Source organism: Ceratotherium simum, chromosome 22 (assembly GCF_057802395.1).
Source record: "Ceratotherium simum simum isolate JZ-2026a chromosome 22, ASM5780239v1, whole genome shotgun sequence".
In the NCBI taxonomy this organism is placed as follows: domain Eukaryota; kingdom Metazoa; phylum Chordata; class Mammalia; order Perissodactyla; family Rhinocerotidae; genus Ceratotherium; species Ceratotherium simum.
Window position 1 is genome coordinate 45006308 of NC_141921.1, and position 72089 is coordinate 45078396.

General features: G+C 41.9%; 2 protein-coding genes across 3 annotated transcripts; one reads left to right on the plus strand and one right to left on the minus strand.

The window, feature by feature from the left end:
* Window positions 1-9930: 9930 nt before the first annotated feature.
* Window positions 9931-26644, minus strand: PARK7 (Parkinsonism associated deglycase). 2 transcript variants are annotated; one of them, XM_087446879.1, is made up of 7 exons: window positions 26490-26644; window positions 25438-25550; window positions 23932-24033; window positions 21992-22051; window positions 21036-21105; window positions 17509-17595; window positions 9931-10312 (listed from the first exon to the last, which is right to left on the minus strand). In XM_087446879.1, the coding sequence occupies exons 2-7, from the start codon at window positions 25525-25527 to the stop codon at window positions 10152-10154; spliced, it is 570 nt and encodes a 189-aa protein (XP_087303005.1). In that variant the 5' UTR covers window positions 25528-25550; window positions 26490-26644; the 3' UTR covers window positions 9931-10151. The 2 variants fall into 2 exon arrangements, with proteins under 2 accessions (XP_087303005.1, XP_087303006.1); XM_087446880.1 differs by having other exon boundaries at window positions 26495-26594.
* Window positions 26645-45099: 18455 nt separating this feature from the next.
* On the plus strand, window positions 45100-61831 carry TNFRSF9 (TNF receptor superfamily member 9). The gene is made up of 7 exons (XM_014783832.2): window positions 45100-45267; window positions 45990-46097; window positions 46736-46873; window positions 47426-47492; window positions 49045-49133; window positions 49683-49817; window positions 60624-61831. The coding sequence occupies exons 1-7, from the start codon at window positions 45150-45152 to the stop codon at window positions 60710-60712; spliced, it is 744 nt and encodes a 247-aa protein (XP_014639318.1). The 5' UTR covers window positions 45100-45149; the 3' UTR covers window positions 60713-61831.
* The last annotated feature ends 10258 nt before the right edge of the window (window positions 61832-72089 follow it).

Consider the following 72089-nt stretch of genomic DNA (forward strand, 5'->3'; position numbering starts at 1 on the left):
CTAACAAAAGAAATGCAAGCCCTTGATGGAGAAATTACAAAATTTTATTGAAAGACATTAGATATTAAAGAAAACCTAAATGAATGGAAAGTATACTATATTCTTGAATAAGAAGACAGTATCAGAAAGATGTCCATTTTCCCCAAATTGCTCTACAAATTCAACACAATCCCAATAACAGTTCCAACAATTTTTTTGTGAGACTTGATAAGCTGATTCTAACATTTTTCCAGAAGAGCTGAGGCTACAAATAGCCAAGGACCTTCTGAAGAAGTTGGGAGAATAGTCTCAACCAGGTAAAGAAATTAGACCATGTGGTACTGATGCAGGCACAGACCAATAGACTGATGAAACAGCACAGAGCCCAGGAATAAAGATAAGCACTTACGGATATTTGATTTAGGGCAGAATTAGAACTGCAGATTAGCAGAGAAAAGATGGACCGTTCACCAATTGGTGCAGGGACAACTAATTAACCATATGGGAAAAAACTGAAATCAGATCCCTACCTCACACACACACAAAATTAATTCCAGATGGATCAAAGACTTATGTGTGGAATGACAAACTGTAAATAACTTAGGAAACAATACAAGTGGACATCTTTATGATCTTGAGATAGGAAAGAATTTAACACAAACTCTAAAGGCAAAAATTGATAGATTCAGGGCTGGCCCAGTGGTGTAGTGGTTAAGTTGGAACGCTCTGCTTTGCGGGCCCGGGGTTTGCAGGTTTGGATCCCAGGTGCGGACCAACATACCACTTGTCAAGCCATGCTGTGGCGGCGCCCCATATAAAGTAGAGGAAGATGGGTACGGATGTTAGCCCAGGGCCAGTCTTCCTCAGCAAAAAGAGGAGGATTGGCAATGGATGTTAGCTCAGGGCTAATCTTCCTTACACACACACACAAAATCGATAGATTCGACTACATTAAAATTAAGAATTTCTGTTTATCATAGATACTATGAAGAGTGAAAAGGTAAGCCACAATCCAAAAGAAGATATTTGCAACACATGTAAGTAATAGTTTTTTTGTTGTTTTTTCCTTCTTTATTTATTAAACTAAAAACTGAAAACAGTTCAGCCATTTCTCCTCATTTCTTCTCATATAAATAATAGTGATTAATATCCAAGATATATAAAGAAATCCTACAAATCAAAAAGAAAAGACAAAACCCAACAGAAAAATGGGCAAAAGATAGTCACAGAAGAAGATAGTCACATACACAGAAGAAATTGTATGACAAGATGCTTCCTGAGTAATCAGGAAAATGCAGATTAAAGCCTCAAGGAGATGCCATTTCACACCCACCAAACTGGCAATAATTTAGAAGTTGGGCAATAGCTGGTGCTGTCAGGACACGGAACAGGAGTCAGTCTCATTCCCTGCCTGTGGAGTATGAACTGCCACAACCCCTCGGGAAACAGCTTAGCATTTCCTGGTACAAGGGCTGTAACCTGGGGTGCACAGGTAGAATTCCGAGGTCTGTGTACTTGCATGGGAAAAAAGCTATGTCTGTATTTTCACTAATCTCTAACTGAAACTGGTACTTCCTTCTCTTAGGAACCAACCCAAAGTCGTGCTGGCAATTCCTGCACCTTCCACCAAGAGAATACAGATTTTGGCGTATCACATCGAACGTGTTGCAGATATCTCAAAATATTGTTTATGCTCATCACAACTCCAAAATTATGGTAGTTATTAGACCGACTGCTAAATAGTACCATGTAATAATAGGACACGTATTGCTGTATCACAAATTTGTATTTTTAATATTTTGAAAACTATATTCCAATACAATTGGTTTCCCTTGTAATCCTATGTATCTTATGTATTTTAAAATGTTTTTCTAAGAAGTCGTCCAAAGATTTCACTACTGTGCCAAAGGGGTCCGTGAAACAACAAGCAGTTAAGAACCCCCGTCACTGCTGCAATAAAACATGAATCGTCCACAACAAAGTACCCACCTTGGAGAAACTCTTGCACACGTGCATCAGGAGATATGTGCAAAATACTGGAAATGACCCAAATGCTCATCAACAGTACAATGGATAAATTGTGGAATATGCGTGCGGTGAATTCATGAAAGTGGTTACCTTCGGGTATTAGGTGGGAGTTATGATCGAGGAGGACCATACAATAAAACACTGGTAAAATTCCTTTTCTTAATGTGGGTGGTGGGTAAACAGCCATTCACTTAAAATTGTATGTCTGGATTTTCATCCGCTCTTTGTATGTAAGCCATTTCACAATAAAGATTTTTAAATAAAAAGATGGATAATAATCTGTATTGCTGAGCATAAGGAGAAACAGGCAAATTTGAGGGCAACTTGGCCATATCTATCAAACTGGTGTGCCTGCTCTTTGATCCAAAAAATTCTCTAAAAATATTCACACTTGCACAAAGATATGTGCACATATTTGTCCCCTCAGACATTTTCTAAAATATTGAATAATTGCAAAAAAAATCAACAACCTTAAAAATCCATTAATATTAACAACAAAAAAACTAAACAACCCAGTTCAAAAATGTGCAAAGGACTGATTAGGTATTTCTCCAAAGTAGATATACAAATGGCTGATAATCACATGAAAAGGTGTTCAACATCACTAATCATTAGGGAAATGCAAATCAACACCACAATGAGATATCACCTCATACTCACTGGGATGACTACTAATTAAAAAAAAAAAAAAGAAAGAAAGAGAAGAATAGAAGTGTTGGCAAGGATGTAGAGAAACTGGAATCCCCGTGCACTGTTGGTAGGAATGTAAAATGGCGCAGCCACTGTGGAAAACAATTTAGCAGTTCCTCAAAAAATTAAAAATAGAATTACCATATGACCCAGCAATGTCCCTTTTGGGTATATAACCAAAAGAATTGAAAGCAGGCTCTCGAAGAGATATCTGTACATCCATATTCATAGCAGTATTATTTACAATAGCTAAAATGTTGCAGCAATCCAAGTGTTCATCAACAAATGAATGATAAAGAAAATGTAGTCTGGGCCGGCCCCGTGGCTTAGCGGTTAAGTGCGTGCGCTCCGCTGCTGGCGGCCCGGGTTCGGATCCCGGGCTCGCACGGAAGCGCTGCTTCTCCGGCCATGCTGAGGCCGCGTCCCACATACAGCAACTAGAAGGATGTGCAGCTATGACATACAACTGTCTACTGGGGCTTTGGGGGAAAAAAATAAATTTAAAAAAAAATTATAAAAAAAAAAAGAAAATGTGGTCTATCCATGCAATGGAATATTATTCAACCTTAAAAACTAAGGAAATTCTGACACATGCTACAACATGGATAAACCTGGAGGACATTATGCTAAATCAAATAAGCCAGTCACAAATAGAAAAATACTGTATGACTCCAGTTATATAGGGTACCGAGAGTGGTCAAATTCATAGAGACAGAAAGCAGAAGGGTGGGTGCCAGCGGTTGGGGGGAGGAATGGGGAGTTTGTGTTGAACGGGGACAGAGCTTCAGTTTTGCAAGATGAAAAGAGTTCTGTGAATGGAAGATGGTGATGGTTGCACAACAATGTGAATGTACTTAATGCCACTCAACTATACACAAAAATGTGAAGATGATAGGTTTAATGTTATGTATATTTTACCAGAATAAAAAAAATTGGGGAAAAAAATCCGTTAGTAGAGGAATGGTTTAAGTAACTTCCAATACATCAGCGCTGTGGAATCCTGCTCCTCTGTCATATAAACAAGGTCGGCCTGACATAGGCAGATCTCTGAGACATATTAAGTTTAAACAATTCAATTTGCAAAACAATGTCCACAATAGGATCCTATTTATTTATTCTAAAATAATTTTTAAAACTGTAATATACGTATCCATGTGTATGTGCAACACAATATAATGTGTGTGGGTGTGGATGCGTATGATTGCACATTTGTAAGTTAATAAAAAATAGACTGGAAGAATGACCCCAAAGCGGGACTTTTGGGAAAGGGAGAGAGACTGGGGAGAGGGAGGGCATGAAAGAGAACTTTCGAGTCTTGCTTTATGCATTCATGTATCACTTGAGTCTTTTCCAAGGAGCAAGTATTGACGTAACCATTGTATAATTAAATATTTTAAAAACTGTTTTAAGACCCAGGTGGCACTAAGCTAGATGCCTCACGGACTAATGACATAGTATTATCCGCAATCCGGAGATAATTGACTCCGTCGTAAGTATGCTGAGTGGCTGTCATTCTCGGATGAGGGATGGAGAAGCATAACCAAGAATTAGAAAAGAGGATGATCTCATTCCAGCTGGTGAACTCGTACATTTTGTCCTGGCACTGATTCACGGCTTAAGGTGAATCCGAGGGGACAGTCTCGGGCTCTAAGGCACAACTATCAGTTCAGGTGTCACCTCTTTTACCTGCTCCTCACCTGGCGAGTTGTGCATAACAGGGCTGCCACCTTATCACCCTACATCCCCAGGGCTAGTCATTCAGCAGTGCGATTGGAGAGCATTCTGCTTTTTGTGAAACTGACCACAAGCATCCTTTTGGGGCCCTGAGGCTCAAGGCAGTCAGGGCCCAAGACCTCCACCTTAACACCAAGGAGGGCTGGGTTGGAAGGACAAACCCTCAGGACTCGGGAATTCAGGGCTGACACTGGCTACATTCCATTTGGGTTTAAAAAAAAAAAGCCCAAATGTCTGTTTGGTAAACTTTGTGAAATATTATTCTCCCTTTGCAAGAAGAAACCTGAGCCAGCATGCTTTTTACGGCATACTCACCTTTGCGTGGCTTTTTAAAAAAACCACTCAAGCAAAGACGGGGATCCAGTGAAGCCCAGCGCCCTGATCCTGGTTGATCTCTTCAAGGCAGTGCCTCAGAGTCTATTGACGCCAACCCAACATCTGTGTCTGAAGACTTCTCCATAACCTACTATTTTTTTCTTTTCTTCTTTATTTTTTAAGACAAGGAACTTTTCATTCTAACGTTATTTTTAAGCCAAGTAAAAATCTCCAAGAGCAGGCTGAATTCAAAAAGAAAATACTTTTTTGAAGAGAAAACCTGAGGATGTGATCACACACAGAATTAAAAAAGCAAAATAAAGCAGCTGAGTTGTGAGGCCCAGTGGGGAGATCTCATCTGATATGACAACCGATTGCAGCTGGCCCAGGAGTTGTTTGGGAACCTGAAACAGCCCCTGCAGGCTGCAGGAAGCAAGGATGATGATGGGGCTGGGGATGGGGATGGGGATGGCGATGACGGTGATGATGGCTATATGGTGATGATGATAATGGTGATGGTGAGGATGATGATGGTTATCATGGTGATGGCGATGATGATCATCATCATCATAGGCATGGCAATGATGTTGATAGTGTAGGGGAGCAAAATTTGCCACCCCAAAATGTGTATCTTTGGCATGAGGATTATTTTAGGCTGATTATTTTTAAGAAACAAAAGACTCAGGAATTTTTTCCTTTTACCTCCCCCTTAATTGTCTGAAAGAATTTAGATAAAGGATCTGTTCCGGAAAGAGAGCTATGATCACAAATAACTACAGTATAATATAAACTAGTTTGGTAGACAGGGAAGAACCTAGCAAAGTCTGTTAAAATTCCTGTGTCCTATTGCTTTTGCATGGCCCAGCAAACATTTGTTTACCAATGCTCTATTCATCTTTCTGTGAATTGTCTTCCTTCCCTTTGAAGTCCCAGACCCCTACTCCCTTAAGGACAGGCATGTAAGCCCCAATTGCCTGACTATCTTTGGGCATCATATTCTTATGGAGCTCCTGTACGTTGAAATTAAATTTGATTTTCTCCTGTTAATCTGTCTCAGGTCAATTTGATTATTAGACCAGCCAGATGAACCTGGAAGGGTAGAGGAAGAATTCTTTCCTCCCCAACAGTGGTGATGGTAATGATGGTGATGGTGATGATGATGATGGTGATAATGATGACGGTGATGGTGATGATGGTGATGGTGATGATGGTAATGGTGATGGTGATGGTGGTGATGATGGTGGTGATGGTGGTGACGGTGATGATCGTGATGGTGATGGTGGTGATGATGGTGATGGTGATGATGGTCACGGTGATGATGGTCATGGCGATGATGGTAATGGTGATGGTGATGGTGGTGGTGGTGGTGGTCACAGTGATGATGGTCATGGTGATGATGGTAATGGTGATGGTGATGGTGGTGATGGTGATGGTGATGAATCCTTCCTCAGTGCATGGCCACATGGGAGCCCTGGCCCTGGGTGCCTCAAGGCTGGAGCTGGGATCTGGGGAGATAGGAGCAAGCAGGGTGTGTTCAGCCTAGATGCAAACAGGATTTCCTGTGGCCCCTTCCTGTGCACCTCACTGACTCTGATCCCACGCATGTGAGGGAAGATGCTGTGGCTAATACCTTCACAGGCGTATGAGAGTAGCCCTGACCCACTACTGCTCCTTGGGGGCCCAGGTCTCCTTACTAAAGGCAAAGGCAGGGAATTTTCTAAAAAACTAGGAGGCGATTCTGCAGGAAAATTTAATGTTCTCTTCATTCATTAAGGAACCAACGCACTAGAATACAGAACACATAACCAGACTCTAAGATGATACAGTTGGCTACACTAAAATAATACTTTACATTTCAATTTTCACAGTTTAAGAAATGAACTTCCCCTGGTACTGTGGTTTTGATCCTCCCAGACAACCTCTCAAGAGACGAGGTTTTCTCTTCTTTCTACAATGGATGACAACAGCAGCCACGTTGTGAGGCTGTGTGAGGACTGAGTTGAATGATGTAGCACATACAACTCCACAGGCTGGCAGAGAAAAAGTTTTCTAAGATATCGTGAGTGAAAAAGCAGGGGCAGAACGGTGCGATACATAACGTGGCCCCTGTCGTGTGAAGTGTGCTGGGGTACACAGCAAGCGCTCAATGAGCCCTGGCTCCTTCCCTGTTCTACTATTTAGCACCCGGGAAGTGAATCGCTCTGCGCCCTTCATTCATCGGCTGTCACAATGATATGTGAGGGACAGTTTCCAAACGTCCCTTTGGAAGAGGCGTGGCTTCCCTAGAGCGACACTCTGACCCTGGCCTTAGGGACTGGAGCCAGGCAGCCTCCTGCCCGGTGCTGGGAAAGCCACGGCCAAGAGCTGGCTGGTCAGGGGCTCCGAGCCATGTCCTGCAAGAGAGGAATTTTCTCCTTTGGTCCGGGAGGCCGAGCTCCGGGCTAGACTTGATTTCTGGCCCTGACCTCCTCTCTAGCTCTCCAAGTGGCCATGGGCAAACCTCGGGGGCTCCAGGGGCTGCAGCCACGGTCCCTAACGTGAGAGTGGTCGATGCCCCACGTCCTTCGAACTTGGACCTTCGGCGACCCCAGGCTTAGGGGGAGGCCCAGTCAAGCTGGACGGGCCACACACGGAAATTCCAACTCCAGGTCACTTTCAAACGTTGACAGTCTCCCTCGCACCTCAGTCCCCCCCCCACCCCCCCACTTCCTAGAAGGAAGAGAGCAGGTGTGTTTAGCATAGGAAAGCAGCAGCCCATAGACAGGGCAGAGGCTTTAAATGTCATCAATGTGCCTCAAGCCGGTAATTCTCGCCCTGACCAGAAAGGGCCCAAGGTTTAGATAAAGCAGGTTCCTCGGCCCCAACCACTGCCAGGGAAAAAATCTTCACCCACACCTGGGCTGATAAAGGATTCTCTCAGAAATGCTCCTTCATTGTTCTCCATTCTAGAACCACCTGTTGGCTGCCCTAAAGGCAAAAAAACTCAAAGAGCTTATCTCTTTTGATAGTTCCCTTCCTGTAGACTCCTCTGAAATTCCCAGACCCCTCTGAAATTCCAGGGAGTTTATTCACAGGCAGAGGCTGCTGGGGAAATGCCTGGGAACTTGGGGGAGTGGACCAGCATCCACTGTGAATAATCGAGTCCCTCCAGGCCAGGTCAGTACTTGCAAAGTAACAGGTCTCGACTTCTTCTCTCTTCACTAAAAGTGTATTTTATAGATGTCTCAAATTCACCAATCTGAACTCCAAACTCACCCCTCCTACCTCCAGCAGCTCTTTCCCCAGCTCAGGACACAGAATCTCCCTTTGACCTTGTGTTCAAGCCAGAACTGTGGGAATTGCCCTTGACTGTCTTCCTCTCACACCCACCACTGCATCATCCTGCCCTGGGGCCCGCGGCCACAGACCTCGCATCCGCCCCCTGCGGGCTCCCTTCTCCGTGGAGCCAGGCTTTGAAGAGTAGGATCAGACCCCTCCTCCAATGATTTCCAGCTCCGTGGCAGTTCCCTCTGGCCACCTCTCTAACTTCACCTCCTGTGAGTCCCCGTCAACCTGGCCCCCTACTCCTCAAGTGCTCCTGCCTCAGGGCCTTTGCACTTCCAGTTTCATCTGCCTGGAATGCTCCTAACAGACACCTGCCTCATTCATACCCAAGTCTCTTCTGATTTCCCAAGGTCCCTTTTCAGAGAGGGGTTCTCTAGCCACCCTGCAGTCACTGCCTCCTCCCTCTACTTTCCTTCACAGAATGTAGATTGTGTTTCTCTCTCCTTCTCCCCCAATACTAGCTCTACGAGGACAGACTGTGTGCCTCTCAATAGCTTATTCCCAGCACCAGAAACAGCAACAGGGCTCAGCACATAGCAGATACAGAACAGCGGATGAACGAATGCAAGTCAACCTGTCCTCTGACGTCAGGTCTCAGCTCAAGCGTCGTCTCCTGAGAGGCCTCCCCTCCGCCCACTCCCCACCACGTACATCAAGTCTCTCCTGTTCTCTCCGTATCTTGGTAGTGCTTAACAAAATGTGCAACTACATACATAGGCACTTTAAAAAATTAACATTGGCCTTGCCTTCTGGTCCGGGGTCAGCAAACTACGGCCCAAAGGTCCAGCCCCACTGCTGCCTGGTGTTGTCAGTTTTCTTGGGACGCAGCCGTCATTACTCCTAACCTACCGTCCGGGGCTGCTTTTGTGCCACAAGGAGAGTAGTTGTGACACAGACTTCAGAGCCCACGTGTCTAGAATACCTACCACCGGCTTTTCAGAAAGCCTGCTGACACTTATACTATACCACAGGGGAGGGAAAGGAACAGGAGGAAGCACAGAAAGGACACCAATCATCAGGCTGTACAGCGAAGCGCCACTAAGTATTAAAAGTCTTACTTAGTAGCCCAGATCTGTGTCAGAAGCCTGACCAGCACTGGATCCCTCTGCCATCATGTCAGCCACTCGTTAGTGACGAGACAGAAACACAGGGGAATTTGTTGGCTCCTGTTAACAAGTCCAGGGGCTGTCCTTGCCCGGGTATAGCTGGATCCTGGGCCTCGTCACGTTCTCAGCATTCCCTCTCATTAAAGCCACTCTCGGATGGGTTCCTTCCTCACAGTGACAAGGTGGCTGCCAGGGCTCCAGGTTTACTGCGTGTCCTCTTGACACCCAGCACAGAGAGAACACCAGCAGGTAAGCAGAGGCCTCCAAACTGAGTCTCGCTGGCTGACTGGTCTCACCTGGGTCACGTCGTCAGGGTATGCAGGACTCTGACTGGCTGGGCCTCAGTCACCTGCCTACCCTTGGTGTGCATTTTACCCACCACCCGTGGGAGCTGGGTGGTTCACCCGAGGAAGGGAAAACAGAGGCTGGGCCAGCCTTGAGAAGTTTTCAGTTCCATCTGAAGAATCTTTCTGCAATGGAAAAAGGAACTGGTCTACAAAAATTCAACATTACAGCCAACTTCATTGGTACTTTTTTAAAAGCCCATTAAAGATACAGTGAATGAAGGGAGAGAAATCACAAGTCTCTCAAATCTTTGCTTTTATGCTTTTCCTCCTTGCTGTGTAAGGAGGAATGTGCGTTCACCGTTCATTTATTTCAGTAGCTACATCAACAGGTAAAAGCTACAAACGAAGCTGATAATGAATGTGGTTTCACAAGGGAAGCGGGAGACAAAAGAAGGAACGATCAGCAGTTCACTAAATGCGCTGTTTATTCCGCATCAAGGTTCAGAAATGTGGGGACACAACTGCAGGTCGAGGAACCCGTGTGGGCATCACCTCACGACTAAACGTCACGAGGGCAGCGATGACGGTTTTGCTGCACGTTAACCACCCATTTTCTGTTTCAAGTGAACACGGTGAGAAGGGATGACAGATGGCCCAGTTCTCTGACCCATTATCAAATATTTCTGCCCTAATCTTTAAGAACAAGGGGAGCCTTCACTTGATCAGCCACCTCCTTGCCATTCAGCGCCTCGACGATAGCAAGAGCGAACTCGAAGCTGGTCCCAGGCCCTCGGCTCGTGAGGATCAGGCCGTCCTTCTCCACACGGTTCTCCGAGTAGCTGTAATGACCTTCGATGTAAAAACAAAAAAGGTAAAGGTTACATCCTAACGGGCTATGCTGGACAATAACGAGCATCACTTAGCAACGTAACTCCCCGTTACTGCACATTATTGGTCTCGCAGAAATTTAAAAAAGAAAAAAAACCCACAACAACCCTGTAGCCAGTCATTCAAAAACACGTACTGGGCCCTGCAAGCTCTTCAAAGCACAGCATGAAGAGTTGAAAGAAGCTGTGGATGGTGAAGGGCCAGAGAAACTAACAACTGTGGGGACAAAACAAATAAATACACTCAGTTAAATGCTGCTGCGGAAGACCTCGTAAGTCATGAGGGAGGTGTCGGAATGAAGGCCAGTTATTCCCATTTCTATCATACAACAAATGCTCAAGAGTCAACTCTGCGAACTGAAGGGTAGCAGAACATGCCGCCCCAAATACGCCCGCAGGAGTCCAAGACATGCCACCCCAAAATACGACTGTAGGAGTCCGGGACACGCCGCCCCAAATACACCCACAGGAGTCCCGGACGCGCCGCCCCAAATCTGCGGCTTTGGCATACTGATTATTTTGAGCCGAAGGCACCTGAAAAGCAACAAATTCAGGGAGAGCCCTTCTTTGAACTCCCTTATCTGCCTAAAGACAGACGTCCAAAAGGGACTCAGTTGTCACAGATCCCCTCCCAGAGTTTCATCAACCAGGCAGGAGGGACCCTCATTACAGGAGAGGAAACCAGAACCAGACAAACTTTGTCATTCTTCCCATCTGTCATTCCTCCCATCTATTCTCTAAGGGCCCATTCATCTTCCCTAAAAATCAATTACTCCCCAGAGAGGCCCACCTGCCCCCCTCCCAGTCCCCTACTAAGACGGTATTAAGTCTGAGTTCTAAGCCACCTTGGGGAGTTACTCATCTCTCCCTGGGTCTCTCCCATATTTGCATGGATATACATGTTAATAAACTTTTCTGTTTTTCTCTTGTCAATCTTTTATTACAGGAGTCTCAATCAAGAACTCAGAAGGGTACAGGGAAAATTATTTTTCCTCCCCTACAAAATGCTGGGGGCAGACGGGGACGAGGATGGAATAGCGTTGAAGGTAGAAATGACCTGTTTTGGCGGACAAGGATGCAGGCACACACGCTCTCTGCTGCCTCAAAAACAACAAACAAACGAAAATTACACCTAACATAACGGGAGGGGGAGATGGAGATGTGTGGAGGGAGCCCACATTCATTTCTGAGGGACGACTTTCCTTCTGTGTCCCCTAATTGGCTGTAGTTGTGCAAATATAATAACTAGAAATGTGCGTCTCCCATATTCGCGTTCAGGAAACGACACCAGCTCTGGGCAGGTCTCAGGGCACAAAGCTGGGGCTCCTCCCGAGGCCGCCTCAGGCGCTCACCCCACGGTCATCACCCCCACGGCACACAGAAGCAGGCTCGGACTCCTCACGCAGCAGCGCCTGTGACTGGGCCCCTCCACCCTCCCCAGCTTGTCCCCATCACTCTCCCACCCGGAGCTCTCGGTGACTGCGCCCATCACCCCTTCCTGCCCCAGGAAGAGCTGTGCAGGCTGCTCCCTCTGCCCAAAGAGCTCTCCCCAGCTCCTCGCTCCCCTGTTACCGTCGACTCTTTAAACGGCTGGGCCCTCATCTGCTCCTGCCTGGCCTAGAATATTGACGTCACCAAGGAGGTGCCCCCAAGTACCAGGTGAATGAAGGAACGAGGGAACGTTCCCCGTTCTCTCCTCTCCGCGCCCACCGCCTTAACACAGCATCTCTGTTACAGCCCTTCCCTCTGGCTCCCCACCCCCCATGCTCAGCACCACCGAAAGGGGAACCTCTCCCAAGTGCAAATCAGAGCAGACACAGTTCTCTCCCCATTCGCCAACTTTCTCCAGCAGTTAACGGTGACTCTGAGCTCCACGTCATGGTGTGCAAGCCCTCTGGGTCTGGCCTGCACAGAGACTGGACTAGAAGGAACCAGAGGGAGACAGAGGAGAACCTGCCGTCCAGGTGGGAGCGCACGGGGACCCGGACGGGGCCAGCGGCAATAGGCAGGAAACGAAAGCTTGAGGTGTGTCTTAGAGATTAAGATGCCCAGAACCTGGTGAAGGATCGGACATGGGGAGGCGTCAAGGATGACTCCCAGGCAACTGGGGGGTGATGATGCCACTTAGCGACCTGGACACGAAGGACAAGCAGATTTAGGGGAAGAGTTAAGGCGACGAGGTTCCTCTGTGCAATCTTGCCCGTTCTGTCTCTGCAGGTAGAGCCAGGCGCACACACCACCTCTGACCACCTTCCTTCCTCACCCCCAAATTCAGTGAGACCATGCAGAGCCTCCCACCAACCTGAGGATGCCCGAGGGCACGGCTTTGTCTTGGTGCTTTTCTGTTCCCAGAGCCTAAGGAGGAGCTCAGGAAATGCCTGTTCAATGAATACATAAAAAATCACCCAACGACCCCCCTCAGAGCAGAAGCAATATCCTTCTGCTGTGTGAATGAGCTTCAGAAACCACATATTGATGTTCATGTTCTTTCAAAGTGGATTAACGATACCTACTGTCATTTATGTCTTACTGTCCTCATTAAAAACCAAGTCACCCAATGAAATAACCGAACATAGTACATCAAAATTTTCCTGGTTACACTACTGTAGAGGAACAGAGGATCCCTGGTTTGGGGGGACAAGGTTTTCATAATCTCACCTCCTTTACTGATGGTTAAGCCAGGCCAAGATCATCTTAAATGCTAAACTAGAAAACCGGCTGGGCGGGGCCTTCCAGAGCTGTGAGATGAACTGCCTAGACTGGCAGCGTGAGGCATAACTCTAAATGGTTCACTTAACAATCTCTTTGTGGGTAAAATATTACAAATAAAGCTTAACCTGGTCAAAGAAGGTCCATGGTTTTCAAAATTTCAACCAGGAAGAGCAAAAGGTCTACACTTATCAATCAACTCCACCTAGTGGCGGTGACGAGGAAAAACAACGCGCAGGCACCCCTGCCAGCAAGACGGGAGCCCGCCCGGCAGTCGACTCGGATGGCAGTCGACTCGGGTGAACTCAGCAACCTGACACCCCACATGCAATCTGGCATCAGGCATTTATTTCTTTTTAACTTCAGGCAAACACCCAAATCTAGGAAGTCTGGCAATGGCGAGGCTTGGGGCAAGGGGTCAGCCACCGAGGGCCATCTGAGGGACACGCCTCCCCTGCTTGGTCTGTGGCTCTTTTTGAGCTACACCGGTTCAGTAGTTGCCACCGAGACCTGCAGTTGCTGAAAGCACGAAATATTTCTTATCTGGCACCTTTAAGGAAAAGTCGCAACCCCCAGCACAGCAGCGCTGGGTTCAAATCCCAGGTCTGTCATTTAGTAACTGTCTGACCTCTCTGAATCCCACTTTTCTCTTCTATAAAATGGGGATGACACCAACCTAACAGGCTTATTGTGGGAATCCAATCAAGCCAGACACCAGTATGAAGTGATGGGGGTTACTATTTCGCAAAGTGGCCGAGGGCAGCCTGTTCACGCCGTGTTCCTGTCAACAACCCTGTGAGGCAGGTGCTGCTGTTATCCTCAGATAACAGACGAGGAAACTGAGGCTCAGAGAGGTTAAGGAACCTGCCCACAGTCGCACAGTGCGTGGTGGAGCTGGGAGCCACACCTGCGTCGTGTGGCTAGAGACCCAGCTCCTCACTGCTCATCTAAGTGCCCAGGCATCTAAGTGACCAGGCATTTAGCTGCTTGCTTAAACAACAGACAAATGAGAACTGAAAAAAATCATGAAAGTCACAACAGATTTATTTTAAAAACTGAGAAATGGAAAGACTCAGCCCTTCAGATTGGATTGCTTGTCTGAGTAAAAAATTTCATCCTGATCTATGAGGCTCACAATGAAGACAAGCAGAAGGGCCTCATCGGACCAGACACCCAGGAAGTGACTACAGCTCCACTTCTCAGAATGTTCCGAAGGGGCAGACATTTCAAACATTTTTCTCATAACAGGACTTACTGACTAAATTCAGTGCCTGGTAACTTAACTGTGTGTGGGAACTCGATGAGGACAGAGGCTGGGCCTGAGTCTGCCCGGACGCTGGGCAAGTCGCCTCGCCTCCCTGAGCCCCCGTTTCCTCATCAGTGAAGTCAACAGCTGCCTTGCTGGGCGCTGGGGGCTGTGGTGCTCCACAGAAATAACCCATGTCAATGTATTCTGCAAACACCTGGGGGTTCACAACCTCATCTTTTTCCCTTCCTGATCAACCTCGATGTTCTTGAGGCATTACAAGAAAACAGACACAACAGACATACCTTCAGGTAACGCAGGAGCGTGTTCTACTGGAGTCTTCCTTCTAACGTAACTGCCCAAGGAACCTGAGTCTGCTCTCTCCCACTCTCCAAAACCTCTCCGTTAGCTCCAAGTAAACTAAATTCCTATATTCAAAAATGCCTAGGGGCTGACCCGGCGGCGTAGTGGTTAAGCGCGTGTGCTCTGCTTCAGTGCCCTGAGGTTTGCAGGTTCGGATCCCAGGCGTGGACCGACGCACTGCCTGTCAAGCCACGCTGCGGCAGTGTCCCATATAAAGTAGAGGAAGATGGGGCGGGCCCGGTGGCGCAAGTGGTTAAGTGCGCGCACTCCGTTGCAGCGGCCCGGGGATCGCCGGTTCGGATCCCGGGCACGCACCAATGCCCCACTTGTCAAGCCATGCTGTGGCGGCGTCCCATATAAAGTGGAGGAAGATGGGCATGGATGTTAGCCCAGGGCCACTCTTTCTCAGCAAAGTAGGAGGACTGGCAACAGATGTTACCTCAGGGCTAATCTTACTCACCAAAAGACAAAAAAACAAAAAAAATGCCCAGAAGCCAGAGCCTTTAAAAAAAAAAAAAAAAAAAGACATCAATTTTCACATAGATGTTTTTATTGACAACTTTCTTTTTTTGTAAGGAAGATCCAGCCCTGAGCTAACATCCTCACCAATCCTCCTCTTTTTGCTGAGGAAGACCGGCCCTGAGCTAACATCTATTGCCAGTCTTCCTCCTTTTTTTTTTCCCCGCAAAGCCCCAGTAGATAGTTGTATGTCATAGTTGCATCCTTCTAGTTGCTGTATGTGGGATGCTGCCTCAGCATGGCCAGAGAAGCGGTGCGTCGGTGCGCACCAGGGATCCGAACACCGGGCCACCAGGAGCAGAGTGCACGCACTTAACCGCTAAGCCACGGGGCGGCCCCCTATTGACAACTTTGTATCTTTCTAGCAACTACAATAAAATTACAAATTTTCAAGAAAATATGAATATGCAGAATGTCTAGCACCAAGCGCGAACCCTGACGTAAACCATGGACTTTGGGTGATGATGATGCTGTCACTGTCGGCTCACAGACTCTAACAAACATCCCACTCTGGTGCTGGCAAGAAAGCTGGTGGTGAGGGAGACCGCACACGTGTGGGTACAGGGGTATATGGGAACTCTGTACTTTCTGCATAATTCTGCTGTGAACCTAGGACTGCTATAAAAAATAAGGTCTATTAATTTTTTTTTTTTTGAGGAAGATCAGCCCTGACCTAACATCCGATGCCAGTCCTCCTCTTTTTGCTGAGGAAGACTGGCCCTGAGCTAACATCCATGCCCATCTTCCTCCACTTCATATGGGACGCCACCACAGCATGGCCTGACAAGCGGTGCATCAGTGCATGCCTGAGATCCGAACCTGCGAACCCTGGGCCGCCGAAGTGGCGTGCGAGCACTTAACCACTGCACCACCAGGCTGGCCCCAGGTTTATTAATTTTTTTAAAAAAGCAATATAATGAAAAACGCATCACTTTGCTGTGAAACGACAACATAATTGTCCTACTTTTTGTTTTAGTTCAGAACAAGCCCAGAGCAGGACTGAAGGGGAGAAAATGCATCAATTGCACAGCTGTCTTCAAATCAGAATTAGGTATTATTCTTCTTCTTGTTTATTCACTGGTTTTTGGTTGGCTGGTGTTTTACACGGAGCCGGTCACTCAGTTTCCTGGCTGGCTGAATGCCGGTTGAACCACTTTTGGCTTCTGACTGGAAATTTCTGATTCTCTTGCAATTCCCCACACTAGTGTGATTTCTCTCTCTCTTTGCAAGGCCCAGGGTCTCTGCGTCTCTGCTACGTGCACTCCAGGGACAGATGGCAGAGGACACCACCCACCTGACAAAAGGCACTACCTGGCTGGAGCTCTGAATGTCACCTGAGTAGCAGGAGCTGCCACTGAGGAAGCACCGTCGCTACACAGCTGTACAGGCAGGTGGCCGGTTTTATGGGTCTGCTGTTAATTACACGCTGCCTTGTATTTTTAAATCTGATGTATAAATCTCTGAAAGCTGTGAACTCCCGCAAGACAGAGACAATGCCATGCTTCTTTCATAGCCTCCAAATAATAAGCAACACAAGAGAATTAAAGAAATACGTGATAAATTACAAAAAAAAAAGATATAACGTTAGGGTAAGAAAGCAAGCTGCCGAGCAATATATTTGGATCTCACCTGAGTGAAAATATTAAACCACTAAGGATAATGAGTACGTGCAGAGAAAATTCTAAAGTTACACAAGCTTTTAACAGAAGTTACCTCTGAAAAGTAGAAAGAGGGTGGGAAGCTGGAAAAGAGGAACACTGATTTTTTACTTCACTGCCTTCACTGCCTACTGTTCGCATTTTTTTCAACCATGAATAGAAATTGTTTTTATAAAAATAAGTTAATAAAAGTTAAAGGTCTAGCTGATATTTATAAAAGAAACGTCACCGAGCGGACAGGCCTGCCACCCAAGCATTCTCTGGAGGAAGAGAGCAATGTTCACTTTACTCTGGACTGTGGGCAAAAGGGCACTTTCTGAAATTGCTGTCGAGGTTTAAAATTTACCTGCAGGCCATTGGCAAATGATTTAGTAAGAATACTAGTTAACTGACATTTCATAATCACTTCCATCTGTGACGATCAGGAACCCAGCTGGCCTCCGGCTTAGCCCCCACGCCCCATATTGGGTACACACAGAGACAGGCACGAAGCCCCTCTCCAGCCCACCATTAGCTCCATCTCTCTAGTAAAAAACTTGCAAAGAGAGCGAGGAACACGTCACTCCTCAACCCACAGAGGATCTCTACGTACTAGATTACACTGCATGGAAAACAATGCTAAATTACCACTTTCTGAACATTAAAATATAAGCACACACTTACTTCCATTCATCATCTTGTCTTTAGCAAGTGGGTGTGTTGTAACTTTGCTTCCAAAACCTATTTCATGAGCCAACAGAGCTGTAGGACCTAAAAAGAAGATTAACCAAAAGATGTAAGCATAGATACAGAAAACCCATGTTTTAAAAATTGCAACAGAAGAGAGTACTCTTCAAAATCAGGAGGCTCTTATCTAAAATATACTTATGATTCTGAAATTAAATACTTCTTGGTATGAGAGATAAAATGTTTATAATAAACCATCTGCTGAGCACATCTGACAAAGGTATACAAACTCAAAATACTTCAATAACCATTTAATCAAAAAGATTTGCCTTGATATCCCAGCCTACAGCTAAACGGACCGTGGCCCCCTCAAGGAGCAGGCAGCAAGTGTGTCAGAGGTACAAAGGAGGGGAGACCATGGAAGGCTAACTGGCTTGCCTTACTCTTAGCAAATGAAAAATTCAGTTACACATGAAAGGCACTGGTACTCTCCAAACTTCTGGACTTGATTGCTATTTCACAGACTAATTTTATTTTTCTACTTGAAAACGAAAAATGAGCACACGTCCATGTATCCATCTATCCATCCATCCAAACGTACCAGATGATAGGGTTATTAAATGAATAGGACACTGTCCAGCCCTGAAGGAGATACTTGTGAAATGCCCACAAGTCTGAGATATAATGGCATCAGTGTTTCTTTAGTAAAACTACTTAAGAGAACAACCATGCACAAATGTGGGTTTGTGATCCTCCATTCTTCCCTTTTAAAATGAAGTTTTCAAAAACATGTGGTTGCCAACTTGAGATTTTTATCTAAACGTATTTGCTGAAAATGGTCAACTTCATCAATAATCACAAACATATTCTGTATGTAATGGTCCTCAAATGAGGACTAAAATCAAGGTTTTTTACCTTTGTTGTATTATCTTAAAACTTTTTAAAAAGTAGTTATTCTACTTTTTTTCTCTAAACCACAAAGAAATACTGAGCCTCATGTCACACCTGGAGGAACATGCTTTAGAACAGCCCCTTGACCATCTACACGGTTAGGGTCCTGTGGTGACTCCCAGGACAGAGCCCGCACACTGCAGCTGCAGGAAACCTGAGCACTTGCTCTAACGACCTTTCACTGTTCAACCCAACTCCAAGGAAAAAGTAGTTATAAAAAACTGAATAATTATCACTCAATTTTTATCTGAATGGATTCACGAATTACTGTTAATTCTTATTTTGTAAGATTTTAAGAAATAAGAAATAATCACCTACATTGTCTCATATTTTAAAGGAAACCTCAAAAGAAGATCGTACAGTGAGGACAGTGACTGTACAGCAAGTTAGGAACTTTTAGTTCGCTCCCTTCAGGTGACAAAATTGCTGCCTACAGTAATGTTAGTAAATTTACGTTACAGTTGACCATAGGAATTTACTTACTCATCGTGGTAAGCTCATAATTACTGCTTTCTGGGGCTTAAGAATCCTATTTGGAAAATTAGAAAAGAGATATTTAACTTCTCCCATTACTTGAAATTCTGATGGATGAAACTAGCCGGGTCTGTAGCAGGGACCCAGCTCTGGGCAGGGAGCAGAGGTTACTGCGGACAGAATCCCCTGGGCAGCCAAGAAGACAAAGCCAACAGCGCCACCGTGTGGTGACTTACAGAAAGAACACCACACCTACCCCTAGCCCCTCCAGGTGTCCCAAGCTTCTACCTAGAGCCAGGCACCTGACAACTGCCAGCTCCACTTCCAGGCTTCCTTCCCTCTTCCCCACCCAGAGGGCATCTCATTTTATTTTCTTCTCAAGATAGGATCTCCTCCAATTTTTCTCTCATTCACTCAACATTAGGGGCTAAGCCTACACTCTTTCAGTTCAATAAACAGTTCCCAATTCCTAACTACAACACTTAAAAACCATCTCATTTTTTATTACACTTCTTCCTATTTTTTGTAGCACCCAGAAGAGGAGTGCAGGATATTCAACAATACAAACACATCATTAGAGTGCTGTTTATTTGTTAATGTTGATTTAAACAACGATAAGGTCTAAGGTCCTTAGCATGGCAGTCCAGCTTGCCTGAGCACAAACAGTGACCCAGATGTGGCTGATAAATTTTGCAAACTTAGTGACACAGAAGGACCAACTGACGTGGTTTTACTTTTCAGCAGAGTCATAAGGGAGTAAAGCCAGCCCAGACCCTTCCTTTCTTCCTTCGGTTAGAGACCTCAGAATGAGGTGGTCAGGGGTGACTGGACTAAGTCCTTGTACAACTTTCGGACCCTTGACTTCCTCCCCAGAGAGGGCGCGGCCTCTCAGGCTGCAGGGACTGCAGTGTCCTTCAGCTGAGATAAATTCCTTTGCCCCAAGGGCAGGTCGGGAGGCTAGTGTGGAGCAGACCCGAAGGACAGGGCCTGGGAGTGTGGCCGCCTGTGTGGTCCTTCCCAGGCTCTCATGCAGCAGTTCTCAAACAGTCAGGTCTCGGCACCCCTTCAGCTTTCAAGTGGGTTACACTGATCAATAACTGCCACGTTAGAAATTAAAACTGGGAGATTTTTACAACATAGAATACTCGAGCACACATACCATGCCTGAATGACAGCAATGTCACACTCTGATGTCACTCTTATGAGAACAAGAAGGAAAAAGGCAAATAATGTCTTAGCAGCATCTGCTCTGACCCTACGAATCCTTTGGAAGAACTGTGAGAACCACTGCTCTAAAGCAAAGTCCCCAGGATCCCTAACCTGTAACTTCTTTTAAAGAGTATATTGAATTGAACAAAATAACGCGTCATTTTATCAGACCATCTACTCATTTATTTATTCATTCTTTTGACAAACATTTAATAAAGATCTATAGCAAGGAAGGCACTGGCCAAAACTACACTAGGTTTTGACAAAATGCAAGATGGCAGAATATCATCTGATATTAGAGCAACAAGAATGGATTTAAAAATGGTATCAGAAAACAAAATATTACTGAATTCCAAAGATGTGAGGATATCTACAAAGTGCTGACAACCTTATTCTAAATCATGTGGCAGATAACAGAGTGCCTGAGATCTAGCACTCAGCACTGCGGATCGGATGGAAAGTACCCCGGGGCCTCTGAATCTCCCAGGGCAAGTGCAGGGCAGAGCTGTTATGTTTATGTCTGACCGATTCTTGCTGACTATGTGCTGGCAGAAATACTTTCTGGCACAGAGATTTGCTGTGACAAGCTCTTTACTCAATGCCAGAGGGCCTTAATTTCCTCCGAGGTCAACGAAACACGGAAAACACTAAGTTTCACAGAATGTAGACCAAAGGCACGGAGAGGTAGAAAACAGAACAACTGTACTCATTTCTGAAACAACAGAAACTTCATGCCACCCAAACTAAAAACACCAATACAGATGCCCTTCACGCTTTACGAAGGGGAAGAAGTATGTGGAACAAAATCTTAAGATTAAAGAGTAGCCGATCACATATTTTTTGAAGAAAATCAACAACACATTTTAACACAGGATGGTTCTGTACATTACCTGCGCAGATAGCGGCTATGAGGCCTTTCCTGTTTTCTTGTTCCTTCAGTATTTCTTTCACAGCAGCAGACTATTCAAAGAAAACCAAAAACACTTCAAGTTATCATTAAGCCACAAGCAAACCTCCAGCTAGAAACTTGGGTAGAATCTGATTTTAGCTTAAACCACAAGATCTTCAATCTGACTAGTTTTTAACAATATTTCTAAATTATTAATATAAAAATTATCAAATTTATAATGCTTCCACATTCTTAAACCCAATCAAGGCATTTATTATAAGAGAAAGGCATCCTTTTCTTAAAGATGTTTAAAGACGAGATGAGAAAAGCGATTTCCCCTGGGCGCGTTGACCCTTGCCATTCTGTACTCCAGGGAATGTGGTGCCTTGGGTGTTTTCAGATGGCCGAGTCAGAACAGAGTCTAGCAGTCCCAAATGTCTGATTCCACCTGATTCGAAGCATCACGAGCTTCGGGCTGCCAGGCCCGTCCCTCCTCTCTCTCTCTTTCGTCCTGCAGGCTGACTCCTCACGTAATTAAAATGAAGAAGCAGTGGCCTCTTTTGATGCCATTTTTCATTCAAACTGGCAGCTCTAGCTCCCTGCAATCCCCCCCACCCCCAACCTCGATTGTTGAGTAGACAGGCAATCTCTTAGCTTTCTATGCTTAACCCTTCATAAAACACAAAATTAGGTCATTCTTCTGCTGCTGGGGGGAAAAAAATAAGTAGTCTTCTCGGACCGTACTCACTGAATCTGTACATAAATAACTGTTCCACCAATTCAGCTTACTTCTATGGTAAATGTCACTAGAAATGTTTTTGAAAATGAAGCTGGAACACTATTTTGTTAATTTCACCTGTTCTTATTTTATTCATAGCTACTTTCCTGAAATATTTTAATAACAAAATCAACAAAACACAAGCAGATGTTGAAATACTTTCTTGATGCAGTTTTTACCTCAGATAAATTCTGTGCACCCAGATTACCTCCTGGCAGAAGCACTACGTCATAAGGTCCCTGTAATGGTTTTAAAAAAAACAGTGAAAACATTTCATTTGTAAAGTGCATTAAAATGATAGTCCAATAATACTTTCATATTTTAAATGAGGGTCATAGCAAAAAACTGCTCACAGAAGAACAGCTAAATTAAGGTGTCCCACTACGATGGAAATGTTGTAACTGCAAGAAATGCAGAAAATCTGTATACAGTAACATGAAAGGATGTCCATGTTGCAGAACTGCAGGCGTAGCATGATCTCATTCTTGTAAAAAGAAAAAGAAACGCATGTGTCTGTACATATATGTATATGTCACATATACACGTCCCCCACATATATGCACAGTATACGATACTCACAGACAAAGGAGATACCCCTACTGCTAAGAGGAGTGGTGTGGGATGGAGGCAAAGGGGAGAATGAGAAGGGGACATTTAACATTTTGACTTCACGTATGTCTATCCTGTATAAACTATCTTTCAACAAGAATGTACATACTAACAAAAAATAAAAGAAAAATTTTAAGTAAAAGGCACAGAAAAAATATTTAACTTTACGAAAAATGGAACTTGGGGGAGAAAAATGACACAATATTTTAGTATCCCAAACACCAAAACATCCTAGAAATCTAATGATTTCAAACTTGCTGAAATCACAAAATGGAAACTGGTTTAACAATCCTTTAAGATGCTAAAGAAAAGTTTAAAAATTTTAATCCTTCAGCAAATTATAAATGAAAATTTAGTACATGTTTAGTGCAACATATACTATTTAGAATTACTTTTAATGACTATAAACATCCTACTATTGTTTTAAAACCAAGCAAAACTAAAAACTAAAAAGAAAATATGTTCAGTATAGAATTTCTTTCTCTCCTTTTAGAATGTGAACAATAGACACAAAAGGTAACTACTGTTCTAAAACACCCAGACACCATAGGACAAAAAAGAAGAGAAGAAGGAATATTTACTTCTACTCTCTAACTCTTAACACGCTATTTAGAAAGTTTCAACAATTTATATCAATACCAATATTCTAATACTTCACAATCTAGCATTGAAATATATGAATTTATTAGAAAGGAATAAACATTTTCCTATGCATTTGAGGACAGCTAAGCATGGGGAATCACGCTCTGGGGTTCCTCAGAAGGGCACGAATGGCCACCCACGAGCTGGCTCTGCCTCCTCTCCTGCCACATCTCCACTCCAAAAGGGTACAGCCCACACTCCTGTCACACCAGCCCGTGAAGCCTGAACGCCATGAAAGGGTGTGCACAAGTGGCTGTGCATGTGTGGGCGGGCATGCTTCTGAGGAAAGGGACCTCAGCTCTTGACAGATTCCCAAAAGTGCTGGTCACCCTCAAAGGTGAGAACTGTAATTTTAAACATATTGAAAAAGTGACACAATTTAAGTAGAACTCTTACTCCTCCCTTAATCCAACCACTAATCGAGTATGAGTGTTCCACATTAAATGAGTCACACAATGACATCTGTGTCACTAAAAGAGAAAAGGTAAAAAGCTGCTTTCGAATAAGAATAAGAAACGAACTGGCAACGTTGACAGTTGCTTCTCTCATATCAAGTAACAAAGTTATACCAGGAGGCAAGGCTGCTTGTGTAAGCCAGCAGAATCCTGACGGAAGTGTCCCGTCCACCCACCCACCCACTTACTGAGCACATGCCGTATCAGGGAACTGCCAGGTTCCATGAACACGGGGTGGAAAAGACAAAGTCCTCGACTGCCCAAGGCTCAGTTTAGTGGGGAAGACATCTAAGCATAGTAACTTTCTTAAAATAAGTCTGTGCTAACCACAGCCTTAGATGCAGTCAAAACACATTTCAAGAAACTGATAAAAAAGCCACAGGAAGGAATAATTCCAAGTATGGAGAACACACCTGTTTCCTTGCATCTTCCAGACTGGCATCAGGACAAATGACAACATCTCGGCTACACTGTACTGGATCTTTTCCAGCCAGACCCGCAATGGTGACCTTAATCTAAGAAAAAGACACCATCATGATATTTAAGAATACAGAAACATAAATTTAGAGTAACACTTCACAGCTGCCCTGTGTTTTAAAATAACTTGGCAGGAAATACTGCAACAAAACCATGCTGACTTTAGCTAATAAGTTGGCTAAAGATATTTAATAACTAGGTCTGTCCCAGTCTGCCCGGGAGAGGACTGGTTTACAGATGCTGCCTCTGCGCCCTCTCTGGTTAGTGTCCTTTCTCCCACAAGTGTTCTGGTTTGGGCAATAAAATATATGATCATCCTATTAATAATCCATCTTGCAAAGTTACTGCTGCCATTTAAACCTTATGGTATTTTCTTAAGGCAGAAATGCAAGCTAAAAAAATATACTACTTTTTCCTCACAAAAAAGTTGACAGTACCAAGAGCCAGTACTGGACAAACTGGCATTTTCCTACACTGCTGATGGGCCACACATTGGTACCCTGGAGAGTCATCTGACAAAATCTAGCAAGGCCAATTATGGACCATCCTTTGGCCTAGCGATTCCATTTTTAAGCATAGAGCCTGGAAAAACTTCCACAAGTTTGCACATGGAAACTCGGACAAGAATATTACAGTATTGTAATATATTACATTGTAACATAATACAGTATTGTAATACACAGTGTAGTGAAACAATGTAACAGAAGAATGGACTGTGGGCATATTCATACAGTGCAACACTAAACAGCAATTTTAAATAAACAAACTGGATCTATATGTATCTTCACTTATGAGAACCAGAGGAACGCTGGGTTAACAGCCTCTGGGGCCAGACTGCCAGGGCCTGAGTACTGGCTCTTCTACTTACTAACTCTACAGTGTGGACACTTTATTTGGTGTCTCTGTGCCTCAGTTTCTTCAACCATAAAATGAAATGGCAATAACTCATAGGGTTGCTGTAAAATTTAAACAAGTTTATATAAGTGCTTAGAATGACACTAGTACGTGCTATTGAAGTGTTCACTATGGTTACATACACATATACCGATATATAATATAGACACGCAAAATGAGAACTACACGCTAATTACTTTAAAGACATGCATGGAATGGATACACTTCAGTGTGAGGATGGCAGTTATCTCTGGGGCCAGAAGGAGAAAAGGATTGGGGAAATTTACAAAGAGGGCTTTGCAACACTTTATTTCTTTAAAGCATTTGTTCTTCAAGAAATAGGTCTGAAAGAAACATGAGAAAATGTTAACAAGTATTAAATGCAGACACTGAATAAATAAGTAATTATTATTATATAGTCTCCGTACTTTTGTGTACATTTGAAATATTTCATCAAGTACACTGACTACGATTTTATTCAAAATGATTTTTAAAAATCCAAGAATGTTTTAAAAGAGAGGAGGGCTAGAAAACGTTGGGGGACTTACTCCAGCTCGTCTCATGACATCTACAGGGATGACCGTCTCCATCTCCTCTGCCCCTTTAGCCAGGATGACCAGAGCTCTTTTTGAAGCCATTTCTATGCTGTACTTTTTAAAGACTTAATAAAAAATAATAAAAAAAAAGATTCTCAAAAAATATTCACTGCAACCCTGGAAAAGCCAAAAATTTTAAGTTTAGGAATATTTTTAAGCAGAGTAACTAAGTGCCTCCTAGAGAAAAGGTTCTGATAGGCAAACACAACTGAATATGAAAAATGCATTTTAGGTTAATATTGGCTTACGTAGCACAATTTCAAATGCTGTCTTTTTGAGATGAAAACACAGTAAGGTCGTTAATGCGTGTTAGTGTTGTTTAGATTTTCTTTTACCTTGTTTTTTTAAAATTCAATTTTTAATAATATATTGTAAATGAGGTTTTCTAAAACACAAGTACGTGGGCCTTGCATTTCACACAATGCGGGGAGACAGCCTTTCTTTGAAGTACTATTTCATAGGGAAGCGACTGAACTAAATTTCACGGGCAAAAAACTAAATACACAGTTAGCAATTAGCCTGTAAGATTTTTGGAGGGGATTTTTTTTAGTTTCAATAACTATACTAAAAATTTGGAGGGAGTTAACAGTGTTAAATATTTGAACACTGTTTTTTAATAATGGAGAGAGATGGGAATCCCCCTAAGTAAAGGCAACCCAACCAAATTCCCTCTTTGCACTTAGCTCTCATCGTAAACGAAAGCTGCTAAACCAGGGTCTGAAGAATTTTTAGACTATTTTCTAGAATTGGTGACCATGCAAAAATCCATTTTGCATCACAGCAATCACAGCAGTTCCAAACTGCTGGGACGCCATGTACACAATTCTGGAAGCTTCAGAGCTGCTGCTACGCTGGCAAGAGAAAGCCGCACTCGTACAGCCCGGCTCGGGTCCGCGCGGGGTCGGTGACCCGTCTGAGGGTGGCCCCCTCCCAAGCCCGGCGCCCCCTCGACCCACAGGGCCACCGCCTGCGCACGCGCACGCTCCCCTAGCCCCGACCCGAACCTCGCCTCGCCTCGCCTCGCCTCCCACAGACGCGGCCCCTCGTCTTCTGCGCCGGGATTGGGAAACCAGAAGCGGCCTACACGCAGACTCACGCAAGCACGCACGCCTACCGCACTGCGCAGACGCAAGCCGCCTGGGTTCTCATCCCCCCACACTGCGCAGACGCGCGCTGCCCCGCCTCCCTCATGCCCCCAAACTGCGCAGACTCGCGCCGCTCGGCAAGGCTCTTCAGTGCCGCATTGCGCAGACGCGCGCTGTCCAAGCGCTCATTGCCCCCCGCCCCCCGCACTGCGCGGGCGCATGCCGCTCGCATCCGTGACGTCACATCCGGACGAACCCACCTCGGAGAACCGCGGGGGACGGCCTGCCATTGGGCCTCCCGATTGTGCGCCTAGGATGGTTCCAGTTGGAACACTCAGCCCCACGAGAATCCCGTGGACTCACGCATCCTCACGAAATCTCCCCCCCGCGAGTGGCACGCGACCCAGTGGTGCAATGCGCATCTCGAGAGTGGGGTGGCTTGCTGTCGACGTGCGTTTTCACGTATTGGAGTTGTTCCTTCACGCTTCCTCTGTGCACTTCGGTCTCCCTTTGCATTGTTCCTCTTTCCTCGTCACCTTCCCGCGTCGCCTCCGCTCTGTTAGGACTCTTTCTCCAAGGTCCTCCGGCCTTATCTCGCCCACGCCCGTCCCTCGTTCTTGTGCGCCTCATCAGTTACGCGCGGTAATTGCACGTGCATTCGTTTCTCAGAGTTGTTTTTTTAAAGATCTCAGTGCTGCTTCTGCGTCCAGTTTTAGCGCAGTGCTGAGCACATAGGTCTAACAAGTACTTGGTTAATTAAATTCACCGAAATTATAATCTCAAATTATATTTTTAAAAGTATTTGAATATTGATACTTTCACTAGTTTCAAAAACCAAAGTGATAAGTGTTACATTGAACAGACGGGCTCCTAGCCCTGTCCCCATCCAGTTCCATCCCCACCCCCTACAGATAACATTAGTAGTTTTTTGGGCATCTTTCCAATATTTCTTTATGTAAGTACAAGCACACACAAATATGTACTATTATGTTCCTTCTTTCTCATAAAAATATAGCAGACTATATACATTGTTCTGCACTTCCCCTCCTGCCGCCGCCACCACCTTGTTAAGTGAATATCTTGGAGATCTTTTCATATCAAAAAGAACTCCCCCCCCCCCCACCATAGATACTATGGTATTGTAGGTATATTCCATACTTTACTTACCGGTACCCTACCGATAACAGGTTATTTCCAGTCACTTTCTGTACAGACAGCACTGTGCTGAATGACATTCATCTGTCCTTGTGCAGATATAACTGGAGGGAAAATTCCCAGAAGTGGGAAATACATTTGAGCGACTCCATACAAGTTGAATCACTGAGCACTCTCACCGGTAATACATGAGACTAGTATTTTACAGACGTCAAGTGTTTTTCAAGTTTCAATTTAGATATTAAAAACACGTTTATTTTCAAGAAATAATGTTATTTTTGTTGGTTTACAAAGCACTTTCGTATATCTGATGTGATCCTTACAATGGTGGTGAGAGCGGTTTTTATTTAATTTTAATAATTGTAAGTTGATTCATTTATGCAATAATCTGCACTTGTGCAAAAAATTTAAATGTCTTTAATCATTTCCCATTTTAAGAAGACAACGTTTTGGGAGTCTGGAATGACTTCACTCTTGGCTGTTTGCAAAGGAAGCAGGCAAAAGCCACCCCTTTTTAGCTTTGAAAGAGCATGGGAAATAGGAGGGCCAGAGAGGGAGAGGAGGCAAGTGGTCAGATATGTATTTCAAGAACCAAAGAGGGATTTAGGAAAAGCAAGAGAAGACAGGCTGTTTTGCTCTAGTCCTCACAATAAACTCTTGTAAGGAAACAACCATGCTGGTGGCCTGCTGCAGCATGAGACAGCCACAGCAAAATAAAAATGGCAAGACTGATGGTTCAGCAGCAAAAGAGAGAACGAACCTGAGTTAACACTCCTGAGACATCTGCATTACCATCGAGATCTGAAATGGACCTGTCAGCATTAATTTTTATCAAATGAATCCATTGCACACGGTTTTAAAAACTCAAATGTTACTTATGGTAGATTGGATTATTTTTCAGAAATATTCACTCTTTCCTCTTCCGCCTGTGGGAGTGGAGGGTACTCCTGCCCTTTGACTTTGGGTTTGTCATCCTTGTTTTGGCTAATGAGATGTTAACAGACATGACCTGATCAAAGCCTTGAAAAACACTGACCTGATGATTAGGCTTGCTCTCTTGTACTTTTGCATTGCCATCTTGAAAAGGAAGAGCTTTCCCCCAGGGAAGTTGCTGCTGCCCTCTCAGCCTGGGTTTCAGAACCGACACGTGGAACAGAGCTGCCCCAGTCAACCTGTACCCGTACCTGAAGCAGATCATCACAGCCTAAAGGCAGACTGAAGTACTCAGATTTTGTTACACAGCAGTAGCTCACTGATACAGCATTAAAAGGCTCATAATGAAAGACAGCAGCCTTCTAACTCAGTACTTTCTACCCCTCAGCCCTGCTCTCCAGAGGCAAATATTTTCAACTCTTTAAAGTATTTCTTACGGTAATTATCTCAGTATTTTTCAACAATATGCTAATTTTTAAACAATATGCTAATGCTGTACATAAAAATATTTTTCATCTGTTGGTTTTAGACTTTATATATTGACTTCCTGGCAAGTATTAACATAATTTTTATTTCACAGATGCAGAGGTTGAGGTCCAGAAGAGTGAAATGACTGTATAAGGTCCTGCAGAGTCTTGGTCAAATTCAGATATTCTGATGCCAAATTTCACACTCTACCCACCATAGATTCTATCAGTATTGCTTATTAATAAGTCAGCAACACTCATGACAGTCTCTTAACTTTAGAGTTTATGTCTGTTTCTCATCACACATTTATAGAACAAAGCCAAAAATTTAAACCATTTACCAGAAAACACTGACACTTCCTAGTTCAGTCCCTTATTTCCAGGTAGAACCACCCCATTCTGATCCACTACATTTTTAATTCAATATTTGACAAGTCTTTAGGCACTGTGGGAAGTACAAACTAAAAGACTATTTTCAAGGAGCTTAAAATCATCAGTTTCCGGCAGCAGTTGGAACATTTAATTAAGAGATGCTGTTCTGCTTTGTAGAGCTCACAGTCCAGCAATGGAGAAATGCTGTTGATAATGTCAGTGAAGGAACAAAGGACATGCCACCTCCAGATATGCCACCTTAGCATACTGATTATTTTGAGTTAGAGGAATTTGGAAAACAGCGGGTTCAAGAAAGTCACTCTGATTCCCATTTTTTTCCTTCCTGAAAGCAGAAGATGAAACTTGCATGTGAGAACTGCCCTCCCTATGCCAGGAGGAAAGAAACATTCTTATCACCAGAGAGGGAGTTGAGTCTGGCAGAATTTGTACAAAGAGACCTTGTTAAAGTAACTCTCATCATCCTTTAGTTTTTCCATTTTATTTTAGATATTTTTCCACAATTGCCACTTTTTGTTCAACCCAGTATATAAGCATTTAGGTTTTGCCACTTTGAGGCTTTATTTCCTTCTAAAGGCTCCCAGGTCATGGTAAAACATATTAAATATATTTATATGCTTTTCTCCTGTTAATCTTTTTTTATGTCAATTTAATTCTCAGGCCCAGCCAGAGACCCTAGGAAGGTAGACGTAAAGTTTTTGCCTCCCCTACATTAGCAACAGCAGCCCCATGGCCCTTCTGATCCTGGTCCCAAAAAGCAACTCTGCCTAGAATTAGCCTGATCACAATAAATAGCAAAGAAACTGCTGCCAGATTATTAATTATTTTTTATGGGTCACATATCTTGCATTTCATCTTATTAAGTAACACTCGTTTTCTATGAATATATCCTTTTATTTCATTGATAGCAATTATTTTAGCATTTTCTTTTGTTTAGTTATTTATTGTCTGTCTCTCCTCAATCCTGTGAACTCCATGATAGGACCTTCCTGTCTTGGTCACTGGAGAATCCCTAACATCTATTGCAGTCCCTGGCACATAGCAGGTGCTCAATAGATACTTCCTACCCTAATTTCACCCTCTAGGATGTTCCTTCCTCTCGTATAGATTAATACTTCTCCTTTGTAGAACACTACAGTTCACGATGTGATTTCAACCAATTTCTTATTCCTATTTTACTCTTATTTGCCACATCAAATTCATTTCACCAGTGAATGACTAATTGTATGCGCAGGGGGAAGTTATCATTATTATTTTCACTTGTTTTGTTTACCAAGGGGGGGGGAGTAAATTGAAGTTACTGGGCATAAGGAAGCCATCTGGGACATGGAATAAATGTATTTTTGAACATCCACTAAAGGCTGGGTTCAGGGCACGCTCTAGCGAGGTCTGGCAGAAAAGACGAATTTCCCCTCCGGAGCCCCCGAAAGGTTAGGTCGGCGAGACCGGAGAAGAGTGGGCGAGCCCTGACATTTCAGGCAGGGCGGGCGCAAGGGGGGAAATTCTGACACCAACGTCTGTGAAGGGCTCTGGGGATGGCTTCGCCTCTGCTCCCACCCGGCGCGAAAAGCCCCCCAAGCGTGGGCCACCAAGCACTCCTCCCACGTCCGGCCGGGCGCCAAAAGGGGGTGCGGACCCGCAGTGACGTAAGGGCGACTTCCGCCGACAGGGGCGCGCGACCCCCGGCGGCGACCGGATTGGCCGCGCCGCGCCGCAGTGGGCGGGGCGAGGCGCGTTCCCAGCCGCCAGCGCGCGGCGCACGAGCGTGCGGCGGTCCGCGTCGGGGCACGTTCACCGCGGCTGGGAGCTGCCCGGCGAAGCGCGCCCGCGGGGTCGCTTCCTGGTGGGCGGCGAGGAGGGTCGCACGACCCGGCCGGTGACGTCAGGATCCCCGCCGCCTGGGGTCGCCGCCCCCTCACCTCAGCGACCCCGCGCGCTTCCGGGGAAGATGGCGAGTGAGAGCCAGGAAGTGGCCCCTGCCCACCTCCTCCTCCAGATTGGTCGTGGTGGCCGGAGACATGGATGCGCGCGGGGACGACGACACTGACCCTGGTCCCGGTCCCGGGGGCTTGGGTGTTTGGAAGAATCCCAGTCCAGGCTCTGAGGCGCTCAGTACGTTAACCACGTCTGCGGCTCACTGGAACACCTGCCGTGCGCGCCTCTCTTGTTTCTGGAAAACTCGCAATGCCACGCCCTGCACTTATTTCTAGAAGTGAGGGTAGGATCTGATTAGCTGTTCAGTCCCGAGTTTTCAAGAGCTGTAAGAACACCTTTCGTTTGTAAAACGGGAGCAGGAATGGCTGCCCACAGCGTGGCAAGACCTGGGAGACCTTAGTGAAACACCCTGCTCGAAGGGATTGCAGTGTCGAGTCCTCCCCGTCTTTCCTACTGTAGCTCTCTACTCTAGTTCTGCTGTAAGATGTTTTCAGATTCCAGTGATCTTGGAGACACACGATGACCCAGGAGCCACCCAGCATTTGTCTCAGTGGGCAGAGGAGTCAGTGTGCACGTCTGACTCGAGCAGAACTTTCCGGACCCCCTGCCCCTGCCCATTGACCGTCTCTCGTGTCCACTTCTTTTCCTGAGGCCCCTTTACCCTGCGTGTTGTTAAGCGGTGGCTGCCCCCGCGGTGGGAACAAACTGTTCTGCAGACCTGCAGGTCTGCATAGTCCTGTGGTCTGCGGACCTCGGCGCTGCCCCGCTCCGTGCGGGATTACAATCCGTAGTAGCTCTGCCGACGACGTTCAGATCCCTCCACACTGCGGTTCTAACAGCTTTTCTTCCTTATCTTCCACACTGTCAGCTCTCTCACTCCCTCACTCGTTTTCTGGGTTCCTGGAACATACCTGTACTTCGCCTCCTTCATGCTCCGGCGGAGCGCTTCGCTCTAACTGGAATGCCCTCTGCTTCCATAGCAGCCTTTCATTGTGTTATCCATCCTGAAAAACCCAGTTACAGTGCAGTCCCTCCAGGAAACTGTATTCCCAGAGCACTTTGTCCTCGTGTTATAGGATCTATAAGGCTGTGTGGCCTTATCTTAGTTGTATAAACTTCTCCATTCCTCTCTAGGTTGTGAAGGCTGTTGGGATGGTGCCTTGTCCATATATGCCTCACAAGACAGCAGAACGCATTCAGGAGGCACTTACTGAGTGCCTGTCATGTGCCCAGCCCTGCTTTGGGTGCTGGGATACAGCAGGGAAAAAACGATGTCCCCTCTCCTAGAGCTTATGTTCTAGTTGGGAGAAGTCAAGCCATCTGCAAATGCAGAAATAACTACATGTGCCTGATGGTGGTATGTCCGGTGAAGGAAATGTGAAGGAGGGAAAGGAGTTGGAGAATACCAGGGAGGGTGCTCTTTTAGAGAGTGGTTGAGGAAGGCTCATGCTGAGGAGGAAACCTGAATAAGATGAGGCAACAAGTCACATAGAAAGCAGGAGGAAGGGTGTTTTAGATGAGAGAGCAGCAAAGTAAAGGCCTGCAGCAGGAGTGTGTCTGGTACATTAAAGAACAGCAAGGGAGTCAGGCTGGAGGGGAGAGGAGGGATGCAAAGCAGGAGCAGGCGGGTCAGATCATGTACACGCTTGCCTTAGACATCCAATAAATGCTTGTTGAATTGGATTTATTGAATTGATAAGGGAGAGAGAATAATTTAATGAATGACAATGAAACCTGGAAATTGCTTGAGTGGGATAGACCCAGGAGACATATGAAGTATTCACAACTTAACGCACATGTACATTGGAAACCTTATTTAGTGCAGTGACATCCCTGCCCCCCCAAAGCCCCAGTAGATAGTTGTATGTCATAGCTGCACATCCTTCTAGTTGCTGTATGTGGGATACGGCCTCAGCATGGCCGGAGAAGCGGTGCCTCGGTGCACGCCCGGGATCCGAACCCGGGCCGCCAGTAGCGGAGCGCGTGCACTTAACTGCTAAGCCACGGGGCCGGCCCCAGTGCAGTGATATTTAACTGAAAAAAATGTTAATGAGGGGCCGGCCTGGTGGTGCAAGCGGTTAGGTGCGCGCGCTCCGCTGCGGCGGCCCCGGGGTTCGCTGGTTCGGATCCCGGGCGCGCACCGACGCACTGCTTGGCAAGCCATGCTGTGGCGGCGTCCCATGTAAAGTGGAGGAAGATGGGCACGGATGTTAGCCCAGGGCCGTCTTCCTCAGCAAAAGAAGAGGAGAATTGGCGGATGTTAGCACAGGGCTGATCTCCTCACACACACACAAAAAAAAATGTTAATGAAAACCAATGGTTTATGCAGCAATGTTTCATTATAATGGAAACCCAGAAGAAGAGGAGGCAGATTTTTGGAGGAAGAAATGGATTGACGCATGAGTGGAATTATTTGGTATATAATACTGATTGCTATTAAAAAGTTCAGAAGGAAACAAAATCTATCCCCTGATGTTGCTTGCTTTTTAGTTGGAGGAAAACTACTTGAATGTTAGTTTGCAAAAGTTGAGTTTGTGAAATAATCAGATAAATTTGTGTATTTATCAATTTTAATAGCACTTTCCTCCCCAAGAGCTAAGTGAATGCTCAGAATAGGGAGTCCGTAGTCCGCAGGCAGAACCTGGCCTTCAGCACGAAGTCATAAGCTTCAGGGTAATGTTGCATGTTGGGGTGATATTGCTTTGATCACAGTTGTCACTTGCAGTCCAACGAACATTTTCCCCTTGGTGGCATGTGGCAACTATCTCTTTCTAGCAGAATTTAAAAATACAGAACACTTGTTTACATAATAGTTTTTTATTACGTGCTCTTAAAATTTATTTTTTTAGTTAGTCTGACTCCCTTGAAAAAGTGGCTACTACGGGCGATCAATTCTGCTCTTCACAACATTTCTCAAAGTTTAAATTGACTGCCAGTTTCTTGGCAATCAGTCACGTAGATGAGGTCGAATGTGGTTTCCGATTCAGCTCTCAAACCACTGAACTGACAGTCTCACTTTTGGCTGCTGAGTCAACATGTCTTTTTATTCATTCACAGAAATGAGTAGCTCCATTACGAGTAGCTCCTCAGTTAGTCATAATACCTGGCCAAATGTTAAGGTAGCCTTGGAATGAGAAGACTTGGTTTCCATCCCTGGCTTCTCCATTCCTTAAATGTGGCAGTATTTGTGGTGGGAAAATAATATGCACAGTGATTCCAGCCTGTCTGGGTTTAAGCCCGGCTCTACCCCGTGCTGGCTACGAGATCCTGAACCTTACTTACGCTTTATGCCTCAGGTTCCCCGTCAGTGGAACAGGGGTAACCTCAGAGAGTTATTGTGAGAATTAAAGGAGTTAATGGAGATGAAGCTAGAACACTGGCCTACAGTAAACCCTCAGATGCTGCCGTTAGTACTTGGCTCAGTTATTTGAACTCTCTCAGCTTCCATTTCTTTAACATTAGTATAGTAACAATAGTTCTTACCTCATGGAATTGATAAGAGGCTAAATAAAATATTTCATGTGCTGGGGCCGCCTGGTGATGCAGCGGTTAAGTGCTCGCGCTCCGCTGCAGTGGCCTGGGGTTCGCAGGTTCGCATCCCAGGCACGCACCGATGCACCGCTTGTTAAGCCATGCTGTGGCGGTGTCCCATATAAAGTAGAGGAAGGTGGGCACGGATGTTAGCCCAGGGCCAGTCTTACTCAAGAAAAAAGGGGAGGATTGGCATCGGATGTTAGCTCAGGGCCAGTCCTCCTCACAAAAAAAAAAAAAAATTAATGAGCTAAGCATAGCATCTGCAATGTAGGAAGCAACCCATAAGTATTAGCTATTATTAAGTATTGTATTAGAACACAGTCATTTATCAGTAGTCGCAATCTGTTTAATAAGTGGCAAAGGGCCCATAGGAGAGGGACATGGAAAGCAATGTACTGTAAAAATGTGCCGTCTGGATGAAGAAGATGAGGGGTAGAAATTATATAGGTAGAGTTTTTGCCTTAAGATACAGCAACAGGATGTAATGTAAGGATTCAAAAGAAGAAATAAAGTGAAAATAGCGCCTCTTGGAGTAAGAGCAAATTCCCAGTGCTAAAACTATTTAAGTATTGAGTATCTGTCTCAAAACAAGACATGTATCTTAGCATGAAAGGTAGCAAAGAGACTTGGTACAGGGGTTGTGATCTTGGGGTCCACAGATGCCTAAGTGGCTCAGATAAAATTCAGGGGTCTGTGAACTTGGATGGGGAAAATTACGTCTTTTATTTTCACTAACCTCTAATGGAAATCTAGCATTTCCTTCAATCTTGAATTTAAAAGTTCACAAAGCATGGCCTGAAGGAACAATACCTGTGGTGTTGCTCCAATAGTAATCAGTTATTTTTCTATCACATTACATTTCTTTCAGATACCCTGAAGTACCATTTACACTCATGAGTAATTTGAAATTATGACAGGTATGTGTTAATGAAGAAGTATATATATTACCACATCAAAAATTGTGTTTTTTTAAAAATATTTGGTAAGCATATTTCAATACGATTGGTTTCCCTTGTAATCCTTTGTATTATATTTTACAAACTTAAGAACATTATTCTCTGAGAGGTCCACAAGATGAAAGGGTCCTGGGCACAGAAAGGGTAAGAGTCCTTGGTAAGAATGTGGGCCCTGGCTCCAGACAGCTGAATTTGAACCCTTTCTCTCCTCCTCACCAGCCAGGTGATACTGGGTGGGCTACCCAGCTTCTCTGTGCTGCAGTTTCCTCATCTGTAAGATAAGGATGAAGGCTGTTGGAAGGTGTAATTGAGGAAACTAAACCCATAGAACAGGGCCTTGCGTGTAAGAAACCCTCAGTAACTGTCACCATTAGCAGAAAAGTATTTTATGTGAGGCCTGAGAAAGGAAAACCGCACAGCTTAGGTGGGGTATACACACCAATGATTTCCCAAGGAAGAGGAGGAGAACTAAAACATTAGGTCATGAGGACGTAGGCAGATTATGAGACTGGAGTTAATAAATTCATTCATTCATTCAATAAAGGCTTCTCAAATGCCTACTACATGCCTCTCAACACTTTCACTAACACTTGTGGGGCCTGGAGCAAGTGTAGAAACGGAGTCTCATACCATATATCTAAATATTTAAAAGTGGCAAATCAAGCTAAAGAAGTGTTAAATGTGTTCTGTTCTACTTCAACAGAAAAATCTTCAAAATGACAAAATCAAAAATTATTGTTTTTACGTGACAAAGTTGGCAAATTATCAAAAGTGACTGAATTTAATTATTGCAGATGTCTGAATGTTCTTTGGTGGTCCAGAAATGTTTGAGTGGGTGGTAAAGACACATAATTCATAAATTATTATATATTTGCTCCATAAAATTTTTTTCTTGCCTTCATTTCATTTGTTATAATTGAGAATTTCACATAATTGGTGTTTTGTTGACAGTACTGACTTAAGGGATTAAAAAATAAAATATAATTGTGCTCAAAGTATACAGAATTTGTATGTATGTAATGTAAAATGTAAATGTAAGTATGTAGAATTTTTTAATTAAAATTATTTTCATGTATGTTTTTAAAAAGTTGTTTGTAAACTGTCACTATTTGTGGATGACATGATTCTCTATATAGAAAACCCTAAAGAATCCACCAAAAAACTATTAGAAATAATCAACGAATACAGTAAAGTTGCAGGGTACAAAATCAGCATACAAAAATCAGTTGCATTTCTATACACTAACAATGAACTAGCAGAAAGAGAACTGAAGAATACAACCCCATTTACAATTGCAACAAAAAGAATAAAATACCTAGGAATAAATTTAACCAGAGGTGAAAGACTTATACAGTGAAAACTGTAAGACGTTATTGAAAGAAATCAAAGAAGACATAAAGAAATGGAAAGATATTCCATGCTCATGGATTGGAAGAATAAACAGTTAAAACGTCCATATTACGTAAAGCGATCTACAGATTCAATGCAATCTCAATCAGAATCCCAATGACATTCTTCACAGAAATAGAAAAAAGAATCCTAAAACTTGTATGGAACAACAAAAGACCCTGGATAGCCAAAGCAATCCTGAGAAAAAAGAACAAAGCCGGAGACATCACAATCCCCGACTTTAAAATATACTGCAAAGCTATAGTAATCAAAGCAGCATGGTACTGGCAGAAAAACAGACAGATCAATGGAACAGGACTGAAAGCCCAGAGATAAAACCACACATCTATGGACAGCTAATCTTCGACATAGGAGCCAAGAACATACAAAGGAGAAAGGAAAGTCTCTTCAATAAATGGTGTTAGGAAAACTGGACAGCCACGGGCAAAAGAATGAAAGTAGATTATGTAGATTATTTATCTTACATCCTACAGAAAAATTAACTCAAAATGGATTAAAGACTTGAATGTAAGATCTGAAACCATAAAACTCCTAGAAGGAAATGTAGGCAGTACACTCTTTGACATCAGTCTTAGCAGTGTCTTTTCCCATACCATGTCTACTCAGGCAAGGGAAACAAAAAATAAACAAATAGGACTACATCAGATTAAAAAACTTCTGCAAGGCAAAGGACAACGTCTACAAAACGAAAAGATAACCCACCAACTGGGAGAATATATTTGCAAATCATATATCCAACAAGGGGTTAATTTCCAAAATGTACAAAGAACACATACAATTCAACAATGAAAAAATGAACAACCTGATCAAAAAATGGGCAGAGGATATGAACAGACATTTTTCCAAAGAAGATATACAGAAGGCCAACAGGTACATGAAAAGACGTTCAAAATCATTAATTATTAGGGAAATGCAAATAAAAACTACAATGAGGGGCCGGCCCGGTGACGCAAGCGGTTAGGTGCGCGCGCTCCGCTGCGGCGGCCCCAGGGTTCGCTGGTTCGGATCCCGGGCGCGCACCGACGCACTGCTTGGCAAGCCATGCTGTGGCGGCGTCCCATATAAAGTGGAGGAAGATGGGCACAGATGTTAGCCCAGGGCCGTCTTCCTCAGCAAAAAAAAAAAAAAGAGGAGGATTGGCGGATGTTAGCACAGGGCTGATCTCCTCACACACACACACAAAAAAAAACTGCAGTGAGATACCACCTCATACCTGTCAGAGTGGCCAAAATTAACAAGACAAGAAATAACAAATGTTGGAGAGGATGTTGAGAAAAGAGAACCCTCATACACTGCTGGTGGGAATGCAAACTGATGCAGCCACTATGGAAAACAGTATGGAGATTTCTCAAAAAATTAAAAATAGAAATACATATGATCCAGCTATTCCACTACTGGGTATTTATCCAAAGAAATTGAAATCAATAATTCAAAAAGATTTATGCCCCTCTAAGTTCATTGCAGCATTATTCACAATAGCCAAAATGTGGAAGCAACCCAAGTGCTCATCACCTGATGAACGGATAAATAAGATGTGGTATATATACACCATGGAATACCACTCAGCCATAAAAAAGACAAAATCATGCCATCTTTGACAACGTGAATGCACCCTGAAGGTATTATGCTAAGCAAAATAAGTCACATAGAGAAAAACAAATACCATATGATTTCAGTCATATGTGGAAGATAAATATGGAGATAAGGATAACAGATTAGTGGTTCCTAGAGGAGAAGGAGATACGGGAGGGCGAAAGGGGTAAAGGGGCACATACGTGTGTTGACAGATAAAAACTGGAATGTTGGTGGTGAACTTGGTGCAGTCTATACAGAAACTGAAATATAGTGATGTACAACTGAAATTTACACAGTGTTGTAAGCCAATATGACCCCAATAAAATAATTTTTTTAAGTTGTTTTTCATGAGTTTCAAAATTATTAAAATTTAAAAATTGATAAGTAAAATTTAATAATTGATAAGTATCAAATATCTAAAATTGTTTAAATAGATCTGAGACTAATTTTTGAAATTTAATTAAATTTTAAATATTTTTATAAAAGTTAAAACAGTTTGCAATTCTGGGGTTCAGTGTCCTGGTTAATTCTAGTAAAGAACAGGTATTACAGTTATTGTGCTACATACTACCTATATGCATATTTAAGAGTAATATAAATTGTTTAATATTGCCAAGTATTCCCCAGACATCGTGGGCAACTGTTGTGAGTTCCATGCTAATTCACAAGGACTTCCAGAACCACAAATGGCAACATGAATAGGATCAAGAAAATGGACACTTGAGACTTCTGGGAAACTATACTTTCCATAATATTCTTGTGTAATAATAGATTATGCAAGAATCTATTACATTCTGGGTATCTGAGGAGGATTTGACAAATTAACGTGCCTTCCCCTGCCCCAGCACCTCTGTGGCTCACACTCCCCCTGTGCTCTGAGGCAGCACTGTTCTACTCGGCAGTAGCACAGCATGGAGGCGCTGTCACCTTGTGTTTCCAGAACACAGAACAAGAGCTGTGAGGAGTGCTTGCCTGGGGACTGACAGTGTTATGTGTTCTTTACATGTAGAGTTATGTGTCCTCTAAGCCAGCACAAAGCGCCAGATCCCCCGTCACAGACGCACCCGTTTGTTAACTGCGGTGTTCGTGATTTGTGGGGCTCTGCCCTGGATGAAACATAATTTATTTAACAGCGTATTTAGCCTGATGTGTAACTTCTAAATATTTGGACGTATGGTACATGGACCTCCATTTGCACTCTTGCCCCGTGGCTGCACAGTGTTAGAGATGGTTTGAAGTTGGAGGTAAATATTCGTGAGTCATTAACATATAAGTGGATATCACATAGAGAAAGTGTGACCAGGGGGAAAAGTGAGTGAATCTGATGACTGCTAACATCTCACCTTTCCTTACAATGTGTGCTTCCTTCTCTCCCTACTCTACCTCCTTCCTCTTCTCTGATCTCACACTCATTTTCTTTTTTCTATTTCCTTTTTAATTTGCTCCTTCCCATGCCTCAGAACTACTGGCACCACAAGCAACAGATATCTGTAACAGTGACTACTGCCTGCGCTGGATAGATGCTTGGGGTGGGGCTGGGGACACCAAATCTTGAAAGAATCAATCTCTTGGGAAATAGCAAGTATAAATAGTGAAGATTCCATGGATGAGATTGCCTTTAAGATGTGTCCTGGGAGGACAGGAGCGTATTTTATAGGAAGCATATTTTGAGGGGCTGTTTTTCTTTCTTTTTCTAAATATCGTCTTTATCCTGTTTAGAGTAGTTGAACCTTCATGCTCTTTAGCCTTAAAGCATATTCACTTGAGATATTCAATATTAGACCCACAGTCAATCAAAATAAAATCTTTTCCTTGACGTGGAATGAGATGTTTAGAATGTGATGAAACAAATATTATCGCTGATATTGCTAAGGTGTTGATGTTTTGTTGGGGTCATCGCTGATTTAGTTTGAGAGGGCTTTTTGGAAGAGATGAATTTTTGGTTGCATATGAAAGATTAAGAGGCTAAAATGGATGAAGTAATGTGACACATATTTTAAAGCAAATGAAAACTGTACTAAAAGTGTATTACACCGTGGGCTAGCTTCGACAGTATGTGCATCCGGTTAACTATAGAATTTGCCTTAGCTTCCCATGATGATTTTATCAAACAAGAATGCAGTAACACGAACATTATAAAACTCTTAAAACACCTGAATAAAACTGTGCATAGCCTTCAGTAGAACGATTCTGAAGTGGTTGCTTTTGCTTAACTGTAGGCTGGTAAAACTAATCTTGAGAATCTTCTAGGTCAGTAAAGACTTTTATGTCACTGGCTCAGCTTGAAACAGTGAGCTAATTTCTGTGCTGGGAAACTGCATACGTCACTTTCAGGGGAGGTAACATCTCTGCCTACAGAATATCAAAAAGTAGATTAGTAAGTAGCATTTAGTGAAATGAAAATATAGTCCAGTTAAATGTCATGCTGCAATGTTAAGCACAGAGTACCACATGTAAATGAGGAGGCTCCTTGGTTAGATGGTGACTTTGAAAGTGTTAGGAGGTGATCCGCGGTATAATTTTTCTGGCACGATACTCCTACACTCGGCCAGCTCCAGTGAAGTCAGTGGAGGGGATCCCACAATTGCCACAGATAAAATGACTGTCAGAAGTTGGGAATAAAGTCTGTAGATGGCCCATGCATTTTTCTCCTTCTCAGTTGCTACTTGCTCTGGGTTGTTTTACTTCTGATCAGTGCAGGCGGCTAGGGAAGGTGAGTTTCAAAATAGTAAGCCTCAGAGTAACAGTTACTATTTTCTTGGGAACTATGTGCTAGGCATTGAGTTAAGGATTTCATGTTCATTGTTTCATTTAATCCTCACTAAATGAGGATAAGGCACAGTGTTAGTGTATCTGAAAGGTATGGTTGGAAAATTTGAGACTTAGGGAGGTTAAGAAATTTGCTCAAGGTCACATGACCGTCAACAGCAGAGCCTGGACGATCCAAGTCAGTTGGACAGCAAAGCTTGGGCTCATTTTTTTTTTTTTTGAGGAAGATCAGCCCTGAGCTAACATCCGTGCTAATCCTCCTCTTTTTGCTGAGGAAGACCGGCTCTGAGCTAACATCTATTGCCAATCCTCTTCCTTTTTTTCCCCCAAAGCCCCAGTAGATAGTTGTATGTCATAGCTGCACATCCTTCTAGTTGCTGTATGTGGGACGCAGCCTCAGCATGGCCAGAGAAGCAGTGCATCGGTGCGCACCCGGGATCCGAACCCGGGCCGTCAGCAGTGGAGCGCGAGCACTTAACCGCTAAGCCACGGGGCCAGCCCAAACTTGGGCTCTTTACCATGTGCTATGCTCCCATTACATGGCGGGGGCGGGGGGGGGTGATGAAATTGAGATTAGCGTAGCAAATCAAACCACAATGAGATACCACTTCACACCTACTAGGATGGCTATATTAAAAAATTTAATTTAAAAAAACATGGAAAAATAACAAGTGGTAGCAAGGATGTGGAGAAATTGGAACTCTTATACATTGTTGGTGGGAATGTAAAATGGTGCAGCTACTGTGGAAAACAGTCAGGCAGTTCTTCAAAAAGTGGAACAGAATTACCGTGCAATGCAGCAATCCCACTCCTTGATATACACCCAAGAGAATTGAAAACATATGCCCATACAAAAACTTGTATACAAATGTTCATAGAAGCATTATTAATAATAGTCAAAAAGTGGAAACAGCTCAAATGTCCATCAGCTGATGAATGGATAAACAAAATGTTGTCTATCCATACAAGGGAATATTATTCAGCCATAAAAAGGAGTGAATGCCACAACATTGATGAACCTTGAAAACATTATGTTAAATGAAAGAAACCTGATACAAAAGACCAGATACTGTATGATTCCATCTATATGAAATGTCTAGAACAGGCAAATTGATAGAGACAGAAAGTAGATTAGTGGTTACCAGGGGCTGGGGGGAAGGGGACTGGGGAGTGACTGCTAATGGCTATAAGGTTTCTTTTTGGACCTATAAAAATATTATGGAATTATATACTGGTGATGGTTGCCCAACATAGTGAATATACTAAAATCCACTGAAATGTACACTTTAAAATGATGAAATTTGTGTTAATGTGAACTATGTCTTAATTTTCAAAAAAGACAACTTCAGATCAGATCCAGAAGGTCTTTCAATACTGGACTATGGGGTCCAGGTTTTCTTTTGGACAACAGGGAGCCACTGAAAGTTTCTAAGGGGGATAGTGGCATGATAGGGGTCATGGAAACATGCAAAGTGCTTAGCACATAGCAAGTGTTCAAAAATATTAGCTCCCTTCTCCTCTCCCTTCCTCCCCCAATTCAAGACCAAGCCGCCCGCCATGACCCCTGTGGAAAAACAGCTCTTTTCTGTTTGGTTCCTAATGGAAAACCTTCTGTTTTAGTCAAAACCACTCTTGCTATTAGGCCCCCTGGTTGTCTTCCTGAGGGTCCCGAGCCACTCAGTGCCAGACAGGTTCATCTTAGCCTCTCTGAAACATCCTCTTCTCTTTCCTCCTCCTGCTCTCTCCTCCTCTCCTCCTCCTCCTCCTCTTTTCCTCTTTCTCTTCTCCTTCTCCTTTTCCTCACCAGCCCCCCACTCTTCCTCTTCTTCTTCCTCTTTTAAAAAAAAATTTGAAATAATGGTTTTCTAAAAAGCCCTCATAGATCTCAACTTTACCCAATAATGTCACCCCACCATATAAATTCTACACTTCCCTAGTCTCTATTGCCCTCCATTTCTCCCTCCTTCTTCCCCCATCTCACCCACAGGGCGGGGAGCATAGTAAAAATGAGGCAGGCTGTCCTGGGTTCTAATCCCAGCTCCCCATCCTGCTGCTCATCTGACCAGAGGCATAGCCTCAATGTTGTCATTTGCATAAGGTGGTTACAATAATAGTAATACTAATATCAATTCCTAAGGTTCTTTTGAGGATGGTATTCATTAAAGTGCTTCTCTGATGCCTGGTATGTCGGCTGCACTCAATAAATTATCACTATGGCATCACCATTATTATTGAGTTAGGGGGCAGCATATGGCAAAAGTGCTGACATTGATTTAGAAGTGGGTTTCCTCCCTCAACTCTCAAATACTTTAAGGATGCGTTAAAAGCTTTGACGTGGAGACTACTTCAAATGACAAAATCCTTTTCCCAAAATCATCTGAGAAACGTCCCAGGAGGAGAGAGCTGCTTCCAAGAAACGGTTTGAAGTGCCATTATCGAGGGGGGACAGGGGCTCTAGGGGATTTTGGGGTCAGCAAATATCAAATGAGCTACCTCACAGAGTTGTGGTGGGGATTTCCCACGAGGCCCCGCCCCCGGCTGAGTCACTGAAGCTCCCGCGTTTGACCTGCAGTCCCCCGAGCTGCAGGCATCACTGCTCTGAAGATCGAGGAGTGGAAAGTTCTCCACCAGCCCTGAGATCTCAAGGTTTGTTCATTTGGGGCAGACAGGGGGAACCGAGTTGGGGTGAGGGTAGAAGCTTTGTTCCCTTTGTACATTTCTGGACTTTTTTCCCTTCTAATTTCGAATAACTTTTATTCCATAGCCCATTAAATAAAGATTAAGAACCAGGCTAAACAGATTTTTTTTGGCTCCTTAGTTTTGTTACTATATGAGATTCAAATCTCAAAATAAGCAAATATGTATCTGTTAAGAAAATGTGATAATGAATTGAGCAGAGGGGTGTTTCAACATTTTAGCAATTAGGTGTTGAAATTTCCACATGCAGTTCAGACAAATAGTAATAATGAAATGTCTTCTCATTGAGCTAAACTGTTAGATGCTTCCACTGACAGATTCTCTTTTTAAGGACTATGTTTCAGGGGCAGCAAGCAACTGGCATTCTTGAAATCTGGATGCAAGTGCTAAGTATCTATGAAAGTCCCCAAAAGTTCTTGCTATTGTTATTTCTTCATTTTGGCAGAACATGTTGGAAAGTGCACGCTTAGACTTGGGAAAACATGTACAAAGCTACATGTTTAGTCATGCTTGTTTTATCATAAAAGTTTCTATGAATTTTCTACCTTTTCCATAATATTCCATCATTAATTGTTCCTGAAAAACCTTGAGTTGTGGTCTTGTGGAATTGTATAGGTAATGGTTGAAATGTAGATAATTCTAAAAGGAGAAACCACCTCATTCTTGGAAATTTTTTTTGCTTTTTTGCAGAGTGGTGTTTGTGAAACCAGCTAATTTGATTCAATTCTTTTGGAATCTACTTTCCTAGTATCATATCTATGCAAGATTTCATCATGGGAAATGGCTGTTACAACATAGTGGCTACTGTGCTGTTGGTCATGAATTTTGAGAGGACAAGATCAATAACGCAGGATTCCTGTAGTAACTGTCCAGCTGGTAAGAACCAAATTAACATGTGTGTTTGATCTGTTCTGTTGAAAACGTGGTTCAGTTAGTCTAGTAGTCAGGGTTAATGAGCTCTGTTTTTATGATCTTTTCTTCATTCATTTACAAATATTTCTTGGATCCTACATCATAGCTGTGTGAATGCAGCCATGTCATTTAGTCTCTTGCACCCCAGCCTCATCATCTGGGGATAATAAGAGAACCTATTTCACGGGATTTCTTGGAGGATCATATGATGGGCTTAGAACAGTGCATGGCACATGGTGAGACCTCAGTAAATGTTAGCTTTGTGTGTGGGGACCTGTGCTCAGTCTGGGGGTGCAGGAGGCTTAACAGAGGGCGGAGAGGCAGACACATTTAAATTCTAATGAATGAAAGAGATTGATCTCCTCCTGAGTCTGGTCATATTGATCTCCTGGATCAATCAAGAGAAATCATTCTGTTTTATTCAATAAAGGGAATGATTCCCTTTCTGTTGATTTATTTGGTGCACTATCTATATTTTGTTATTTCTAATTCTGTGATTATGCTAAGGGCAATCTTGCAAATGTATAATTTTTAAAAGTCAATCAACAAAATAAAGTCTATCATTGAGACTTTATTGGTAGAAACTAATCACTGTTTCACATTCTAGTTTTCTTGTGACCTTCATTATGCTCTGAGTGATGACTGTCCCTTGTCAAACATGTAAAGCTATTATCTACCCTCCTTAGGTAATTTCTGCGGGAAAGACAAGAATCAAATTTGCCTTCCCTGTCCTCCAAATAGTTTCTCCAGCACAAGTGGACAAAAGACCTGTGATATATGCAGGCAATGTCAAGGTATGAGTTGAAAGATGTATTCTTCATCCGGATACATGTTGGGAAGACAAGCTTTTATTCCCTAGTCTGCTGATCTCTACTGAAAGTCTTAAGTTTCAAAGGTGCTGGTTCCTCTGTTGATAAGCAGGTCCAGTAAGATAACTTACTATAACAGCAATTATTTGTGGATTGAGCTTTTTAAATACTAGAGGAAACATTTAAGAGAGAAATTTTTATTTATTTATTTATTTATTTATTTATTTATTTATTTATTTTTATTGATGTTTTAATGGTTTTTAACATTGTGAAATTTTGGGTTGTGCATTTTTGTTTGTCCATCACCATATATATGACTCCCTTCACCCCTTGTGCCCACCCCCCACCCCCACTGCCCCTGGTAACCACAGTACAGTTTTCTCTGTCCATGTGTTGGTTTACATTCCACATATGAGTGAGATCATACAGTGTTTGTCTTAAGAGAGAAATTTTTAATGTACAAAATGTAAAAATGCCTTCTATAGAGATTTAAAAGTAAATTTTACATTCTAAGATCATTAGAAACATTATAAGTAGAGTGAGCACAGTTTTTATTGCAGAACATAAATTTGCTTCCTGGGTTCAGAGGTCGAGTGTAATGTAACAGTGGGAGCACTTTCTAGGTGTTTTCAGGACCAAGAAGGCTTGCTCCCCCACCAGCAATGCAGAGTGCGAGTGCATCTCGGGATTCCACTGCTTAGGGGCAGGATGCACCATGTGTGAACAAGATTGTAAACAAGGTCAAGAATTAACCAAAGAGGGTAGGTTTGCTCTTCTTCAATCTATCACCAGTTTGTTATCTAGACATCGGTAATTAGCTTAGGTCTTGGTCCTTTGAATATAAAGTAAAGCACAGACTTGTAGCACCTTAAAATAACAAGCAATGAACTGCTGAGTCAAGTATATGATATTCACAAAATTGTTTTTCAATCAGTGGAAATACTTTAAAATCACATTTTCTATTCACCAGGACCATGCATTTTCATACATTGTATACATATATATACAATACTCTGTGTACAATTAGAATAAAAACTTTAGTCATCTTGGGGTTTCATTTCAAGAAGAATTGTTGAACAATCTGTGTAGATTGTATTAAGTTAATGACTTTATTATTACGTCATTATCTTCATCATATAATAATATTAAAAAAGAATTGTTCATCACTAATAAAATTCAAGAAGAATTGTTGAACAATCTGTATAGATTGTGTTAAGTTAACTTTGTTATTATGTGATTATGTTCATCAGAGGGAAAGTTATGAAATGATAAAAATGGTTCCTTTTTTATTATTGCTTTACTTTTTATGCAAGGTTGTCAAGACTGTTGCTTTGGGACGTTTAATGATCAGAAACGCGGTGTCTGTCGACCCTGGACAAAGTATGTATACTTTCTTTTTGCTTACAAAATAAAGAATCTAGGTTAACTTTTTTAAAGACAAGGAACGTTGTCACTGGAGCTTTTTTGTCTATCAAGTGTAGACACAGATTGTCCTACTAATAGGCAGTGTGGGAACAATGTGAAGCAATAGTGACTTGACACACAAAGTGAGCATCTTCTCCAGAAATGACGCCCAGAGCATCCAGATCCGATTTGCTGGTGGAATTTTGTTACTGTCTGCCCCAGAGTTCTTTTGTTTCCTTCTGATCTCTTTGCTGCCTCTTACTTCCCTAATTGATCAGCTCGCCTTCCAGTGTGCAATGCCAGCACTGAGAATGATATAGAAGGAGGGGAAAGTATGTTTCCTACCCTCGAAAACCTACCATGTACTTGTGCAAACAAGACCACCACAGATAGTAAAACAGCCAGTGGTGAACATGGGAATATTCCTGTCGACTTGTGTGATCTGGGCCAGAGCTATGAAAGTGTGGTCTGCACACAGGCGCTGGCCCGTGAGCAGTCTGCTGTCTGTCCACAGCAAGAGCAGTGCAGGCATGGAGAGTGAGCAGGGAGAACTGCCAAGGCAGTTGGCAGAGTGGTGTGTATCTGTCGACTCTAATAATAAAAACTTACATCTTGTATTTTGCATGCCTTTGTTCTTTTGTCGTTTGATTTTCTTACTAGAAAATCATTTTTATCATCATCTATTTTTATTATTATCGTTATCATCATTTACATTCTTATGATGGTTTACAAAAGCATTAGTTTGTAACAGATTGGGAAGTTTTCTTTCTTAAGAAAAGGTCTTTCAACACAAATAATCCAAAGTCAGTCTGCATGGAAAGTTGGGGCTTTGGAGAATGGGTGGGTTTGGGTTAGGTAAAGAGACAAGGGAAAAGATGTAAGAGCAACGATGATGATGATGATGGTGATGGTGACAATGATGATGATGATGTTAGCTACTTACTGGGAGTGGGTCAGGCACGTGGAAGTGTGTCCCTGGGGTCATTCGTTTGCTCTCCGCAACAGTCCTGGAAACATGCGTATCTTATTTTGAGATGAGAAAACTGAGGCTTAGAGAGATTCCTAACTTGCCCAAGGTCATTCTGCAAAGAGACAGACCCAGGGCTCAAACCCTGGTCTGTCTGAGGCCAAGACGTCACAGGGTTAAGAACTCTAACCCTCATGCTAACTCATCTGTCTTTCATATGTGCCGGAGATGGTCAAGTATGCTTGAAAAGTTAGGGGTGTGAGACTAACCCGGCAAAACAGTCTGAACTGAGCTGTCGTGGAACAAGGCTCTCCAGCCCGGGAAACAAAGAAGAATCCAGTTAGGTGGGTAGAGCTGGGAGAACTGTGGACAGCCGGGAAAGCTGAGTGAAAGCTGGAGGAAGCCAGATGGTCAAGGGGAAGTTTTTCAAAATATCTTTATGAACCTAGACTCACACATTTAGTCACTAGGTTGCTTTACTGCGTATAAAATGTCGGTGTTTTTAGTTAGAATGACCTGTACCTGAACTAATTATTTGAACTCTTCGTTGGACTGTCTAAGCTGTTCTTCGGATGGAAAGTCTGTACTCGTGAATGGGACGAAGGAACGCGACGTGGTGTGTGGACCAACGTCCGCCGACTTCTCTCCAGGTACATCCTGCACCACCACACCTGCCCCCTCGGCAGTGCCACGTAGCTGGTTTGCTGCTGTTAAATCGAAGCAAATGTACCATGGCCATTACGATTGGAATCTAAGTCACCCCCATATCGCGATATCTTACTTCTCTGCCCACAACAGGCACCTCCGGAATGCCTCCCTTCTTTTACCCAGGCATCAAGGGACATCCGTTTTTCTCAGGTGTTTCTCACTTAGTCTAAGATACACATTAGTAAGCAGACCAGGGTGAGACTTGACCCAAGCAGATACCACACCTTTGCTAATGCCAAGTAAAGGGGGTTACAGATTCCATATTTCCTATATGCTAGAAGGGCCAAACCGCTTAATTTTTGTGGACCTCTAGGAAAAGTATTAAAGTTTCTTTTTTTAAGTTTTCTTAATACGCAGGCAAGTTTACTAAGTTAGCTGGTTGAAGATGCCCAAGGCACCTCTTCTCCTCATGCTTAGGGGTTTACAAATGTAAATATAAATATAAGTATGTTTGCAAAGTTATATTTTTACAGGCATTTCTCCTTTTGCAGGAGGTCACACCCCCCAGCTCATCATCTTTCTTGCATTGACGTCATCTACGGCATTGTTCCTGGTGTTCTTCCTCGTGCTCCGTTTCTCTGTTGTTAAACAGGGCAGAAAGAAACTCCTGTATATATTCAAACAACGTAAGACTAACATAAAAGTATTAGATATTAGTGTTTGGAGGCAAGGTTTTTTACAGTAGAAAGGAAACGATGATTATTTTTTTTAAGTTATAGAAACTAGGTTAGTATAGCACAGTGGTATCAAACAGGGGCAATTTTGCCCCCAAGGGGACATTTGGCAATGTCTGGAGATGGTTTAGGTGGTCACAACTCAGGGGAGTGGGGAGGGAGTGCGACTGGCATCTAGTGAGTGGAGGCCGGCGATGCTGCTAAAATTCCTACAATGCGCAGGACAGCCCCCAGCAGAGAGTTATCCAGCCCCCAGGTCAATAGTGCTGAGGTGGACAGAGCTGGTGATAGAACATAATCCAAGGCTTCTGGAAAAGGATAATTCACGTATGCTTCGGTCTTGGATAACTCTGTGTGTGTGTGTGTGTGTGTGTGTGTGCACGTGAGCGTGCGTACATGCACTCACACACGTGCACACATCCATGTACAGCCAGTCCATTGCGCATACAGAACACTGGCAAAGAGGAATCAGAAAATAGTGTTTGCCCCCTCCAGTACTGCTCCTCTGGCTGATAAACGGCCTTAATCTGAGCTAGATCCACAACTTGAGGAAAGACACAGAGAACTAGGAGGGAGTTTGAAGTGGGTTTAATGAAATGGATTATTATGACACCAATTTGGATTAAAGGAGAAATTTCCTTTTCTTTTTTTTTTCTGTGAGGAAGACCAGACCTGAGCTAACATCCGTTGCCAATCCTCCTCTTTTTTGCTGAGGAAGACTGGCCCTAGGCTCACATCCATGCCCATCTTCCTCCACTTTATATGGGACGCTGCCACAGCATGGCTTGACAAGCGGTGCCTAGGTGCGTGTCTGGATCCGACCCTGTGAACCCCCTGCCGCCAAAGTGGAGCCCGCGCACTTAACTGCTATGCCACCGGGCTGGCCCTGAGAAATTTCAATAATGGGTTCCATTCATTAAACAAGATACTAACTAATAAGGAACTCAGCAGGTGCCTGGCACAGAGGCAGCACTCACTAAAGGAAAGCTATTAATTTATTCAAAAAAGTCTAGGGGCCAGCCCCATGGCATAGCACGCTCCGCTACTGGCGGCCCGGGTTTGGATCCCGGGCGGGCACCAACGCACCGCTTCTCCGGCCATGCTGAGGCCGCGTCCCACATACAGCAACTAGAAGGATGTGCAGCTATGACATACAACTATCTACTGGGGCTTTGGGGAAAAAAAAGGAAGAGGATCGGCAATAGATGTTAGCTCAGGGCCGGTCTTCCTTAGCAAAAAGAGGAGGACTGGCATGGATGTTAGCTCAGGGCTGATCTCCCTCACAAAAAAAAAAAAAAAAAAAAAGGTTCTTTTGAAAGCAATGTAAAACCTTTTTACATTGTGAAATATACAGAAAAAATGCATACATGTAAAGTTTAACAAAGTGGTGTAAAATGAACACCTGTGTCACCCTACCCGGGTCAAGAAATAGAACATTATCTGCTCCCCGGAAGTGCTTCACGAACTCCTTTCAGATGAAAGCCCTCTGTCCCCACCAGCACTAACCACATCTAGATTTTTATGGTATTCACTTCCGTGCTCTTATTTATGGTTTTGCTACCTAACAACACAGTCTAATTCGGCTGCGTGTGAGCTTCATACAAGTGGAATCACACTGTGCTATCTGTTCTGCATTTTCTTTCTTTCACTCAATGCTGTATCTTGGTGACTCTTCCAAGTGCTGCCATTTGTCTTTGGTTGATTTCCACTGTTGAATGCTCTTCTGTTGAACAACTGATCACAGTTTGTTTACCCAGTTCAGTATTGATGGACACTTGGGTTGTTTCCAGTTTGGGGCTATTACAGACAATGATGTTTGAATAGTTTTGTCTACGTATCTCAGTACACGTAAGGACGTGTTTCTGTTTTGTTTTTGTTTTCTTAACTTACAAATAAAATTGCTGAGATGTGAGGAACGTGAATCTTGGTCCTTAGTAGATGCACCAAACTGTTTTCCAGAATGGTGGGACCCCGTTTACACTTCCCCAGCAGTGTATGAGGGTTCCTTTTGCTCCAATCCCTGCCAACGCTTGATATTACCAGATTTCTTAATTTTTATCTGTCTGGTGGGTGGATAGTAGTATCTCATTGTGGTTTTAATTTGCATTTCCCTGATGACTCGTGAGATTGGATATCTTTTCATGTTATATTGGCCATCTGGATTTCCTCTCTTGTGAAGTGCCTGATCGAGGCTTTTGAGCATTTTTCCATTGGGTTGTCTGTTTTTTTCTTATTAATCTATGGGTATTCTTTAGTCCACAGTTCATTTGCTGCAATTATCTTTTCCTACTCTATGGTTCGCTCTTTGATGCTCTTATTGAGGTCTAAATTTCTGATTTAAACCTCTAAGCTCTCACCTAAACCTCTGATTTAAAGAACTATCATTCTCGTCTTCACCCCAAACTATGATAAAGCTCTTTATAAAATGCTTTTCAAAATTATTTATGAGTAATTAGTGAGTTGCGATGGAACTGTAATCCATTTAAAAAAAACTTTATTTTTAAAGATTTTTTTTTTTATTTATTTATTTTTTCCCCCCAAAGCCCCAGTAGATAGTTGTGTGTCATGGCTGCACATCCTTCTAGTTGCTGTATGTGGGACGCGGCCTCAGCATGGCCGGAGAAGCAGTGCGCCGGTGGGAGCCCGGGATCCGAACTCGGGTCGCCAGCAGTGGAGCGCACTCACTTAACCACCAAGCCACGGGGCCGGCCCAAAACTTTATTTTTAAAACTTAACAGTTTGAAGTAATTTTAGATTCACAGGAAGTCGTAAAGACAGTACAGAAAAGTCTCATGTGCCATTCATGGGGTTGCAGCTTATGTAAGTTTAGTACCATATCAAAACCAGGCAATTGACATTGGCACACTGTGTGTATAGTGTATGTCATTTTATCACATGCGTAGATTGGTGTAACCACCAGCGCAATCAAAATACAGAACTATTCCAGCATCCCAAAGAGCTCCCTCCTGCTAGGCCTTTATAATCACATCCACTCCCTCTCCCCCCACCATCCCTAACCCATGGCAACCACAATTCTGTTTTCCATCTCTACAATTTTGTCAGTTCAAGAATGTTATATAAATAGAATCATTCAATATATAAATGGATCATAAATATGTGACCTTTTAAAATTAGCTTTTATCACTCATCTTAATGCCATTGAGACCCATCTGAGTTGTTGTGTGTTTTAATAGTTCATTCTTTTTTATTGCTGACTAGTATTCCGTGGTGTGGTTGTACCAGTCACCTACTGAGAGACATTTTGGTTGTTTCTAGTTTTTGATTATTGTGTACAAAGTCGCTATGAATAATCATGCACAGGTTTTGTGTGGACATAAGTTTTCATATCTCTAAGATAAATGGCCAGGGTGCAATTCCTGGGTTGTACGGTAAGTGTATGTTTATTTTTTTAAGAAACTGCCAAACTATTTTCCAGAGGAATTGTACCATTTAACTTTCCACCAGCAATGCATGAGAGATCCAGTTTCTCCTCACCCTTGCCAGCATTTTGTATTGCCACAATTTCTTATTTCAGCTCTTTTAACAGGCATACAGTAATAGCTCATTGTGGTCTTAATTTTTCTTTCCCTAAGAATTGAACATCTTTTGTTGTACTTATTTTCCATCTGTATATCTTCTTTTTTTCGTGTGTGAGGAAGATTAGCCCTGAGCTAACGTTCAATGCCAATCCTCCTCTTTTTTTTTTTGTTGTTGAGGAAGATTGGCCCTGGGCTAACATCTGTGCCCATCTTCCTCTACTTTATATGGGACACCACCACAGCATGGCTTGACAAGCAGTGTGTCAGTGCGTGCCCAGGATCCAAACCCTTGAACCCTGGGCCGCTGCAGCAGAATGCGCGCACTTAAACACTGTGCCACCAGGCCAGTCCCTGTATATCTTCTTCAGTGAAATGTTCCTTCATGTCTTTTGCCAGTTTTCTAATTGGATTGTTTGTTTATTTTACTGTTGACATTTGAGAGTTCTTCATATCTTCTAGATATGAGTCCTTTGTCACATATGTGGTTTGTAAATATTTTCTCCCTGTCCAGAGCTTGCCTTTTCATCCTCTTCACGGCGTCTTCTGCAGAGAAAAGGTTTTGAATTTTGATGCAGTCTAATTTGCCAATATTTTTCATTTTTGGAGTCATGTCTAAGAACTCTTCACCAAGTTCTAGGTTGCAAAGATTTAGATTTTCTCCTATGTTATCTTTCACAATTAAATCTATTGTTCATTTTTAGTTAAGTTTTGTGTAAGATGGGAGAGGTTTAGGTCAAGTTTATGTTTTTGCCTATGGATGTCCAATTGCTTCAGCATCGTTTGTTGAAAACATTATCCTTCCTCCATTGAATTTCTTTTGTGCCTTTGTCAAAAATCAGTTGGCTGTGCTTGTGTGGGGCTATTTCTGCTTTCTCTCTTCTGTTCCACTCATCTATGTGTTTATTCTTCTGCCAATACCGCATAGTTTTGATCATGGTATCTATAAAACAAGTCTTGAAATTGGGTAGAGTGTAGAGTGATTCCTCCTGCTTTATTCTTCTTTTTCAAAATTGTTTTAGCTATTCTAGTTCCTTTGCATTTCCATATAAATTTTAAAGATTTTTTTTTTTATTTATTTTTTTATTTTTTGCCCCCAAAGCCCCAGTAGATAGTTGTATGTCATAGCTGCACACCCTTCTAGCTGCTGTATGTGGGACTCGGCCCCAGGATGGACAGAGAAGCGGTGCCTCGATGCGCACCCGGGATCCGAACCCGGGCCGCCAGCATCGCAGCGCGCGCACTTAACCACCAAGCCACAGGGCCGGCCTTCCATATAAATTTTAGATAATCTTATCTGTATATACAGAAAGTCAGTTGGGATTCTGATAGCAATTGTGTTAAAGGTGTGTATCAATTTGGGGAGAATTGACATCTTTACTATGTTAAGTATTCCTATCCATGAACATGATATGTCTCTCCATTTATGTGTCTTTTCTTTGAGTTCTTTCATCAGCATTTTGTAGTTTTCAGCATACAAGTCCTGTACATCTTTTGTTAAATTTAGGCCTTAGTATTTAATTTTTTTAAATAATTGCAAATGGTGTTGTATCATTTTGGTTTCCACGTGTTCATTACTGGTATATAGGAATACAATTGATTTTTTTGTTTTGTTTTGTTTTGTTTTCTGGTGAGGAAGATTAGCCCTGAGCTAACATCTGTTGCCAATCCTCCTCTTTTTTTGCTGAGGAAGATTGGCCCTGGGCTAACATCCGTGCCCATCTTCCTCTACTTTATATGTGGGACACCTGCCACAGCATGGCTTGATAAGCGGTGCATAGGTCTGTGCCCAGGATCTGAACCTGTGAACCCTGGGCCGCTGAAGCAGAGCACGTGAACTTAACCACTATGCCACTGGGCCGGCCCCTATGAGTGATTTCTGCCGATTGATTTTGTATCCTATGATTTTGCTGAACTCAATTATTAGTTCTAGGAGTATTTTGTGTATTCTTTGGGATTTTCTACATAAACTATAATGTCATCTGCAAATAGGCACAGTTGTTTTTTTTCCCCATCTGTAATGACTTTTATTTCTTTTTCTTGCCTTATTGCACTGGCTAGAACTTCCAGTAGTATGTTGAATAAGAGTGATGACAGTGAACATCCTTGCCTTGCTCCTAATTTTAGGGGGAAAGCTTCAGTCTTTTACCAGTAAGTATGATGTGAGCTGTAGATTTTTAGTAGATCTTCTTTATCAAATTTAGGAAATTCCTCCTCTGTTTTGTTTTCTGAGAATTTTTTAAAAAATCGTGAATGAGTGTTAAGTTTTGTCAAGTGCTTTTTCTGCATCAATTAATGTGATCATGTAATTTTTCTTCATTAGCCTGTTAAGATAGTGTATTACATAAACTTATTTTTGAATATTGAACCAGCCTTGCATCCCTGGACTAAACTCCACTTGGTCATAGTATATAATTCTTTTTATATATTGCTGAATTCTGCTGGCTAATATTTTGTTAAGAATTTTTGCAGCTATATATTGGTCTGTGGTTTTATTTTCTAGTACTGTCTTTATCTGGTTTTAGTATCAGAGTAATACTGGTTTCATCAAATAAGTTGGGACATTTTCCCTCTTCTATTTTCTGGAAGAGATTTATAGAACTGGTGTTAATTCTTCTTTAAACAATTGGTAGAATTCTCTAGTGAAACTGTCTGGAGCTAGAGATTTTCTTTTTGGAGATTTTTAACTACAAATGTAATTTCCTTAATAATTATAGGTCTATTTATTTAATTCATATCGAGTGAGTTGTGGTAGTTTGTGTTTTTTGAGGAATTGGTCCTTTTCATCTAAGTTATCCAATTTATGTGTTGCAGTTATCCATAGTATTACCTTATTATCCTTTTGCTGTCTGCAGGGTCTGTAGTGATATCACCTACTGATATTGATAATGTATGTCTTCTCTCTTCTTTCTGTATCAGTCTTGTTAGAGATTTGTCAATTTTATTGATCTTTTCAAAGAACCAGCTCTTTGTTTCATTGATTTCCTCTATTGTTTTTATTTCACTATTTTCTGCTTTTACTTTTATTATATCCTTCCTTCTGCTTGCTTTGGATTTATTTTGCTCTTGTTTTTCTATTGAGGTGGAAGCTTATATGATAGATTTGAGACTTTTCCTCTTTTCTAACATAAGAATTTCACATTATAAATTTTCTTCTCAGTATTGAATTAGCTGTGACCCATAAAGTTTGATAGGTTGTTTTTTAATTTTCATTCAGTTTAATGTATTTTTGTATTTCCCTTGAGACTTCCTCTTTAACCCATTGATTATTTAAAAGTGTGTTTTTTAGTTTCCAAGTGTTTGGTGATTTTCCTGTTTTCTTTCTGTTATTGATGTCTGATTTAATACCATTATAGTCAGAAGACACACTCTGTATGATTTCAGTTCTTTAAATTTGTTGAAGGGGCTGACCTGCTGGCACAAGTGGTTAAGTGCACGCTCTCTGCTGTGGTGGCCCGGGGTTCACTGGTTCAGATCTCGGGCACGCACTGACACACTGCTTGTCAAGCCATGCTGTGGCGGTGTCCCATATATAGATGTTAGCCCAGGGCCAGTCTTCCTCAGCAAAAAAAAAAAAAAAAAAGAAGAGATTGGCAGATGTTAGCTCAGGGCCGATCTTCCTCACACAAGAAAATAAATAAATAAAATAAATTTGTTGAGGTTTGTATCATGGCCCAGGATACAGTCTATCCTGCTATATGTTCTAAGGACACTTGAAAAGAATGTGTATTCTGCTGTCAGGTGGAGTGTTCTATAAATATTGATTTGATCATATTGATTGATGACTTGTTGAGTTCTATATCCTTGCTGATTTCTTGTCTAGTTGTTCTATCAACTGTTGGGAGAGGGCCATTTAATTCTTCAAATATAATCGTGGATTTGTGTATTTCTCTTTTCAGTTTTATCAGGTTTTGCTTCACCTATTTTGCAACTCTATTGTTTGGTGTACAGCAGTCCCTCCTTTTCTGTAGTTTCACTTTCCACAGTTTCAGTTACCCATGGTCAACCGTGGTCCAAAAATATTAAATGGAAAATTCCAGAAATAATTCCTAAGTTTTAAATTGCACACTGTTCTGAGAAGCATGATGAAATCTTGTGCTGTCCCACTCCATCCTTCACCTCACTTCATCTCATCACAGGGGCGTTGTATCATCTCACACCATCACAAGAAGAGTGGGTACAGCACAATAAGATATTGTGAGAGAGAGACCACATTCACATAATTTTTATTACAATGTACTGTTATAATTGTTCTATTTTATTATTAGTTATTATTGTTAATCTCTTACTGTGCCTAACTTGTAAATTAAACTTTATTATAGGTATGTATGTATAGAAAAAACATAGTATATAAAGGGTTCAGTACTATCTGTGGTTTCAGGCATCCACTGGGGGTCTTGAATGTATCCCCTGTGGATAAGGGGGGACTACTGTATACACATTTAGTATTGCTATGTCTTCTTGGCGAATTCACTCTTTCATAATTATGTAAAGTTCCTCTCTGTGTTTGGTAATTTTTTTGGCTTTGAAGTCTACTTTATCAGTTATTAATATAGCCATTTCTGCTTTTTTTAAATTAATATATATGTGATATATCTTTTTGCATCCTTTTACTTTCAACTTTCCTACATTTTTATATTTGAAGTGAATTTCTTGTAAACAACATATAGGGGTCATTCTACCAATCTCTGTCTTTTAATTGGTGTGTTTAAACCATGCATATTTAATGTAATTATTTATGTGTGAAGGCTTAAGATGCCATTTTATTTTTTGTTTTCTGTTTGCTTTCTCTGGTTTTCATTTCTCTGTTTTGTTTTTTTCTGCATTCTTGTGGATTACTAAAAATTAATTCAATTTTTAGAATTCCATTTTGATTTATCTGTAGTTTTTTGAGTATATCTCTTTGTATATCTCTTGTAATGGTTGTTTCTCTCTGGCTGCTTTCAAGATTTTTTCTTTGTCTTTTGTTTTCAGAACTTCAAATATGATGCATCTTGGTGTGAATTTCTTTGATTTATCCTATTTGGGATTCACTCAGCTTCTTGAATCTGTAAGCTTATGCCTTTTTCTGGATTTGGGTAATTTTCAGCCATTATTTCTCCAAATACTTTTTCAGCCCTACTCTCTTTCTTCTCTTCTTCTAGGACTCCAATGACATGAATATTAAGTCTTTCGTTATAGTCCTACATGTCCCTGACACTCTGTTAATTTTTTGTCTAGTGTTTTCTCTCTGTTGTTCAGATTAGGCAATGATTCTTTCCTCTGTCCTTCCCATTATGTTGCTGAGCCCATTCATTGATTTTTAAAATTTCAGTTATTGTAATTTTTCCATTATAAAATTGCTACCTGGTTCTTTTTTAAATATCTTCTATTTCTTTTTCACTTGTTTCAAACGTGTTTCCAATTGCTTGTTGAAGCATCTTTATGTTGGCTGCCTTAAAGTCCTTGCCAGATAATTCTGATATCTATATCATCTAGATGTGAGCATCTGTTGTTTATTCTTATTCAAATTGAGATCTTCCTGATTCTTAGAATGACAAGTGATTTTTGATTGAAACCCAGACATTTTGGATATGATGTTATCAGATTCTGGATCTAATTGGAAGCTTGTATTTATTCTGGCTTCCTCTAACACCACACTCCAGCAGAAGAAGGAGAAGTCCAGTTTCTACACTGGATCTCCTGGAGATGAGGGGCTCCTTGTTATTGCTAGACATGTGTGGAGTTCAGGCTCCCCACTGAGTTTCTGCTGATAACACCCTCGCTGGGATGAGGAAAGACACTTTGTTACTACTCTCCAGGTGGCCTCCACTGACAGTGAAGAAGTGAGAAGGGGGTGGCCTCCTTGCTGCTGAGCAGCAGTGAAGTCTTGGCTCTCCACTAGGCCTCCTCTGACACTACCCTCGTGAGGAGAGGGAGGTGAGCCTTGATACAACTTGGCAAGAGTGGAAGTCTAGGCTCTCCACTTGGCCTTTGCTGGTTGGCTTGGGTGTGGGGGCCACAGTTTTTTCTGTGATGTTTTTCTAGTGTAGAGTGATTATTATCTAAAAGTTTTCAGTCTTGCTATGCCACTCCTTTCCTGGTTTTGTAGCTAGCAAGAGCCGACTTTTCTTGGGGTATTTTTTTAGTCTACATCCATCAGCATTTCTAGGTTGCTGACTTCTCCAGTTCCCAGTCTGGAGCATACGAGGCAGAAAGAAAACCAGGAAACTCATGCCTATGTTCTTCTTGGGTCCCAAGATCCTTAGCTGGTCTGCCTTCTTCTCTCCACCTTTCAGATTTTTCTCATGTTTGTTATATATAAAATGTCTGGAGTTTTCAGTGATACCTAGCAGGAAGAATGGGAAAAAGTATGACTACTCCATCTTTCCAGAAGCAGATTTCCATTTTAAAATTAATCCTTGATGCTATTTCAAAAGAAAAATACGTCCTATTGGTATTTCTGAATGTCTTGCCAGTTTCTCATAAGTTCTTGGAGATAGTGTGGTTGTTGGGTTTTGGTTATTCTTTATGGTAACAAGCATGTAAAATTGGAGTAGGGCCTTTTGCTTTGTCAGGCTATAAAAAAATATCTTCTTAGGATTAAAGATTGCTCAGCAGTAACACAAATACTTCACACTAATGTGTAAAAGAAAACCTGGAAACTAATGCATAAATCAGTTCTTTAATTACTAATATATGGAAGTAATGAGAGTATGTTTAACATCTTGAAGCCAAAAGCATTCAAAAGAAACTATGTAATGTGTAATCTAAGTAACCCTCAAGACTAAAATATGTGCTGCTGAATTGAAACTATAGTTACGTTTGGGATATGACTAATTTTATGCTATAGTCATTCATGCTCAAGACTGTTTTTAGCCATTGTAGAAAATAAAGAAAATAGTTTTTTAGGACCAATAGTTTTTCAGGACCAATAAGAGTATTGAGTAAAAAGAAAAAAATCTTGAATAATCTTGAGAAAAAGTTTGTGCTTGCTAATACCTCTCTTGTCAATGAGTTTGTTCAGATTAAAGTTGAGAATATTTGCTACTTAGAGATGTTCTGCAACTGTGATTTATGGAAAATAGATGTTAAATGATTAAAACAGACAACAAAAGTTGTGTCTTTTTTTTTGTTTATTGCAGTAACATTGGTTTATAACATTGTATATATTTCAGGTGTACATCATTATACTTCTATCTCTGCATAGATAAAGTTAAGTGTCTTTTAAATTACTTTTTAGCATTTATGAGACCAGCACAAACTGCCCAAGAGGAAGATGCCTGTAGCTGCCGATTTCCAGAAGAAGAAGAAGGAGAATGCGAACTGTGAAGCAGAAATCCAAAAAACTGTTGGGACTCTCTTGAGAAGAATCGAAGGAGAAACACGAGCCACGCGCTATCATATCTTTCTAAATTGAAAAATACCATCTTGGATAAGACACAGGATTACCCCGTACAAGTTTTTTCCAAATGTTAATGAGTTGGCCTTTAAAAATGTACCACTTTTAACAGAACAGAAGTATGAGACACAGCTGGTGGTAAAGGGGCATTTTCTAGATACTGCTTAACAGGCTTGAGCTAGTTTTTTTTGAAATCCAAAGAGAATTATATTTTAAATTTAATCATGTATGCCAATGGTTTAGCTAAAATTATAATCAAAATCAATTCACTTTTTTTCTGTGTGCTAATATAACATCTGACAATAAGCCATAAGATGCATGAAATATCCCCAACCAAATGTTCTACTGATTCAGTATTCAACACAGTGACCCCCCCACCCCCCGCTATGAGGAGGAGAATGACAACAGTGCCCAAGTTTGGGGTCAAGGGCAAAAATCTCAGATCTTGAGGAAGAGTTCTGGAAGGAGTTCGTAAGTCTCTGCATGCACCATGATATCTCCCTCCTCGCATCTGCTTTTGTCCTGCTCTCCACTGAGCCAGGGCTTATGTTTCTTTAATTCTTAAAAATTTTAAAAATAATATTTGAAATACATAAAAAGTGAAATAAGTATGAAGCACACCGTGAACACAACCAGAGCACTAGCGAAGGATCTGCCAACTCCCAAGGGCCAAATCTGAGACACCACGTGTCTTTGTATGGCTTAGGAGCTAAGAATGGTTTTTATATGTTTAAATGGTTAAAAAAAATCAAACGAAGAATAATGCCTTATGACATGTAAAACTATATGGAACTCAAATTCAAATTTCAGAGGCTGTAAATGAAGTTTTATTGAAACACACAGCCACACACATTTATTTACATATTGTCTAAGGTGGTCTTTGCATTTCAACAGCAGAGTTGACTAGTTGTGATAGAGACTGTATAGCCCACAAAGCCTAGAATATTTGCTATCTGACCCTTTATAGGGTCAAAGTCAAGGTCAGAGTATCAATTTGTGGGCTGTTTCCCTCTCTCATCTTCTACCTCCCCCCCCCACCCCACCCCTGGGCCACCTCTCTCATGAATGTTGTCTATCATTTTCTTGCTTTAAAAAAATCATTTATCATATAATTATGTACCCTAAAACTATATTATTTAATTTTGCTTATTTTTGAGCTTTCTGAAAATGGTCTGTACTGTATGGAGACCTCTGCGACTTGCTTTGGTCACTCAAAATTATATTTATAAGAGTCATTCATGTTGTTGTATGTAGCTAGAATGCATTCATTTTGACTGCTGTATGATTTTGCAAATATACCATAATTTATCATCCATTCTCTAAGGACATTTGGGTTGTTTCCAGGTTTTTTTCAGTTATGATTAATGTTGCTATGAATGTTCTTTTGTGTGTCTCCTGTGCAAGAGTGTCTCCAGGGAAACTTCTTTACAATGAAACTGTTGGATCTTAGGGCAAATGAGTGTTCAACATTATGAACTAGTACTTGTATCAATAAAGATATGCTAAGTTATGCAGAAATAACAAATGACCCCCCCAAATCTTAATGGATTACAACAAAACAACAGAGGTGCATTTCTTGCTGTCATTACATGCCCACTGCAGGCTGGCTGTGGCTTTGTTCCACGCTATTTCACTCTGGGACGTAGGTGGAGGGAGCAGCTTCTATTTGGAATGTTGGCTGTCTTATGGCAAAGGGATACATGTCACTCTGCTCCTATGTAGTTGATTAGACTCCAACTTTTAGAGCAAGTCACGAATCCAAACTGGGCATCAATAGGGCAGAAAGTATAATCTTCACTCAGGGAGGGGCAGAAAATATTTCTGATCAATAAAGAGTCCACTGCAATATTGAAATGCTTTTCAAAGTGGTTGTTCTAATTCATGCTCCTCTCAGCAGTGTATAAGTGTTCATTGATCCCGTATCCACTTGATATGGAACCAAGTGGGCTCACCTCCTGGTGAGTTAACTAAGACTCTACACCAGTGGAGGTTGTCTCACAAAGTAAAGTGTATTTGTAGCAAATAGGAGGCCATGAGGAATCATTTGCAAAGTCAAAGCATCCCCAAACAAAGGGAAGCAGGAACTTTTATTTTGGTTGGGAAATGAATATTCAAAAGGGAGAGGCTGGTGCACTGCAGATTATGGTAATGAGGCTTACTCTTCTCCTGAAGAGATCTTTGCATTAAAAATAAGGCAAGGTCATGGGCGTAGCTCTTGTAGGGAGGCTTGATTAGCTTCAGGGTGGTTGCTGGTCGTGTCTCCTTAACATAAAAAGTTAAATGCTTCCAAAGCCAACTTTTGAGTTCCTTGGGGCACTAGTTGGTGACAAATCCCCCCTCTAGTTTTATCCTGCTCCTCATTATTGAGGGGTACAGGTCAAAGGTCCATCTTCTGTAACTGCTCCCTGCTGAGCATGGGCATTGTCATAGGGACCAGTAGGAGCAGAATTTATAGCTAATCTTCAAATAGGTTTGTGGGTCACCAGAGGCATAGCCCCAAATTGTTTGTAACAACCATTTGTAATTTTATGGCCTCCATGTGTTCAGGAACTGGGCATACTTGCCCCCCTTTCCCCGTCCAGATTCCACTAGTTCTTTATAGTCTAGCTACTGGGTTGCCCATTTGTCTGATGGACCCAATGTTGCTGTCCAGGAACATGCAACCTCCTTGTAAGCATACTGCACCTAAATGATAAGGGGTTGGTTAGGATCCAGGGCAGAGCCTGGGGTGGATAGCCAGTCATTATTTATCTGCATAGTGTCACTGAAACAAGAGTTTCAAATCAGAGAGTGGTTTTCAGGAAAACTCAGAGTCATCAATTGTCTGTGATGATCTCTCTTGATGTTCAGGCGTGGGCGCCTTTTTTACCCATCTGTGGTGGATCCAAGGGGTGACTACTTAGAAAAGAATGCTTTAGCAATTCTGATCCTATCTCACAGTCCTTTTGAAACTTAAAGAAGTTTCATAGTCCAGAAGCTGAGTGGTAGGTTCCATCTCACTGAACACATCTCTTAGTCCTGATAATAGATCAGTCCAGTTAAGTTCATTTTAGAAGGCAGTGATGCACATGGGCTCCCAAAGTTAGGACTATATTGTGGAAGCCAGCAATCAGGTATTTAATAAGAAGCATTTATATGGAAACAAAAGAAAAACAAGGTCAATGGTTGGAGTAAATTATAAACCAGTTTCTGAGTTCAGAGGACAGCCAGTTAAGAAGACTTCTAGATGTCAGTGTTGAAGCATCTTTTGCAGCTTAAAATGTCTCTGATGATGTCATCCTGCATTTAGATATCTTTCTGAGTGCCTTACACAGCAACAGACATGAATCTCTTAAGTTTATATCAAGTCCTCCAGCTTCAGTTTCCAAGGCTTCAGGAAAAAGTGCAGGTTCAGTTCTCAATGATTCCAAGTGAAAATGATGGGAAAATTGAAAACGTTACTTTGGAGATTTGTAGCCAGATATTTCAGGAGATTAGAAGAATTCAGGATCCAGTCCATTTAACAGATATAAAACAAAAACCTCAAAGACAATTAACAGAACTAGAATCTAATATCCATGAATGTGCACTATAGTTTCTATTGAAACATAATTTTTCTCTCTAAAATCACCCTCATTTTTACCAAAAATAGCTTAATTAAGACTAACTGGTTTGCAAAATAAGTCTAGTTTCAATAAAACTTGATTCAATTATTTACATAAGTGCAGCAAGAATAGCAACTGATCAGATAGGCTTTCTTATAAGGAATCTCAGATTGAACTTTAAAGGCCTCTCAATGCCAAGAAAACCAAGCCAAGAACTTTGTCATCAGATTTTGCCTGCAATACCTACAGATTTGGGTGAATCCCTCTCTTCTTTTGAGGTTCCCCAAAATATTGAGGTTCCAGGCACCTGCCAGATAAGTGACCTTCCTTCCTCACTTGGATAAGATTGCTTGGAACTTCTGTAAACAAGGTATCAGGCCAATGTTTCCAAGTGACTTTATTCCATGAAGTCCAATCTTTGTCTTTCAAAAGCTGTTTGATCATATCTGAGTTTATGCATGTATTTCTCAAATATGATATTCCAGTCAAAGCTTTGGTAATATAGCCAATGTTTCCAATTGTGTCCTGTTATAAGGAGAACAGATTCTTATTGAACTTAAGCAAATAACTATGTTGCCATGAAAACAATACTCACTCTCTAAGAGTTTCCAAATCCTGGAGGGATCAGGTAGGGAGAAAAAGATAAATGTTTCAATTCTGCTTACAAAGTTATAATTTACCAAGTTGGTATGTCATAGTTGGCTTAAGAGAAAGGAGAAAAAGTTTCCTTAAATCTGCAAAAAACAAAACATCAAAGAATCAGCAATATTTCAAATGAAAAATCATAAAAATTATAATCATCGTCCTCCATTATTCAGTCCTGTATAATCAATTCTTGATCTTAATCTTCTGTTAGCAGTTTCATGAAGTCATCAATTTCTCTGTTAGAGTTCTGTAATTTCTTACCCAGTTCAGTTTTATAATAGGAAAGTTTATCAGAAGCCTTTTTCTGGAGTAAGTTTCAGAGTCCTTTCCATGAATTTCTCTGAAGATGAAACATATTTTGCAAAAGTATCACAGTAAAACAATAATTGTCTGTAAACAATAAGACCTCAAAATTGCAATTAACAAAGAAATTTGGTTTATTTTTGTGACATACAACACTTTAAAATAATAACCAGAATTATGACTTATAACCAGGACAGAGCAGAATTTTAGTACTGTTACACAGTTTTTAAAACATTTATATCAGTAATATTTACCCACATAATACCACCTAAGAAGGTTTATCATTACTTATTTGACAATGCTTCCCATGTAATATAACATACCATATAAGCCTAATAAGTGTGGTATCTTCCTCTTTATAGGCAGAAAGAAAATTTCTTTGAGAAGTCCTGAGGGGCCCTCTGAGAATTCTCAAAGGGGAAAAAATTTGTTTTTCTTCTTCCAAGTCAAAAGAAAGACTTCATTCAGGATCTGAATATTTTGTAGGGAGAAGCTTGTCAAAAATATCAAAGGGTTCAAAACACTTGATCAAGTAGGAAACAACACTCACTGTGAAACAATGCTCAGTTATCCATTCAACCAAAGTGACAACAGAAACAGTCAAGGGCAAACAGAGTGTTAAAATAGTACCTCAGTTTTTTGAACAGAGGAAATTATTTTAAGAGAAAGAAGACCAAATTTTAATTTTGCACCAGCTTACTTTTGACATTAAATTCATTTACTTAATTGGATTTAGTTTAATTTTAGCCAACTTGACCATGCATATAACTCCACAGGGTTTTACTTTCACAAAGTTTCTGTCACTTTTTGAATTCAGAATTTGTCCTGTGCCTTCCTTTCTTCCCTTCTAGCACTTTAGGACAAATTTGTCTTTCTTAGCAAATCAAAACAAAAATATCTCCATTATTTATACCTTCTTTACTGAAAACATGTATCTTACCTTCCTTGAATACAAAGATATTTTCCTCCTTAATTTTTAGTAGCTTTAATCACATGTTAGAAGTTTTAACCCTTAGGAACCTTAATTTTTAAGTAAAAACTAAGTAAGAAATAATAAACTTTCTTTTACATTAGCATTTTAAACACTTTTCATATATTTTTTTAGAAACATGTTACTTCATAGTACAATCTTAATAAAACACAAGACCAATTTACCAATAGACCCAAAACACCTGTTAGTTTCTCTGTAATAAGAAGCCAAAAGTAGATAAACTTAGATATGTTTAGCAATAATGTTTCAGTATTTTATCTTATTTGGAAATAACCCAGATACTCAACAAATTTTTATCATTTAATTTAAGTTAGCAAAACTCTAAAGTTCTAAGTTACCAAAAAGGATTTGGAAGCTGTTTTTTTCCTAGTATACTGACCATAAAACGTAATTATTGTAAACAAAAGCTCCTACCCATTTTCATCTACCTAAATCATTTGTTTCCAACAACTATGTTTAGATTACCCATGATAACTTCATGAGATATTAGACACAATTAGCTATCATTTAAAGCTATTTTTTGCTGATGAATTTGTAACAGATAACATGAGCTTATTTGACTAATAAACCCAGACTGCATGTCAGTATTGTATCCAAATACTAACTGCTCTGAGGGCATGCCTATTTCAATCAAACCAACAAACTTAAACCAGCTTTCATTTACCAAGATTGATTTATATCACGTTAACTTGAAAGACATTTGGATTCGTTTCTATTATATTTAGAGTTTATGTAAGTGCTTACTTTAAGCCAATTTCAATAGAGTTCTTAATTTTGGTCATACCATGTGGAGGTAGAACAATATCTCACAATTACAACATACATATAGACACACATACACAGAGGTTCCACAGCTATTGATTTAGAATTACTGTCATGAATCAGGCACAAGGTTTCCTAGTTATGAATTCAAATTTTGCTCTAAGACTTTTTACTAATATTTTTGGAGAAGACACTCAAGATGCTAGATTTTTGGCAACAGTGCTCTGGTGGCTGATTTTTGGCCTTTCTCCCTTTTTTTTCCCTCCAGTCTTAGGACTTGGTGATGGGCTAGATAATACTCCCCAGAGAGGTGATAATCCTTTCTGAGATAAAGGAACTGGGTGGAATCTGAACTGCCTCTAGGGCTGCTTTTACCAGAAAAGCACAGTAAACAAGAGTAAGGTTATTATGCAGATTTAAGGCCTCACCTTCCTCACTGATAAGTTTCTAGAGATGAGGTCATTACCCCCTGGTCCTGGTACAGAGAGGGAGATAATTTTACAAACAGAGATTTCCCTTACAAATGTAAATGTTTGGTAAACAGAACTTTGATTAGAATGGGCTTAGCAAGGACCCTCCCAGTCTATCAATACCCAGAGTTATCTATGGTGATGGCCTGTCCTGGGTACAGTCCTCTTATCTTAAATTATTTCAGGCAGTTAGTGGTTGGGGAGGTCAAGTCCTCCCTCAGAATATCCTGTTCCCAAAACAATCAAGGTAAAGAGACACATTTTGAGGTGGCCAATCTTGATCCCCCACACATACGTATAGACACAAACACACAGGTAGACACAGACAGAGACATTAAATTTTTGTTATGAATCTGGTGAGGTACAAAACTCACTAAGTTCTGAGAAAAATTTGCATTTCAAAGAATGGCTCTGAGGTTCTAGAGAAGACAGGAGCAGAAAGTCTACATCATAAAAACACAGAGAAAGCAGTCAAGATTTCTTTAAGATGGAGTTTCTGGGGCATAACTCATCCAACTGAAAGTGTTTCCAATTACTAAAATGCACCCAAGCGGTCAGTCTCCAGGGATGCTTGGGGCATTCTCCATGGCAGTAAAGCCAGTGTCTGACTGACAGCGGGCCAGAGAAGGGTGCTGAGCTCAACTGCGGGTGTCAACGTAGCTATACAATTTAGTCAAGTCCCACTCAGCCCGGGCACTTAGCCTCTGAGCCAGCACGAGGCAAGCCAGGGAAGCCAGAGGTAAAAGCCTAGAGTGGGTAGGGGGCCAGGGTTCCCATTGCTGGGATTGAGAGTTAAGTTCCTGGCAAAAGGTTTTCAAGTTTTCAATTTGACAGAAGGTCCAGGTTCTGCTCAGGTCCAGCCTGAACTTAACCTTGACTTGCTGACAAAAGTGGAGGTGACAAACGAGACAGACAAAGAAGAGAAAAAGGTGATCAGGCCTTGCCCTTATGGCCTCTTCCCAAGGATTATCAAGATAAGGGTCACACAAACAACAGTTCCCCCACTGGGGCAACACAACCCTGCAGGACAGTTTACAGAATATAGGTCTCTTGTCCCCAAAACTGACTCAGTAGGCGCCTAAAACACTCAACAGGTTCTTGACAGGAGACTAAACAGGGTTCCAGATAGTCAAATGACTGACCAGGGGCCAACATGGAATCACTCCAGGTGCCCACAAACCAGAGGAGAGCTCCCAGAGGTGGAGCACGGACTCTCCAAAACCAGAGCCCAGAGGAGGGCTCCCAGGGGTGGGGGTGGGATCTGGAGCTTTTATTAAGACCGCGAGAGGAGGTTGAGACTCCAAATTTGATAAAGTTCTTAAGACTAGTCATTGCAAGAGCTCTCTGACTGTGGATTCTGGTGTCTTTCCTTATGGTCTGTTTCCAACCTCCCCAGAGCAACCTGTGACGGTTAGTGGTGACGCAGATGCCACAAGGTTGTGCCCAGAGGAAGTCTAGCACTGTAATAGCCTGAAACCAGACCCAGGCCGCATAACTAAGTCCTTAAAGGGAGAATAAAATGGGTGGACGCTGGTTTCATCCAGCGACCACTGATAAGGAGGGCAAGGAAAAAAAGAAGACCTCGGAGTCCAGAAAAGACAGACTGTGGAAAACGTCGAGTGTCCTCGACCAAAACACACACACAAATAAACAAAAAAACCAGGCTCAGTAACTCCAGAGGGGTTTAACGTCACCCAAGGGGACCCCTCCTCCCGATCACAGGCACAACACAAAGACAGACTCAGTGACCTCAAGGGGCCTCAAACCCCTACCTTGTCACTCCAGATGAGATTCAATCTCCAGAGGGGATTTGACCCCTGACTAGTCATCAGGGATGGCTCCCGTTTCACCAGAACCGAGCACTGGCCCTTCTGGAGTGGACACGTCATGCAATCCTTCCAAACAGAGGGCACTCTCACTCCCTTGAGCCAGGCTACCTCTGGGTGGGGACTTGAAGCCTGAAGCCAGGCCCCAACAGACAGGTTTTGTGAGACAACTTAAGGAAATAACTCTTATAGCTGTGTCGTGGGGTTGGCGCCACTCACCTCCATGGAGAGATCCTCCGAGCAAAGCACTCCGTGCGGCCGCTGGGTCCCCCAACAGGGCAGTGACATCAAGCTGGCAGCACAGGCACCACGAAGGGGGTATGTCCCCTCTGGGTCACCGATTTGATACCGAACCAAGTGGGCTTGCCTCCTGGTGAGTTAAATAAGACTCTACACCAGTGGAAGTTGTCTCACAAAGTAAAGTGTACTTGCAGCAAGTAGGAAGCCATGAGGAATCATTTCCAAAGTTAAAGCATCCCTGAACAAAGGGAAGCAGGAAGTTTTATTTCGGTTGGGAAATGAATATTCAAAAGGGAGAGGTGGGTACACTACAGATTATGGTAATGAGGCTTACTCGTCTCCTGAAGAGATCTTCACATTAAAAATAAGGCAAGGTCATGGGCATAGCTCTTGTAGGGAGGCTTGGTTAGCTTCAGGATGGTTGCTGGTTGTGTCTCCTTAACATAAAAACAGTTAAATGCTTCCATAGCCACCCTTGAGTTCCTTGGGGCACTATTCAGGTGACAATATCAGACTCTCTTAATTTTGCCAGTTTGGTGGGTTCAAGATGGCATTTCACTGTGGTCTTATTTTGCATTTCCTTGATTACTAATGAGCATCTCGTCACATGTTTTTAAACCATTTGTGTTTCTCTTTTGTGAAATGCTTGCTCATGCTTTTTGCTCATTTTTTAAAACTTGGTTGTTTATCTTTTTCTTATTGATTTGTAGAAGTTCTTTATATATTCTAGATAATAATCTTTGGTCACTTATATGTGTTATAAATATATGCTTTATTTGAAATTTGTTTTTTCTCTTTTTCATTGTGTCTTTCTTTGTCTTTCTGGTAGTAAGTGGAAAAGTTCTTAATTTAATTTGGTTAAATTTACAATCCTTTCTTACATGGTTAACATTTTTTTGTTTCCTGGTTAAAGAAATCCTTCCCTGTTCCAACATCATAAAGATGTTCCTCACATTTTATTCCAAAAGTTGCAAATTTTGTCTTTTGTATTTAGGTCTAATGTATCAGGAATGATTTTTGTGTGTGTTGTGATGTAATGATCCAATTTTGAGTTTTGTATATGGATAACCAATAGTTCCAGTACCATTATTATTCAATGATCCATCTTTTCCCCATGGATCTGCAATATCACTTTTTTATTCATCGAGTTTCCATACATCCGTGGATCTGTTTCTGGGCTCTATTCTGCTCCATTGGTCAATTTGTCTGTCCTTGTGCCAATACCACACTGTCTTTGATATACGTGGTAGATTTTGATACCTGGTAGGACAAGTCCTTCTAATGTCCTTCAACAAAGTTTTATAAACTTTCTTCAGAAATTCTATGTACATCCCTTGTTGTTAGGTTTATTTCTAGATATTTTGCTTTATTGTTGCTTTTTTAGATAGTTCTAAAGAGTTTTAGATAGTTTATTTGTTATTGGAGTATAGAGATGTCATTGATACTAGTTTATAGCCAGCTTTCTCACTAAACTTTCCTATTATTTCTAACAATATGTGCGTAGATTCTTTCAGGTTTTCTATATATACAATCATGTTATTTGCAATAATAATAGTTTATCACTTTCTAGTCCTTTGTTTTTTTAATTTCTTTTGCTTGACGTACTGTGTGACTTATTGCTAGGACCTCCACTACAATGCAGTAGTCTGTTTTTTATCTTATTTATAGGGGACACTTTCAGGTTTTCTTGTAAATATACTTGATTATGTTGAGGAAATTTCCTTCTATTCTTAGTTTGTGAAAAGGGTTAGTTTTTAGTTTTTAATCATGAATGGGGGGTGAATTTTATTTGAAATCTTTCTGAAAAAAAAAATGCATTTGCTTGCAGATGACTCAGCCAGTGGTTCTATCATCCTTGAACAGGAACTAAATTTCAGCAACATTCCAAGAAAATTACTGCCTGAAAGAAATTTAATGGAATCATAGGTATTCCTTTTTATCTTCCCTCTTTAAAGGATGTACTTTTTAATGCTTTAGTGTGTGGTATAATTATATGTGGTCAGAAAAAAGTCGTTTTTTTTTTCCACAAGGAAGGATTCGCCTTGAGCTAACATCTGTTGCCAATCTTCCTCTTTTTTCTTCTTCTCCCCAAAGCCCCAGTGCATGGTTGTATATCCTAGTTGTAAGTCCTTCTAGTTCTTCTATGTGAGCCGCCACCACAGCACGGCAACTGACAGACGGGTGGTGTGGTTCTGCAATGAGGAAGCAAACCTGGGCCACCGAAGAGGAGCTGGCTGATCTTCACCCACTAGGCCATCAGGGTTGGCTCAAAAGTTGTTGTTTTAATTTAAATAGATGAAGTGACTTCATTTGGCTTTTAATCTTGTGGACCTGGTGTTCTGGCAAGAATAAGAGAATGATCATTGGTGGTGCAATCCTTTTAAAACAGGAGGTAAAGCAAAGCTTAGGGAGCTCCCAGTGCCATGGCAAGAACAGGGTGAGGTGTAACTTTTTTCCCCTTCCAAATCATGGTGCTGTAGATTTTA

Coding starts and splice junctions, on each gene's coding strand:
- TNFRSF9 (XM_014783832.2), top strand. CDS start 45,150: ATGCAAGATTTCATCATGGGAAATGGCTGTTACAACATAGTGGCTACT. Junction 45,268..45,989: donor CTGTAGTAACTGTCCAGCTG/GTAAGAACCAAA, acceptor TACCCTCCTTAG/GTAATTTCTGCGGGAAAGAC. Junction 49,134..49,682: donor GTCCGCCGACTTCTCTCCAG/GTACATCCTGCA, acceptor CTCCTTTTGCAG/GAGGTCACACCCCCCAGCTC.
- PARK7 (XM_087446879.1), bottom strand. CDS start 25,527: ATGGCTTCAAAAAGAGCTCTGGTCATCCTGGCTAAAGGGGCAGAGGAG. Junction 24,034..25,437: donor ATGTCATGAGACGAGCTGGA/GTAAGTCCCCCA, acceptor TCTTTTTCTTAG/ATTAAGGTCACCATTGCGGG. Junction 21,106..21,991: donor GTGCACAGAATTTATCTGAG/GTAAAAACTGCA, acceptor TTCTTTGAATAG/TCTGCTGCTGTGAAAGAAAT.